At 44.9% G+C, this 70,334-nt stretch overlaps 6 protein-coding genes across 7 annotated transcripts in view; 1 reads left to right on the top strand and 5 right to left on the bottom strand.

Annotated features, from left to right (window-relative positions):
- The window catches only part of LOC139292403 (interleukin-10 receptor subunit beta-like), a 6,198-nt gene extending 2,398 nt beyond the window's left edge, over positions 1-3,800 (bottom strand). Inside the window, exons 1-5 of the mRNA XM_070914734.1 lie at positions 3,731-3,800; positions 3,278-3,401; positions 2,418-2,596; positions 1,511-1,665; positions 520-670 (exon numbers count right to left, since the gene is read on the bottom strand). Coding sequence (XP_070770835.1) covers positions 520-670; positions 1,511-1,665; positions 2,418-2,596; positions 3,278-3,401; positions 3,731-3,788 — 667 coding nt within the window. The 5' untranslated portion in view covers positions 3,789-3,800. The remainder of the gene's footprint in view (positions 1-519; positions 671-1,510; positions 1,666-2,417; positions 2,597-3,277; positions 3,402-3,730) is intronic.
- A 3,168-nt stretch (positions 3,801-6,968) lies between these two features.
- Positions 6,969-16,190, bottom strand: LOC139292257 (interferon alpha/beta receptor 2-like). Its single transcript, XM_070914527.1, has 7 exons — positions 16,151-16,190; positions 15,595-15,727; positions 14,156-14,331; positions 13,723-13,880; positions 10,501-10,663; positions 9,361-9,482; positions 6,969-7,758 (listed from the first exon to the last, which is right to left on the bottom strand). The coding sequence occupies exons 1-7, from the start codon at positions 16,188-16,190 to the stop codon at positions 7,705-7,707; spliced, it is 846 nt and encodes a 281-aa protein (XP_070770628.1). The 3' UTR covers positions 6,969-7,704.
- A 2,159-nt stretch (positions 16,191-18,349) lies between these two features.
- LOC139292256 (interferon lambda receptor 1-like) lies at positions 18,350-29,214 on the bottom strand. The gene is made up of 7 exons (XM_070914526.1): positions 29,166-29,214; positions 27,644-27,773; positions 27,184-27,359; positions 26,756-26,901; positions 26,376-26,532; positions 25,726-25,841; positions 18,350-19,114 (listed from the first exon to the last, which is right to left on the bottom strand). The coding sequence occupies exons 1-7, from the start codon at positions 29,212-29,214 to the stop codon at positions 18,350-18,352; spliced, it is 1,539 nt and encodes a 512-aa protein (XP_070770627.1).
- Positions 29,215-29,988: 774 nt separating this feature from the next.
- LOC139292255 (interferon lambda receptor 1-like) lies at positions 29,989-40,195 on the bottom strand. Its single transcript, XM_070914525.1, has 8 exons — positions 40,164-40,195; positions 39,558-39,649; positions 39,248-39,368; positions 35,566-35,723; positions 34,710-34,846; positions 33,921-34,080; positions 33,038-33,168; positions 29,989-31,944 (listed from the first exon to the last, which is right to left on the bottom strand). The coding sequence occupies exons 2-8, from the start codon at positions 39,607-39,609 to the stop codon at positions 31,102-31,104; spliced, it is 1,602 nt and encodes a 533-aa protein (XP_070770626.1). The 5' UTR covers positions 39,610-39,649; positions 40,164-40,195; the 3' UTR covers positions 29,989-31,101.
- An 8,488-nt stretch (positions 40,196-48,683) lies between these two features.
- On the bottom strand, positions 48,684-55,104 carry LOC139292951 (exosomal polycystin-1-interacting protein-like). Its single transcript, XM_070915361.1, has 2 exons — positions 55,066-55,104; positions 48,684-49,511 (listed from the first exon to the last, which is right to left on the bottom strand). Exon 2 carries the CDS (start codon positions 49,446-49,448, stop codon positions 48,684-48,686), a length of 765 nt encoding a protein of 254 aa, XP_070771462.1. The 5' UTR covers positions 49,449-49,511; positions 55,066-55,104.
- A 14,660-nt stretch (positions 55,105-69,764) lies between these two features.
- Positions 69,765-70,334, top strand: part of LOC139292890 (ICOS ligand-like) — a 2,875-nt gene continuing 2,305 nt past the window's right edge. For both annotated transcript variants that reach the window (XM_070915288.1, XM_070915290.1), the window contains exons 1-2: positions 69,765-69,812; positions 70,000-70,334. The exon at positions 70,000-70,334 is cut by the window's right edge and continues 43 nt beyond it. In XM_070915288.1, coding sequence (XP_070771389.1) covers positions 69,776-69,812; positions 70,000-70,334 — 372 coding nt within the window. In that variant the 5' untranslated portion in view covers positions 69,765-69,775. The remainder of the gene's footprint in view (positions 69,813-69,999) is intronic.

Below are 70,334 nucleotides of genomic sequence, written 5' to 3'. Positions count from 1 at the left end.
GGGCTGGCGTGTTAGCATGCTAACATTTATTTATCAGCACTAAACACAAAGTGAAGCTAATGAGAATGTCCTTAGTTTTGCAGGTATTTGGTCATAGTACTGGACACATTAAACATTTGACCTGATGATGGCGCTAGAGGAGAAGTCAGGGGGATCACCCAAAGTTATTACAATTTATCCTGACTTGAAATGTACCAAAATGAATGGCAGTCCCCGTCCACATTTCAACCAAAAATAGAAACCAAAGTCTTGGCTGTCTGGGAACCAAATGTTCTGCCAATCCATCCGGCAGACGTGAGTCATTTTCATTCTGGACCGTGAAGTGGAGGATGGACTGACCGACCAACCAACATTGCCATCCCACTAGCATGGCTAGTATGCAGGCTCCTGTCTCCTGCAGATCGAATCCTTTCGGGGGGGGGGGGGTGGATTGAAGGATTAACAGCAGTTAATAGCTAACTGCTGCACTTTTACAAACACATAAAACTCCTGCCTCTGTTGCTAGCAACAGGTGCTTACCATGGGTGGTGCTCTCGCAGACGGTTCCGCTGGGGTTGCTGGGTTTGAGGTTCTTCTCTGTGTTGATTTGGACTTGGACGCAGTACTTGGTCCAGAGGTCCAGGTCATTCAGAACCACCCGGTTCTGCTGTATGTTGCTGATGCTTCTGGCCTGTATAGGAAGCAACAGATAAGTGGTCATGTGTGTGTGGTCTGGTTCACCCGTGATAGCAGCTGCCTAGGAACTGGTCACAGATAATCATGCTGCCATCTTAACCCTCCACCACAAAAACAGATGATAAGCATCGGACGGGCTTTTGGTTTTGAAGCAGCTTGTTAAATCTGAGACAGATGTAGAAACTTCTGGCGGATGCCTGCAGGTCGTTCCGTAGCCCAGAGCCATGTAGAGAAAGAGTATTATTTAACATGGATGTGTTATATTTACTATAGAACTAGTCTAAAGGAATCACGTGGCGATCAAGCATCTGTAACAAAAGCAGTCAAACTTCTCAATATTCAAAGTTGCCCACCCTACAAGCGGTGGGGCTCGTGGGAATTCAGTAATCTTGACAAATGTTGGATGTATTGCCATGAAATTTGTTACAGGTAGTCTTGTTCTGCAGAGGATTCATTCTAGTAACTTTGGCGATCCTCTGTTTCTTCCTCCGGTGCCCCCAGCAGGTAAACATCTCAATTTGTCCACCAGCTGTAGCTGCACTTTGTGTTTAGCACTAATTAGCAGATGTTAGCATGCCATCATGCTGAACTAGATGATGAACTACGATAATCATAGTGAACATTACCAACTAAACATCAGCATCTTTTGGTACTACTGTATCTGATACTGTTTCAAACACAAAGGTAAGTGCCATTCCAAAGCACCTCTAAGCTCAAGGAGTGCAGATATTTTTGTCACGGATGGCCAAGCAAAGAACCAGATCCCCAAAACGTAATGGTTAATAAGGTTTTGCTCTTCCCAGTACGAAACAGCACTTCAACCAACGCGACCCACCTTCTCCCTCTGGCCGTGCTTCCAGTAGGTGATGTTGTAGGTGGCGTAGTTGTAAACATCCCTGAGTGTGGAGATCTTGAACACCGGATCTTCAATGCTGGCTTCCAGAGTGGCCCCGTTGGACAAGAGAGAGACATTGGGTGAACTGATGATGGCTGAGGAAGAGAGAGAGAGGGAGGAGTGAAAACTGTTCTTCCAGAGCTAACGAAGCTAAACACCTCTGGCATGTCTCCAGTTTTCGATTTGAAGGAGCCAGTTCTCCCCAGATATTAAGGACATACTATAACGGACGAGCAGGTTAGCGTACGGCGGGTTTACGTCTGAAAGCAACGCTATGAGAGCGGTGAGACTAAAGTTATTAGAGATGGGACCGGGTGCCGATACTGAAGGAATTCACTTTTTCACAGAGAAGCCCAGACAGCAGCTTATATGTGTGCAAAGCCAGTGGAAGTCGTGCTGCGTCGTTGGCTGGTTCAGTATCGGCAGATATCCAAATGTAACGGTCTCGGAATCGGAACTGAAGAAAAGTGGATCGGTGCATCTCTAAAAGTCATAGGCCGTAAAAACAAAAACAATAAGCCGAAAGACGCTCCATGCTCCGAGGGGAACTGAATCATTTTCTGTTAGTTTGTCATTACCTTTCAACCCCTTTCATATAAAAATATTGACTTTTTATCATTTATCTAGTTTGTAATTCTAATAAAATCTCATGACAGTTCACCGTCAGAGTCACTGTGGCTGGCTAATCGGCTAACCAAGGAATCATTCAAGTGTACAAAAATACTAATATTAAAATACTTCAATACGTGTTCTTGAGAGAAGATCACCTGATTGGCTGATAGACGTCGTCATGCAGTTTTATAATACAAATGAACACGTGCACGTATTTCACAGTGTTTCTACTCACTGTCTCTGTCCAAGCTAATCTGGTTACTTTCCACCCAGGCGGAGCTCTCTGCCCCCGACTGCGCCCGCACTCTGCCCAAGTACAAGCCATACTGAGAAATGGGGGTGTTGAGGCGGGTGAAGTCACATGCAAGGCGGGAGACGTTCACACAGCTCACTCTGTAGGGCGAGACCGAGCTTCTGTGGACAGAAACACAGTGCTGGCGTTACAGACCCCTTTCACATTATTAACCTTCTGACCTGTCGGCATAATTAGGCCAATCCACAGCACCAAAACTAAAAACAATTCTGAGACAAAGCCACATTTGACAGGAACTGCAGATTTGTCATTTCACCGACGTCACTGCACAAGTCACAAGTTAGCCAGTGAACAGGTGGAGGAGTAAAAGAAGAACTCGGAGCTCATAGTTCTCAGATTGTGTAATGTGTGTAGGGGGCACCACAATGAGTCAGTCTTTCCCAGAACACAGAAGTATTTGGTACTTTTTATAGTCCACATACACAACAAAGAACTGACCAATGCAGCCACCTCTCAATGCGACGTGAACCTGTCCCAATAATTTAGATGAAAAGCTTTGTTCTGCTTGTGAAGCGGTCTGATCAGAGCCAGAGACCGCATGAGAGACATGGAAGGGGAGCATTCAGCCGGGCCTATGGCTGCTGCTCTTTTAATGCTCCATATCTTAAATAGCAGAAGATGAGCCCTCAGTTTGAGCAAGAAATGGAAAGTGATTCATTCATTCTGCTAATAGATCTTTTTAAGTCATTTGTTAAAGCGGAAATGTCCAAAAGAAAATCCCTCTGGTTCCACTTTCTGCTGGTTTCCTTCCCGTCGTCTTAAGAGCACAGATGTTGACTCACCTGTACTCGGCTGTGTAGACCAGGCCGTCGGCTGCCCCCTCCGGTGAATCCCACCTCAGCACCAGGTCCATGTTGAAGGACGTCAAGCGGACATTCGTGGGCCTGCTGAGGGTCCCTGATACCGCTGCACAGTCAAAATCCACATCAGTCAGTATTACTTATTTACTGTACCACTGAATAACATCAGTGTGAAGTGCAGGTGCGCCTCCCCCCTGGTTCCCGTCTATCACTCGGATCACTTCCTCCAACATACACTTCACGTCACAAGCCCCCAGAGTCCATGTAGGTTTAATCACACTGTGAAGTCCTACCGACCGAGGGGTCCTCCAGGCCTACACACTGTGAAACAGCCAAACTAAACTAGAGCCCCCGACACCCTCCGGTTTACGGTAAGGACCGGCTCGGCTCAATGATTGACAGATGAGAAAAGAGAAGTGAATAGAAAGCAGATACCTGCGGAGCCGCGCAGCGCTGACAGCGACAGAAGAAAGACACAAGCGGCGGCCGACATGTTCTCCGAGAAGACAAACTCTGTTTGTCGGTTTGTTCCGTGGTCCAGCCGTGCGTGTGCGTGCGTGTGCGCGTCTGTGTGCGTCTGTGTGTTTGTGTGTGCGTCTGTGTGTGTGCGTCTGTGTGTGCGCGTCATTTGGAGACTGTGTATTTCCTGGTAGCCCTTCGCGAGCTCGTGGCGGGGAAGTCCGTGGAAACGAAACTCCCTCCTGCGCAGAAACATGCGAGGCTTCAAGGAATCCGCCTGTCACAAACACAACAAACACAACAAAACACAACAAAACACAACAAACACAACAAAACACAACAAACACAACAAACACAACAAAACACAACAAACACAACAAAACACAACAAACACAAACACAACAAAACACAACAAACACAACAAACACAACAAAACACAACAAAACACAACAAACACAACAAAACACAACAAACACAACAAACACAACAAAACACAACAAACACAACAAACACAACAAAACACAACAAACAAGCAGCCGTGTCAACAAGTCAACAAGTGCCGGGGGGTCCGAGTGTTCCTCCAAATGTTTCGGCTAGTCCGAGTTCCCGGGTTCCCGGTGTGTTCGGTGTGCCCGGTGTGTTGCGGACCTCTCAGGCGGAGTGACACGCAGCAGTGGAGGGTAAACAATGCGCCAGTAATTATTAAGCCGGGCTACTGGAGCTGAGAGCGTCTTACTGGCCTCACTGTGTTGTGACCACTGTGTTATTACCACTGTGTTGTGACCACTGTGTTGTGACCACTGTGTTGTTACCACTGTGTTATTACCACTGTGTTGTGACCACTGTGTTGTGACCACTGTGTTATTACCACTGTGTTGTGACCACTGTGTTGTGACCACTGTGTTATTACCACTGTGTTGTGACCACTGTGTTGTGACCACTGTGTTATGACCACTGTGTTATTACCACTGTTATTACCACTGTGTTGTGACCACTGTGTTGTGACCACTGTGTTATTACCACTGTGTTGTGACCACTGTGTTGTGACCACTGTATTGTGACCACTGTGTTATTACCACTGTGTTGTTACCACTGTGTTGTGACCACTGTGTTATTACCACTGTGTTGTGACCACTGTGTTGTGACCACTGTGTTATGACCACTGTGTTGTGACCACTGTATTGTGACCACTGTGTTATTACCACTGTGTTATTACCACTGTATTGTGACCACTGTGTTGTTACCACTGTGTTGTGACCACTGTGTTATTACCACTGTGTTGTGACCACTGTGTTGTGACCACTGTATTGTGACCACTGTGTTGTTACCACTGTGTTATTACCACTGTATTGTGACCACTGTGTTATTACCACTGTGTTGTTACCACTGTGTTGTGACCACTGTGTTATTACCACTGTGTTGTGACCACTGTGTTGTGACCACTGTGTTATTACCACTGTGTTGTGACCACTGTGTTGTGACCACTGTGTTATGACCACTGTGTTGTGACCACTGTATTGTGACCACTGTGTTGTTACCACTGTGTTATTACCACTGTATTGTGACCACTGTGTTGTTACCACTGTGTTGTGACCACTGTGTTGTGACCACTGTGTTATGACCACTGTGTTGTGACCACTGTATTGTGACCACTGTGTTATTACCACTGTGTTGTTACCACTGTGTTGTGACCACTGTGTTATTACCACTGTGTTGTGACCACTGTGTTGTGACCACTGTGTTATGACCACTGTGTTGTGACCACTGTATTGTGACCACTGTGTTGTTACCACTGTGTTATTACCACTGTATTGTGACCACTGTGTTGTTACCACTGTGTTGTTACCACTGTGTTGTGACCACTGTGTTGTGACCACTGTGTTGTGACCACTGTATTGTGACCACTGTGTTGTTACCACTGTGTTATTACCACTGTATTGTGACCACTGTGTTATTACCACTGTGTTGTTACCACTGTGTTGTGACCACTGTGTTATTACCACTGTGTTGTGACCACTGTGTTGTGACCACTGTGTTATGACCACTGTGTTGTGACCACTGTATTGTGACCACTGTGTTATTACCACTGTGTTGTTACCACTGTGTTGTGACCACTGTGTTATTACCACTGTGTTGTGACCACTGTGTTGTGACCACTGTGTTATGACCACTGTGTTGTGACCACTGTATTGTGACCACTGTGTTGTTACCACTGTGTTATTACCACTGTATTGTGACCACTGTGTTGTTACCACTGTGTTGTTACCACTGTGTTGTGACCACTGTGTTATTACCACTGTGTTGTGACCACTGTGTTGTGACCACTGTATTGTGACCACTGTGTTGTTACCACTGTGTTATTACCACTGTATTGTGACCACTGTGTTGTTACCACTGTGTTGTTACCACTGTGTTGTGACCACTGTGTTATTACCACTGTGTTGTGACCACTGTGTTATGACCACTGTGTTGTGACCACTGTATTGTGACCACTGTGTTGTTACCACTGTGTTATTACCACTGTATTGTGACCACTGTGTTGTTACCACTGTGTTGTTACCACTGTGTTGTGACCACTGTGTTATTACCACTGTATTGTGACCACTGTGTTGTTACCACTGTGTTGTTACCACTGTGTTATTACCACTGTGTTGTGACCACTGTGTTATTACCACTGTGTTGTGACCACTGTGTTGTGACCACTGTCAGTCACTCGGCTCGTACAGGTGGTCGGTGTTGGTCTCTACATCCTGTCTGTCATGTTGAACTAGAGTCCAGCAGCCCACCGCTACGTCACGCGTTTAGTTGCTCTGATTGGCTGTCGCGTCCAGGCTATCCATGTTCCTGTGCTGTAAATCACGTGTTTCACATATTATCACCGTCATAGCTTGATATGGCTAACTTGTATAAGCAAGGCGCTGACTTGTATGTAGCATCATCATCATGTAGTTCATGGCTCTGTCATGGTTTACATACAGAACAGAGCCATGCTAATGGTATGTTATGTTTTATGTCCTAGAGCGGCCCCTTTAATGTGAAGAGCCGCTTTAACAGCCTTTAAAGTTCATTGATATTGCAGAAGCAGCAACCGAACCCTCTTCAACACCAGCCAATGAAAGAAATGCCGCCTTTTATCAGGCTGACCCACTTTAATAAGAGAAAATGAAGGACGGGTGCTCAACACCACTGATGATAAATGTCCAGGTTGTCTCTGTTTATTGATTTAAGGTTTCTTTATTAGCAGAGATGATGATGAAAGAACTGTAATTACATTCATAGTTGATGAAAATCTTTCCAGTTTATAACTTTGAGAACACACACACACACACACACGCAGACCAGTGTTAGCATCAATGCTAGTTAATTAAACAAGTCACACAACAACAAGTCACCAGATGTTTTAGATATCTTGCGCTCAGCGGGGTGGTGTGCCACCTTGACGAAGGCATCAGCAACCCCGATGCTCATTTGGCAGAGGATGACACAACGGACAGCAGCATTTAAAGACGATAATACAACAAAACACATACAGTATACAGTAATAATACTCAATGTAATGCATGAACTAGGCTGGGTTTCATGCATCAGTTAAGGTATTTCCAAAGTTTATTTTCAATTTCTGTTCCTCCTCATTTTATTCTCTGGGACAGAAAAGTTCTTCAGCAGGCAGCAACTTCATCCACCTCAAACTAATTGAAAAGTCAGAGGAAATTAGAAATATTGGCACAAAAACAGGATATTAACAATTAAGACACCTCACTCTGATGCTAAACCATACACTACCCCCAACCAGTCAGCTCCACCTAAAACGAGCTCTTCTGGTCTCCCGCCTCAGTCCTGTCCTTTCTCCAACACTTCCCCTTTAAACGTTTGATTTCACCAACATCCAGAGCTGCTCCTCGGCCGTTGAACCTCTTCTCGACGTAGCTGCGTATAGCTGAGATCCGACCTCAGAGTTCAGGGGGTCCACTTCCACCATTCTGGCCTTGAAGGAGGAAGTATGACTGGAGATAAGAGAGACGGTAACGGAGAGAGTCATGCTTACATGCCGCTGATCATACTCCACATTAAAAGTCTCATCACACGCACCTTTGAAAACTGCAATTGATCGGCCGGTTATCAAAATATTCCTTACGTGTGCCTTTTGGAAGTTCCCTCTTTGACTGGACAGTGGTAGGTTGTTTATTTATACATACAAAAGAAGTGATAAATATTAACAGGTCCTTTTATATTTATCTTTTTTGACATCAAACTATACCTGAATATTATGAGCTAATGAAAACAAACAGTAAAGGGAGGGGGATGTTTCCATGTGAGAGTAAAATACATTTCTTATTGTCAACAAATCCTGTGAAAAGACCAAAACCAACAGAGCGTCAGTCCGTCTCTCAATACTGACTTCCCTACTTTGTCTGAGGCTCTGAGCTCCAAGCCCGCTGGTTCCTATGCATATATCTATATATCTATATATAGATATATAGATATATATAGATTAATTTTTTAAAAAAAGGCTCAGTAATTTCCTAAAACACCTGGCCACTGTAGTTTTTCAGCAAACGTTTCTCAAACAGGAGGAAATGGCGCATTTTTTTGGGACTATTTTCAGGCGCGGATTAATACAAAACCTGTATCAAGTGAGCATTTCTGGCAGCAGGACGGTGTGTGCGGGATTGAGGCGTGTGTGTTCATGGTAATGAAGGAACATGTCACTCGTGTGGCGCATTATGTGTTTTTAATACGTTTTGGACAACAATGGAGCTCTATGGCACAGAGGAATAATAATACATCAGGCTGTGATACACACACAGTACTTGTTAGTAGATATATTCATTGTTGGTTCGGGTCCCCACATGGTATTTGTTGACAGGAAGAAAAACATAGGACACCATCAGGCTTAAGGTGACGTCTTCAGATTGCTTGTTTTTGTCCGTCCAACATTCCAAAACCCGTAAGGATTTAAAATATTAAAATTGACTGGAGAAGCAGGAACTAGCAAATGCACATTTTTAGCATTTTTCATGCTAGCAGCATGGCTCTAGGGACGGCAATGTTGGTCTGTCTGAGGACTGCCATGAAATTTTGTACATACAGTCGTGGTTCTCAAGAGGTTTAATCCTACTGCCTTTACTGATCCTCTGACTTTTCCTCTAGCGCCATCATCCGGTCAGATTTTCAAATTTGTCCCACACTTTGGTTTATGGCCCAAATATAACCAAACATTGACATTCCCATCAGCCTCAGCTGTACTTTGTGTTTAGTGCTTAATTTGGGTAGCATGCTAACATGCTAAACCAAGATGCTAGGTTAGCATTGCCACTGCGAGCATGTTAGCTTGCTGACGTAAACAGAGCAATTAGCATGGCAGTAGACTCTTAGTCTTGCTACATGATCAATGGCTGAAACAGATCATCAAAAGTGTTACTGATTCATTTTCTGTTGATTGACTCCTCACTTCATCAATAGTTTAAGCTTTATTTGATTTCTAATAGTCAAAGTGTGATCATAATTGCCTCAGCATTAGCGAGTATTTTGAGTGCAAGAAAAATTTAAGGTGAAGATGAACAATTGATTCTTCAAGTCCCAGCACACACGGCCGGGTCAGTTACCAGAGTTCTGGGTAGGCGACGTCTCAGCAATTTGAAGCTCAGCTTGCCGCCATTGACGGCCAATCCAGTGACGAGAAAGCCCAGCGCACAGAACGCACCCAGCAGGCCGTAGACCATGGTCACTGTGAGACAGGAGGACAGCGAGACGCGTCAGACCACCAAGGTTTTGCTGTTTTGGAATACACACTATAACTTCAGTATGTCAGAAAGGCCATTAGCCTTCAGTTTTCTCTGCTAATTCAGCACCTCAGGTTGGAGGATCCTGGAAAATAACATTGACATCCGGCAGGCGTTAAACTGTAGAATTACACGTTCTTCCACATTAACATCTCTGAGAGGAACTGTTATCATTCAAATGAAGTTCCCCTTTCAGCCTTCAAGCCAGCAGCAACACACACTGGAGGGGAAGCCTGTTAAAACAGCTCAGTTTACAGAAATCTGACCCTCATGAAAGGTTCCCTGGTAGCCCGATTCACTGGCAGCTGAGTGCACATCTGCACAGCGTTTGAGACTTTTCAGTATTAAGCCCTTTTCAGATAACTGATCAGAGCTCTGTTCAGAATGAAGGATACGCAAACTAGCTGGGGAATACGCGAGGTCACCAAAGTCCATAAAAAAGTGTAAGAGGTCTCGCCCTAAACAAGCGTAACAAAGCCTCTCAGTCAAGCACAGTTTGTGCACACCCACACAGATCTGAGCAGATCTACCCAGGCAACACAAGTGAAAACACTTTGTGTAGGTGTGCCAAAGGTCTCTATTGCCTTTAAGGCATTCAACACAGGCCTTTTGTTTTGTAAATGTCCCACAGTGGCAACATCATTCATCGTCTATTGTGTTCCCAGTCCAATCAGTAAAAGCATTTTGGATTCGAAAATCACGGACTAAATAAAGGTGAAGCCGCCTTACAGTAACGCTCTAACGACAACAAATCCGAAGTCCACTCGTTACACAGTGAACGAGACAAGAGACGTTTCATGCTAAAATGGAATAGTTGGGATGTAATAATAAAAAGAAAATAAAATAATCTATCCTCCCTAGTAATGTTGGCAGTGATGGGCTTCCATACATGGTCAGACATGAAAATCTGTTGAATAAACACGTTGATGTCATTGGGCGGATGCTGAAACAACAGTGACGTACGTGAGCTCCTGTGCTGAGGAGGGCTGGTGAAGGCGCAGTAAGTTTTACTGGAGACCGGGTTGGCGTTGAAGAATGCATTCACGGTGACGGCCACGCAGTACTCCACACCGGGCTGCAGGTACGGGATCACGCTCTCCTCTTTGTAGGGCAGATGCAGTCTGAACTGCAACACACAACAAGACAGACCAGAGAGTGAAAGGAAATGACTTGTTATTTAAAACATGGATTTCTTTTTATTGTCATGGAGCAAATGCAGACAGTCGAGAGGGCAGGATGACTTCAGTGGTTTAACGGCGAATAGCTTGCAGGCAGGTAGGTCCAGGTTAAGGCCCGGGTTCAGGTCCGGGTTCAGGTAGTCTGGCTCACCGGATGTAGGCTGCTGGGATATAGTCTGGCCATTCTCCTCCCCTTCGTTACTGTGGTCTGTGGTTTCAACGGGTCCAGCGAGCTCCTCCAGAGCTACAGTACAGGTAGGCTTCACCTCTAGGACATCACATAGTCTACATGCGCAGATAGCCCCCACCCCCCCGCATCCCTGAACGACGATGGGTTGAGTCAGACCTTTCTCCAAAGTGTGGAGAGGAGGTCCGGCTATGCGAGACTAGGGTTCAAAGCAAGACAGGATCATGGGACAAACCGGCAGAGGAACAAAGGAAGGCTGGTATATGCTGACGGGGGGGGGGGGGGCAGATGAGGGATGGGTGGGGCAGCAGGGTGACAGGGGAATGGAGGGAAAATGGAGTATAAGGGACGTGGCTGGAGAAGAGGGACCGAGACCCACGTTTACTGGGAAAGTCAACCCAGTATTGTGTTTATTATTGTGTCTTTATCTGGCCAAGTTTGACGCTGTGTACACCAGTGATTAAATGAAGACATTATTTATCCACCAGGATTTTAGGCCAAACTACTTAAGGCCTTGGCTGCTGTCTATTCTATGTTATATTACAGGTTTTAGTCGGTTGAGTCGGAGCTATTTGACCTACTTTGTATGTAAAATCTGGAGTAACTAGTAACTACAGCTGTTCAATAAATGTAGTGGAGTAAAAATGGTTGTGGAGTAGAAGCAATAATGTGGCGCTCTTTTCTGTCTGCGTTCGGCCGTTGTAACAAGCATTTCCAAAGAAATCGCAGCAGCCACTGTAGTGAAGGTGACTCTGCGTCACTTCCTGTGTCAGAGCAGCTCAGTTTTTTCCCAAGAAAGAGCTCCCAGCACACCAGGTGTCACGAAACAGGAAATGCAAAACAACAAGACACAGACTGAGTTACTGATGTGTACTCACCGCTGTCTCCACTGATTTGAGTTGTATTAGTAATACGCATGCTTGGCTAAAGAACGTCGCACTTAAAACTGCTTTACTAGTAGAGATTTTTTGTGTGGTGTTTTGAAGCTTGAGGTGACCAGGAAGTGTATTCAGACACGTTTGTCTCATTTTTCTCCAGTCATGGTTCAGCCTCTGCTGCCTGGTCTGATCACCTCATATCACATTTGTACACTGTATAAATGTGTGTGTGTGTGTGTGTGTGTTGTTCTTCTCATCAGGCTGAGCGGTTTCTTTCCTCGAACACAGGCAAGCGTGAGAGGAAGGCGTGGGTAAAAACCTTGCACTCTGAAACACACCAGCCCAATATTCTGATTCGCCTTCCATGCGTCTTTCAGAGATAAAAGTTTTTCATTTCTCGGTATTTCGTGCGGCTCAGGAGCTTCATGTCGTCTGAACACACGCAAGCCGGCAGAAACCCACCGTTATCTTGTGAGGCGAACTACGCTGGGATGATGCGTGGTAACTGGGATCAAACCATGGCGCCTCTGCTGCGTTTCCATCTGCACAGCACCTATATCTTAATAAGACTTCACAAAAGTCATGTGTGAATGTCTGCAAGAGGGGATTACAGCTACGGCTGCATTCAAGTGAAGTTAGTAAACAATATTAGAATATTAGGATTCTTTATTAAGTCAAGCTGCTCGAGGGATTAGCGGCTACGCCCACACTACCACCGAGCAGAAGGTTTGAGTGTTTGAGTTTGGGACGCTTCAGTACTGGATCATAAAGCCATCTACACCTCGGTGTTTTCCAGCCCTTAGCCGATCCGGTTCCGTTTAAAATCCCAGCTGCTCGGGCAGTGTTGTGAGCGGAGTGGTCTGACCCCGTCAAAGAAACGGCTCACTTCCCGTGGCAGCGATATTTCTGAAAAATAACTGCCAACTGCAAACCGCTGAGCAGAACCAAAACAAAGACAACCACGTGCAAAGCCACGCTTGGGGGAGGGGAAGCAATGACCTCGTTGTGACAGGAAACAACAAGGTTTGAAGGGCGGGGGGGGGGGGGGCTGAATCTGAATTACCCTTTGAATCTGAATTAATTGCCATTTTGGGGAGCTGTAAACACAACATTGACATTGTCACCTTATGAAGCCGTTATAGCTGTTACACACAGCAACATTAACATTCACTTTTATGAATTTATAGCCCTATTATGCAAGAATGGATGTATAACGAGAACTGGATACAGCGTCGGAGGCAGGCCCCTGTTCATTCCTATTACAGTTGCTCAGCCAAGGAAGCCCAAAAAAGTTCAGACTTCCGAGTATAACATGAGCCGGGCCTGCATCGTGCGGCCCATGGAGCGAGCGCAGTAGCCGCTCCTTTCACTGGGCCTCGACAGCGCAGTCTCACGGCTCTGATGTGCGTTCATTATGCCTGGGAAAACATCTCTGGATTCTCGCTCGGCCACTCTACTCTTTTTGTCTTCTTAGCTTCCTCCTTCAACGCCCTCTTCGGTCTCTTTGCCTCTGCCGTGATGTCTGCGCTGGGAATGCCGAGCTAGACCCACGTGTGACGTAGCGCCGCAAAGCGCCACGCCCTACTCGCGGGGGATCGCTAACGGTAAAGCTGTAGCCCGTAAAAAACAAAACAATGAAAGCAAAGATGCTAACGTTAATCTAGTCCATCAGAATCCATTTCTGGTGATTGACTAATCAGCTAACTAAGGAATCATTTAAGGGCTAAACGTCCGTCTTAAAATAATAATAATAATAATAATAATAAGGAGGGGCCGGAATACCAAAACAATGACGCCAAAATCGACTAAAAGATGACGGGAGAGTCGGATGATGATTATCTGGGGTGTCAAAATGGATGGACCCCTTTCACATTACACAGTTATTTGACTCGTTATGGAAACAGCAATGTTGATTAGTGCAAGCTTTAAGCCTGACACATACCTGTGCACCGTCCCTAGTCCTTTGCACATGGAAGTCCACTCCACTGTAGAGGTCCTTCAGCTGCTGCTGCCGGAGCCTGCTTGTTGTAGGAACTCTGAGCTGCAGCAGCAAACAGTTCCCACAGCCGGACACCGACACATCTGGAGGTCCCAACACAGCTACGGGGGCAGAAATGAACCCACTTTGAGGACAAATAATCAAAGATGGCCGCCACTGAGGAGATGTTGGGCAACACTCACATTTCTAACGTCCAACGGACACTGCATATTCCATTATGTATATATATGGATCAATTATATCTTTGCCATTGAAGTTTATTTACCTTGCGCTCAGAAAGACTGAGGTTTAGTTCAACCAATGAGATCATTTGTGCCTCTCGGAGAAAGGTGTGCAACAAAACGTTCTGTACGTGAGTGTGTTGGCGGTGTCTTACTGTCTGTAAGAGGCTGGAACTGCCCAGACACAGTCCAGTTGGATGTCTGGGTGGGCGTGAAGGCCCGGACACGGGCCCGGTAGCGAATGAAGGGGTCCTTGAACGCTCTGTTTAGGTTACATGTCTGTCTGGCCGTCAGCTCCGAACAACCAGCCACTGATATCCACGAGCTCTTCCTCCAAAGTGAAAGAACATAGGAGGTGATAACCCCAAGACAACAGGTAAGAATAAGGTGTCATCCTAAAAAAATAACCAAACTATCAACATGATGGTTGACATATTACCACAGATAACATTCACAGCTCGGCGAAAAGGTGACTAACCGGGCCGTGTGCGTCATCCCGACACAAGAAACTCACACTTGTTATGAAATTGCTTCTTTAGAGTACATGGTGACTCAGAAAGGTGCTTTCTCACAGGGTTCAGAAGTGTCCCAGAAACAAAACTGAAACATATGACATGCTGTGCTGAGCAAGGCAGAAGCTCAACTGGGTGGGGGGGGGGGGCATATTGTATTCACTGTATCACTGTATCCCAGTTTCAATCATTCCCGTCCACCCCGAGACACAGGTTACCAGTTGACCCCGTTCACCTGTTTTTCACCCCAGACTCGCTTCCTTTATGACGCGTGTTCCACGTTTGGCATCGCGGCTGCTGGGATCCCATCGCAAGATGGTCTCTAAGTTCTGATGTAGAATTTCTATTACCTGGTAAAACAACACCGACTAAATGTTGGTTGCATGTTTGGTTACAGAAGTCCTGTCCCTGCACGTCTGACTGGGAAGAAATGACCACGTCAAAAACCATGAACCGAATGGCACTGAAGTTAAGAGAGAACGTAAGTTAAAGTGAGTTTGGTGTTGCTGTTTGTTATTTGTTCCTTTTATGTCTTCATCTTTATTCCGTTTAGTATAATCTGCGTGTTTATGTGCTGCAATATATTTGTGTTATCCAGATATCAATAAAAAAAAAAGGTTGATTATTCAAATAAATGTCTAAAAGTCAATAACATCCGACGCCCCCAAGTCATAAATAGGCCAGGCCGATGTATTTATGGGCCGATGTGTGTTTAGCTGCGAATGCATCAGTATCAGGCGATAAGTCGAAACCAGCACAGTACCAAAATCATCTTTGAGGTGATTTACAGTGTCAGCATCTGCATCAGCCTCACAAATCCAGAACCGGTTGGGCTCCAAACCAGATCTGTCTAAACCATATGAACCATCCAAGAAGCTCAGACCCTCCCACCCCCACCCCAGTGGTGGTGCATTTGTCAAATCAAGGCGCAGGGTGGCACGAGTCCAGCTTTGTGGGGGGCAAAGCTCCTGTAGGCAGATAGCGTTGTGGTCATTAAGAGGGTACCACTGTCATCATCATCATCCTCAGCCTCGCCTCACCGCTGTCCTATCCCAGCTTTGTGGCGCCTGTCGACTGAGTACCTGAAGCTGAGGACTTCAACGGTGAAGCGGGTGTTGGAGGGGGTCTCGGGGCCCGGCAGGAAGCCGAGCGCGTGCTCCATGTTGAAGGAAGAGATGGTGACGTTGGAAGGCGCGGGGAGGGACATGCACACCACTGCAGAGGGGGGGCGGAAGAAGAGCGTCAGCCTGGACATTATTTGAATTTGCGATGATATTGTTGTCTACGCAAACATTTCTTGTTCATACACAACAGCTGTGCACCTCAGCGAGTTGTAACTAAGTGCATTTAACGGGATTACTATGCATTTACTGCAGCCAACGTCCACACACACACACACACACACACACACAAACACACACACACACACACACACACACACAGCTACAGTACATGAACAAATCTCAGTCCAAATGTGTAAAAACAAAGAGGAGCTGAGTAAAAAAACACACAATGTCCCTTCACAGCCCAGTGCCAACATACATTCACCTCACATATTCACCATTTAACCCCCCCCCCCCCCCCCACACACACACACAGACACACACACACACACAAATTAAATCCAATAAGCATTACCAAGGTGTAAATGCAGGAGAAGCAGCAGCTGCAGCCCCATCGTCTCCTGCGTGGACTGGGTTATGGCTCGCAGTTAAAGGCAAGATGATAAGGCTCTTGTTTTCAGGTTCAAGCGCACAACATATAGAGAGAGGAATGGGAGGGAGCTGGGGGCATGAGCGGGGGTTGGGAAACTGCTTGTTATCATGTACGGGCTGAGTTTCTGTTTCCCCTGAAGTCCCTCCCTGTGCTTTTTGCTCTTTAAATCCTGCATTTGAAAACCCTGAGCGCTCGCTGTGGCTCCACTGGACCTGTGAAAGTGGAGCCAGCAGACTCCACCTGGTTTCCTCGTATGTGTGAGTTTTATTTGTTGTTATTGTGGTGCAAAGTTTGTCTTGTGCATGGGTAGCTTTCTGTATATCTTGGAAGAATGTGTTTTGCTTTTACTGCAGTAATGCAAACGACAAAAGATGATACTTCCTGTGTAAAATGTAAAGTTTATTAGTTGTGAAATGGAACATGTTTTTGGGTGAACACTGATAGGAGTCTCTAGAACAGCTTGACACTGAGTTATATAAATTATATTCAAAAATACAAAATATGTCACATTTGTTCGGTTATATTGTTTAAATGAAGTAGGATGCAATGATACATGTATTGCCTTACTGTCCTGATGCAATGTGTAACTTGAAATAGGTGCAATGTTAATATGACTGTACAGTGAACATGAAAAATAAAACATTATGGCGTGTGTGCAACCAGTCATTCCCTCAGTAGTACTCATACAGTCAAACATCACTATCAGGCGCACAGCTGACGGTTCCTACTTTGTGACAGAAATACATGATGTGTAAATACCTAAACATCCACTGCTTGCCAGTTTCAGACATTTCAAAAAGACACGCTGCCATACAGACATACATGACCTGATTGTTGCCTCTGTTTGCAACACAAAATCTACAACAACAGTACTCACAGCAGAAGGCCTGCGGCCAACAACTGTTCCCACGATCGACTGACCTGCCAATTATGTCAGAAAAGTTGTGAAAAACAAAACAAAACAAAAAACTGGCCCCATCACAAGAGAGTGACGTTTTCAAATGCCCAGAAGCCAAAAGATAATTCAGTTTACCATAAACAAGAGTCCTCACACTTGAGAAACGTGAGAAACAGCAAATTTTGGCAAAAAAAGGAAAATGAGTCACATGAAATGTAGAAAAATATATTTTTAAAAAATGACTGATTAAGCAGCTAATTCGTTTCAGCTCCAGTTATGACCTCATTACACATTCAGAGTGAAGAGCTGAACGTACAAACATAAAAAAATGACATTTTTAAAACAATACAGTACTCGTCATGTGGCCCTTTTTGCCGACGACAATTTGTTTCCTCAGCCGCCTTTACAAGTTCAGTTCTCAGTGTATGTTGAAGGACAATGTTAAAATACAACTCTAAGACTGCTCTGGGATCTGTTAAAGGAAGTGTCCCTCGCTCACTGCTTATATGCAGAAAAACACTAACCAGTCATGCAGCGCACATCGCATGCAAGGGGGTGACGTCACTGCACGCTCTGTGAGGGAAAATATCCTCCAGCTGCAGATGTGTGTTTATAACAAGCAGGTAAAAGGTGAGTTTTACCAATGGCTTCTTTAGGTTGTGAGAGGTAACTGTTCGTTCAGCTGCAGAGGATAATGTACACTAAACTACATGGAGAGAGAGGTTTTCTATATTTCTAATAGAAGACGTAGAAAAAGATATATTATGAAATATATTTAAAATGGTAACATGGTGAAGTGAACGTACGTTTTGCTTTGGATAAAAGTTGATTTTAGTTGACATCTTGGGGTCATGTTCAACTGTCCCCACTCATGCAACAGTGGAAGATGTGGCGTAAAATTTAAAACAGGAACTTTCTTCCCGTAGAACCTCGTTATTCGGCTCCCCAAGGAACTCCTGGGTTCTGGGACGCATTCTGCAGATCCCCCCGCCTGGTAAAAGTAAAAAGGCCTGCTACGCTGATTAAAGCCAAAACGAGTGTCACACAGAGAGAGCAGAACCTGAAATGGGACTGATGGACTGTGACCTGAAGGTGAACCAGAGGTGTGCGAGTCTGTGACCGTATGTGTTTATATGTACTGATCAAAGTCGGTGCTTCCTCGTGTAAACTGACGGAAAAGAAAAGAGACCATGTTCTGACTCTGGACCCCCCCCCCAAGATGTCTATAATGAGTTCTGGAAGACATCTGCATGAGGACGCCCCATATATCCAGAGTGATCTTCCTCCTCCTCCTCCTCCTCCTCCTCTTCATCAGAGACAGAGTGGGAGACTGTTTCTATGGCAACTGCCTTTGTGTCCCAAGTCTGAGAGGGCGCCGCTCCGATGCTGCCCTCACGAGCAGAGGAAGGCTCCACCTCTGCCACGTCGACGTGCGATTCCTCCTCCTCCTCGCGCCTGCCGAAGGTTAACGTGAGGAGGTTCACGCCTTGGCTGTCCCCCTCCACCGCCTCCTTGTCTTCCTTAGGAGGACAGGGATCTGAGGCGTGCCGGACCAGACCGGCACGAGAATCAGAGCTCAGTGCATCAGAGCTCGGCGCCTGGCTCAGTCCAGCTCTGGAAGGCGTCTCCGCTGAAAGCTGGGGTTCAAGCTGGGGTTCGGGCTGGGGATCAGAGAAGACCGACCTTCGGTTCGAGGAGAAGCCCGGCTGCCGTCCAGGCTCAGGAGGTAAAGATGACGAAGATGAAGAGGAGGAGGAGGAGGAGAGGAGGTTAGTGCCCACTCGCAGTTTATAGTTTCCTCCTCTTCCTCCTCCCCGGCTCCTGCCCGAGCTCTCCGTCACACTCTCCCCATCGCTCTCGTCTGAGGAGGCTTGGCTGTTCCTCTTCCCGCCAGAAGAGGGCGCCGTCGGTTCAAGATTCAAGAGAGAGGACAAGGACGTGGTGAAGGGTGCAACGACCAGAACCTCCTCTATGTGACGGATGGATGTCTGACACAAACAGAGAGAGAAAGCCAGCGGGTCAGATCAACTGCAGATACTCAACAACCTTGTCCCTGCTTTTTCCACACAACTCAAACTGTGTGAAAACAACAATCAGTCAATCAATCCTGCTTTATTCCCTCTATTTTAGATGTTACACGTAACTGAATCCCTTTGGGTTTTGTTCCCGTCATGAGGGACACTTTGCTCTGGTAAGCCGTGATGCGCATTTGCCAATATTTTGAGACTTATTTACGGAATGATGGAAACTAAAAGGCTTATATACATATATCAATATATATATATTTTTTTTATTATTCACGGATCTGCAGACTATTTCCTCAGGTAATAGATCATTTCGTTCTATAAAATGTCAGAAAATAATGGAAAAACACACCAATTGCAGCTTTGCAGAGCCCAAAGTGACGTCTTCAAAATGTCCAAAACCCAAAAGATATTCTGTTTACTATTAAATAAGACAAAAGAGAAGCAGCGCGGATTCTCACTTGTGTGAAGCTGGAACCAGAACATGTTGACTAATCAATTAAAACACAATGTATTGCAACAGTTGTATTGAACTGTCATAAATTCTACCTTTACAAAGTTTATAATGGCCAGCTTTTGTAGACATTATGGGAAATACATAAATAAGCACTGAGCGCTCTGGCTTGTTTGTATTTCTTTAAACAGATCACAGTCATCTTGGGCGGCGCTGAGCACCAGGATGCAGCGACGGACAATCCCGACTGAAATAGTCCCACTACATCATATTGTACTGGTGTACCTAATACAATGTCAAGTCAATTTTATTTATATAGCCCGACATCACAAATCTCAAAAAAATAAAACCTTTTAACGAGGAAAAAAGAAGGAAGAAAGTAAAAAGAAGAAATTGGCCTATGAGTGTAGTTACAGATACATTTTCTGTCAATCAAATCGATTCATTCACTCATTTTGTTCAGCTCAACGTCGATGTTTCACTGAAGAAACAGAGGTAAAAATGAAAATAAACCCAGATTTTGCGGTAAGATTGCAGTTGGGACCCCGAGACCAATTAGGCTGGAGGAAAAGGAAGAAAAAGTCAGGTTTTCTGAAGGGACAAACTACAGATCCAACCAGAACTGATGAGCCCAACAATGTAGGTCCACACGCCACAGACAGAAGCTGGAGTCACAACACTCTGCAGATAAATGACATTTTCTTTTTTCTAATGAATCATGCAGACGCTTGAAATGACTTCCTGACTTAAAACCAACACAAGCCCGGTTTCCCTACTGAATGACTATCAAATCCAAAAGAGCCTACGGACGTCTTGTTTGGGAAAATATCAAAATACTGCTACAATCAAATATGAAAATCATGTATTATCTTAAATAAATATGCTGAAAATAGAAACAAGGGTCAGGATAAATTAAAAGAATAACGCATGAAATGGCAGAATCGAGTTCCAATCATGTGTACAAGGTAAGTCAGTTTGTTTGTTTGTTTGTTTACTCAGTTGATAACTAATGTATTGCTGCAACATACCAGTATGTGTATTTATGTTTGCGTGTGTATATGTGCAGTATGTGTGCATGAATACTGTATACTGTCTGTCTTCTACTGTCGCTTTGAAAGACAATGGGACAGTCCTGACACCATCCCCCACACCATCACCCACCAGCTCCAGCCCAACAGCCCCAACCCCAGCCCAACAGCCCCAACCCCCTCATCACACCTGGGGCTGAACTCTCACACCTCCTACCACCACAGCGCCCCCCACTCCTCCAGCATCGACACCTCTGTCTGTCCTTGAAAGAGATGTGAACAGACTCTTCAAGAGACAAAACCCGCGAAAAGCTGCTGGACCAGACTCCATCTCCCCATCCTGCCTGAAGCGCTGCGCCGATCAGCTGTCTCCGGTGTTCACGGACATCTTCAACACCTCACTGGAGACATGCCACGTGCCAGCCTGCTTCAAGGCCTCCACCATCATCCCCGTCCCCAAAAAACCAGGGCCCACAGGATTAAATGACTACAGACCCGTCGCCCTGACCTCTGTGGTCATGAAATCATTTGAACGTCGTCACCAGTCCGTCAAGCTCCTGAAGTTCGCGGACGACACCACCCTCATCGGACTCATCTCTGGAGAGGATGAGTCTGCCTACAGGTGAGAGATTGACCACCTGGTGACCTGGTGCAACAGCAACAACCTGGAGCTTAACGCTTCAAAGACAGTGGAGATGGTTGTAGACTTTAGGAAGAGCGCAGCCCCACCCGCCCCCATCACCCCGTGTGACTCTCCAGTGGACACTGTGGAGTCCTTCCGTTTCCTGGGCTCCATCATCAGCCAGGACCTCCGGTGGGAGCTGAACATCAGCTCCCTCATCAAGAAAGCCCAACAGAGGATGTACTTCCTGAGGCAGCTGAGGAAGTTTAACCTGCCACAGACGATGCTGGTTCACTTCTACACCGCCATCATAGAGTCCATCCTCACCTCCTCCATCACCGTCTGGTACGCTGCTGCCTCCACCAAGGACAGACGCAGACTGCAGCGTATCATCCGCTCTGCAGAGAGGGTGATCGGCTGCAACCTTCCATCTCTTCAGGACCTGTACTCCTCCAGGACCCTGAGGAGAGCAGGGAAGATCGCTGCCGACCCCTCCCACCCCGGACACCATCTGTTCGACCCCCTCCCCTCTGGCAGGAGGCTGCGGTCCATCAGGACCAAAACCTCCCGCCACAAAAACAGTTTCTTCCTCTCTGCAGTCAACCTGACGAACACGGCCAAAGACTTGCACTGAACTCCACACTGCTATTATTTTGAACACGCCCCTTTTCAATTAATGATTCAATTACACAGAATCAGCAGCATGCATGTCATGACTGTTGGGTCTGTTGGTTTTCTATTACTCTACTACACCTACTAGTAAATTATTTGCCATGTAGAAATATAATTTCTACCAAAAACAGTGATTGATCTGGTATGTGGGGAGTTTTTCCTGAACCACAGGGTGTCATGTGCTGTACAGATTAGAAAGCCTGTTGAAGCTGTTGAGATATTGGGCTATAGACCCTTGTAGTGCGGATGTCATGATTATGTCACGGTGTTAGCTGGAGGCTAAACACTGGTTAATGTTAACTTTAACCGAATGTGTGACTGTGCACATTCAGAGAAACTCGTACTTTCTTCAGCCATTGTTAAAAAACAAGCCAACAAAACTTGCTAGCTAGCGTTAGCTAACACATTCAGTGAATTATTCTGCCTCCACCCAAGCTCCACCTACAAAAACAAAACATAAAAGGGGTCTATATAAATAAACAAATAAAAGAAATGACTTGATGTGTGTGTGTGTGTATATATATATATATATATATATATATATATATATATATATATATATATATAAATAAATGTGCATAGCCAACTTTTATTCGTTGTCTGGTCTGTGCAGCTTTTATTTTTACAACTTCAAACTACCCTTCGTTTAGTTTTTGTGAGAAGCGTAGGCATGAAAAGCCACAGCTTCAGCCTACACCTTCTCAGTCATAACAGTCGATATAATCTCACACGGATCCAATATTTGTTATTGTGGGTGCACAAAAAAAAAAGGAAACCACCTCAATGAACATAAAAACTCATGTCTACACTTGTATCATAGCGCTCTGAGACTCATCACGGCATACAGGAGTGTGGGCTGTCAGTTAGAAGACACCTGCAGGTCCTCTCAGTTCAGTCAACAAGTTAATGACTATTATTTAACTTGTTGATTAATTGACTAATCAAGTAAAAAACCAATCCTTTCAGCACAAGGTTTTGACAAATTTAGACACAGCTTCCTTAAATGTTGGTATATCTTTACGCACTCGATCAGCTGCTTTATGCAGGGTTCAGCTCTTTCAGAGGAAAAGTCAAGTACTTTTCAAGCACTTTCAAGGCACCTAAACCAAACTTTGAAGGTACCAATGTCAAACAATCTAGCTCCGGCCAGCGTCTGGTGTGGGACACCAGAGAGACAGCTAGTGTGATGACAGGATTGTTTCATTTTTAAATACGAATGAGTGACTGCGTAGATGAAACGCCAGATTATGTTGAAAATGTGACCATATCCCTAACAGTTAAAATAAAGCATCTTCCAGAACTTTCAAGACTTTGTACGAACCCTGTACATAGAGCTCTAGATGCATCACAACAGGAACTGCAGCTGAGCCCGGCAAGGATTCCCGGTCTTGCTTCAGCAGGATGGAGATGCTTAGCTGTCATCAAAGCCTGACCTCAACTTATCAGACTGTAAACAGTTGTGACATTTAACAAAAATGCTGTGTTTCGTCAATGTGCCACCAAGTGACACGTCTCCCACCACTGGAAATGGTGCTGAATCATATTAAAAGGCAGTGAGACGGGGCTGGGTGTGCCACAGCGTTCTGGAAAAGAAACTGTTGGTGAGCAACCGGTAGCCTCGCGTCACATTCAATTTATCGGCCACGTACGAGTCCTGCATGAGGGGGAAACCCCCGCTGTGCCTCGCTGCCTCTGCGGTTGACTGAAGCCAATTAATAATGGAACATGAAACCGTGCTTTATTTTATGAGAAAGCGTGTTCAAATCCCCTTCGCATCAGACTAACACCACATATAATAGAAAGGTCAACTGTAACCGACGCCCACACACACAACAGAGCTTATATCCCAGCACGCAATAATAAAGCTCAGCCAATGACTCATATGATTTGATGGTTTCAAAAGCTATTGTTAACTACAAAATGAATAAAGGTCTCACTTTAGAAAATGTCAACCCCCACCCACCTTTTTTTTCCCAGGTTCACGTGTTCAGTGGCACAGCCATTCAATAATTCAACACACAACAGACCCATTTAAAAAGTACTGTAGCAATCATAATTATTAATTATTAATCATAATCAATTTCATCAATCATCTTTAGCCACCTTTTTTAACTTGCCTAAGTGCTAAGTGATACCATTTACAAACTAGACCATTAATACTTAACATCTGAATATATACTGTATATTTCCTGCTGTAAAAGTTCACAAGAATTTGAAGGGCTGACATAAGAGATTGGAAGGACACACCTGTATAAATGTTTCATTTTCTCTATTTCTATTTTCTTTAAACACATTTTAGTGTATGTACAGAAAAAAATCATTATTGAAAGCAAGTTTGGGGTTTGGTTCATCTGAGACAGCTCAGGTTATATATATAATAATAGTAAATAATAGTAAAAGTGGAGAAGGGAGAAGGAAATTATGTAATTGTGCAGATTAATACCTATACGTGATATGACCAGACCAGTTTAGTATTCAACTCTTTTATAAGTCTCTGAACATGCACTTCAAACGTGAGGTGGGTGGAGATAAACATCGACATATCTACAGAGAGGCTCTGGTTAACCAAAACTATGGGGTGAGATATGGACAAAAGTTTCATGAAAGAAAAAGAAATACTTGCATTCTGTTTGTTTTTTTTTATTGTTTTTTTTTACATGTATAGTAAAGATGGTGTTACCTAAAACTAGTTAAATCAGAAGAGAGTTTAGTGGTTATCCTATCAATAATTGGGTCGGAGAAAAAATGACTGTATCATCTGCGTATAAAAGGACGAGCAGAATGTTCACAGACTGTAGGCAAGTCATTAACATACAGGAGAAAAAGTAATGGACCAAGAATGCTACCCTGAGGTATCCCAACATAGACATAGACAGATAGAGGGGGAAGATGTTACTTGACCAATTCTACCGGGAGTCTGTTTGATGAATAAGGGGAGTAAAATTTCACGATTCACAGTGTCAAATGCCTTACATAGGTCAAAAAATATTGCTCCAGTGACATCACCTTGGTGCATATTTAGTATTTGTTCTTTTTTTTAATCTTTACATATAAAACCAAACAAAGTCGTGTTAACCAATGAAGCAATGAAAGGTTAACCTTTGGTTTCCTTTGGTTTGGTGTTTGGACAACATTCCAATATATCTATTATACAATCCTAACATATCAGACTTTGTCAGGGATAGAATAATGAAGTCCTGGACATATTTTCATTATATTCATTCACTTAATGTCTAACATTAAGAAATGTTACGGAACTGGAACATAAAAACTAGAAAATTGAACGCTCAGTGCAGCCAGTTATCCAAGAAGACAAACTAATGTACATCCAACAACCGTCCTGTTGCAGAACACACAGCGAGGTTGCCTGCTGCTATCTGCTCCTGTCTCTTCTCACACCACAGATCAACCACAACTGTGCCACAGTTCACTTGAGTTATGTACAGAACGTCTGCGTTTCGCTCAAAGTCTGTTTCCCCCTGCAGTTCTTTCCTGTTACTTTACTCAGAAAAAGTTAAGTGTGAACTGCTTGCTGTTACGCCACAAATAAAACGGCTTTTTTTTTTTTTTTTTAATTGTAAACACAATTACAAACACACAGCAAACTTGATGATGTCGAATTACTTGGAATTACTTCAGAGTGCGGAAGTTCAGTTCTCTAATAGTCGTTTCGTTTACCTGAAAAATATAACCACAAATGAGGCGGCCCGGGTACATTCCAAGAACTGCTACCACTAGTACTGCTTTTCTCTACCACCTACTACTTTCAACACTACAATTAACTGTAAGTATCACTTACCAGGACCGGTGGCAATGGCCTCCTTATGAGACAGATGAAACCAGTTCCGATGAGTAGGGCCACAGTGACCACACCAGACACCATCAACAAACACAACACGGTTGAGATCAACGGGTCTGCAGAGAGGAGAGGGGTCTCATATACATATATACATATATGTTCAAAACACGGACACCTTTTTCTCCTGGTTCTATTAATGTATTCCATAATATCAGGACTATACTTCTCAACATATTATGATATCATTTCACTGTGATTGTATCTTGCAAGATTGCATGTGGCAAATAAAATTATTTGATTGATTATTCTTGAAATTTGTAAATGTCTTTCGCGTGTTCTCAATTCGTTCTCAAAATAAAACAACTTTATTCTTGAAACAACATTTTTCCTGTAAATACGACTTTATTCCCTTCTCCCGTAAATTATAACTACATCTCGTAGTTTTAAGACTTGTATCTTGTAACTCAACTGTAACTTTTTGTCTTGAAGTTAATACTTCTTTCTCAAACATTTCTCATGTTTTTTTAAAAGCATCAAATAACTAATTAACGATCGACATGTTTTGGCTTCACTTTTGGGGAGCTGTCATGTCGTCCTTCTTTATACACAGCCTATGGGAGAAACGAGCACACAAACACAGTGACCTGTACCTGCAGTATAGATGCCAGGGAGGAAAGCACATATGGGCTGGCTGTAGTTGGACTTCCGAGGCAGCAGAATTTCTGAGAAGCACACTGAGACACAGTACTGTCGGCCATGGGCCAGACCCTTCAAAACCTCTTTTCTCAGATGCTTGATATCAAAGACCTGCACACAGAGAGACCACAGACAGCTGTTACAAGACAAGTCCAAGACCAGAGAAAACACCACGACAAACACAGCATTACTCTCATAGATTAAAGGTAAAGAGGTCGAGCTTGATTAACACATCCGTGAGTTTTAAGGCTCATCAGACACCAGTTCTACACCATTCTATATGTATATATTGAATGCAGCACCCCAACTCTGTATGCGAGTCCATGTACAGTACCTGGTCGCCGTCCACACTGCTCTTGACCCTGAGTTTGTATTGCAGAGAATCATAGCTCTCCCTAAGGTGTTCCATGGGAGGCTGAAGGTCCACGCACAGATCGCTGCCGCAGGGCGTCACCGTCAGCAGTGGTAGGTCCAGGTCAGCTAGAAGACGCAGATATGGGGACAGAAGAGACACTTTAGTTACTTAAACGCAACTTTGCGCCACATGAAAATGTCAACCTAACTACTTCTAAAGTGCTTACCAACAGGGGTGACGACAACACTACAAATGACATACGTTTTTGTGTAAGGATCAGTGTAAGTGAGTGTCAGGAGGTGTGGGAGGTGCACAGAGGCTGAGTGGACTGGTATCTCCAAAAGCCATCTCTATTATCTGCCCCCTTTTTTTCCAACATCTTCCAGTACCAGTGCAGTGCCACTTACTGTCTTTGATGGGTTGAAATGTTTGCAGGGTGACTGGTGGTGAGGCCCGTGCTCTCATCCGCGCTGTAACCCGGGTTAAGTAGAGCTGTTTTTGGTCGAGGAAGGCCTCGGTCAGGTTGCAAACCAGTGGGCGCTGGACATGCTCGCAGCCATCCACTGGCTGCCAGGAAGTGCCCCTGCAGGACCGCAGAGGAGGGAGCAAAGCATACTTTAGGGGCTCAAGAGTCTTCTTTTTATTAAAATGAAAGGTTGACCACAGGAGTTAGCTTTTGGCTAAGCTAGCTGACAGTGAAAGCCAACCACTACCACTGGCTTCACATTCACAAACCGACAAACATCTGTAATCCCTGTTTCCTGTGCCCGCTTCAAAATGGCTGCCACTGCCTGATTCTATAAAAAGGACTCCACGGGACGCTGTCGGTGCAGCACAAGTATAAACACAAACACAGATGGCACCCACGTTTCTGTGTGAACTGTGACTTGATAGGAGACTCCTGTGGGCGTCCCTGGTCCGGGCTCCCATGTCAGCATATGCCTGAAATGGTTCGAGGTCAGGTTCACGTTGACAGGCTGGGGGAGGTCACTCACAGCTGGAATACAAACAAACAGGACATTGAATGGATATGTGCATATATTATTTTTTGCATACATGAAAAAGATGAATAAAGCACTAAATCCGATAAAAGGCCTCAAGAGACACCACTAGAGTCAGCATCAGCTGGAGCAAAAGACTTCAAGTTTGAACATTTAAAAAATCCTGGGGGTGTGGAGTGAGAAAGAAGTGGGCTTACTCGACCTCTGTAGCCCGCTCGTCATCTCTGCTTGAGGCTCGGGCCACCTTGGCCGCTACTAACATAACGCTGGAATCTCCAACTGAACCGTTGGTGGTCCGAAATGTTTTGATTCTCAGAAGACCAGTACATCAACCCAAATGTTGTACTTTGTTTAAATGAAGAGTTTTTGGAAGCGTCATACAGCATTTTTGAGACCCCATTTATAAAAACATATCGCATATTTAAAAGTATTGCGTGTACTTTTCAGTGAGCGGCAACTAAAGTGCCTCTATGTTTGCTGTGTGTATTTGAATCACTCTAATGCTACCCGCTATAATGTCAAGTGATTGTCAGCTCACCCTTGCTTTAAATCGGCTTTCAGTGGACTGGATGACCTGTTGGCATATTTCATCAGTTACGTGACAAAACTCATCTCATCTCGACCAAGACTCCCTGGGAGATAAGATCATTTATCTCACTTGGACCTATGGACTGTGTAAAAGAAGTGAACGTAGTCGCCGTGACGTCACCCATTGGTTTGTGGACCACCGTTTTGAAGACTCGAGTTTCAGCCGTCGCCATCTTGGTTTTTTTGGAACCAGAGGTGACCATATTAGGGACAAGAGGGTGGAGCTGGGGATCTGAGAACCTGAGGACACTATGCACGGCCACCGATACCGGCTCTTGGCTACGGCGTGCGAAACCCCTGCTAATAAAGTTAGCTTGTAAATATACTTACTTGAAAATATGAACAGCCAGCTCCTACAGTGTCTTTTAGCGCAACTGAACGCCTCTATTCTGATTGACAGGTCACTGTAGTAGCAACGTCCTAAAGCATACCCTGCTTTAACGTCCATTTTGCTCTAAATGGGACCATAATTTACTAAATGAACATCACGCTGTATTGAAGAACTCTTGAAACTAGCGACTGAGACCATAAACTCATTAGGAAAATTTCAACTGAGGTCAAAAATCAAGTGAGAAGTAGGGTCCTTTTCTCATAGACTTCTATACAATCTGAGTTTTCTTGCAACCAGCGGGGTCGCCCCTCCCCTGCTGGCCATTAGAAAGAATGCAGGCTTTCCAGACCCGGAGGTGGGTGCTTGCTTGGACTGCACGTCACACAGGCTTTTTACTTACAACAGACAAAATGTGTTGCGTTCAGGAGGAGGTTGAGAGACTGACACATAGCAGCAGGTGTGTACTCACCTGGCAGGACCTGAGGCAGCCATGTGAGCATCCAAATGAGGGCAGTCATGACGGCCGACTCATCCCTGCTGCACCGCCGTCAGCTTTCACTTTCTCTATGATCACTCTCTGTCGCAACAAATCTGGAGTTAGTCCGACTGAGTCTTTATCACTACTTATTATTAAGCACCGACACCATGTCTGACAGCTGTCTTATTTAACTGCACATAAGACTTTAAGTAAGACTTTCAGCATTATATTAAGTTAACACGGTTAACTTTTGTGTTGTAAACACTGTGAGCTGCAAAACACCTTTACTTTGAAAGTGTAGTTAGCCGCCGGGTTAGCTTAAAACATGCAGTTTAACGTTACTTTCATTAAAAGACCCTTACAAAATTGTAAAAACTGGACTGCTACAGACAGATAACGTTATCTCACGTTACCCTGCCAAGAAACGACGAGCAAATTGTCCCTTCATCAAGACGCTCGCCGGAAATGCATCGCTAGCTAGCTAGCTAGCTAGCTAACGGTCCAGCATGTAAACTAACTTGACGAGCTATAAAGCTTTTAAAATAATAAGCCAGAAGCTACAAACTGTTCCTAACATACAACGGCAGGGTTGATATTACAGCTACCTGTCCCGAGAGGCGTTTCCATGTTTATCAACCACTTTGAGCGACCGCGGACTGTCAAAGCACCGAACATGGACCGCGGACCCCCCCACTACCGTTACTCCTGCTGCCTTCACGGAACGCCAGTGACGGTGGGGTCCCGAAACGACGGCGCCATGTGGCTACTAGAGAAACTAGATACTAGAGAAATAATGACAAAAATAACAACACTAACAGATTTTCAGGTTGTTTTAATTTGCAGGCCCAGTGGTAAAGAGCAACTTTGTCAATATGGAAGAATGACGATGTACATCAGGAATGTATTATGTTATTTAGGCTGGAAATGTGACATCTTCAAATTCAACAGTGGTAATATACAACATAAAAACAAGACAGACCATTGTTATATGTTAAACATAAACAAATACATATAACTAAATAAAATAGCACACATTCTTCATACCGCCCCCCCCCCCCCATCCCCTTTAAAAGTTACACACACAAGTTTGTACGGCGGCTCGTGAAGGCAGCATCCGATGAGGTTGTTGATAGGAAATCATGTGACCTAGTGGAAGAACAACATAGTCAGCCTGCCTGCCAGGTTTTCAGGGAGGTTGGGCTCGGATTGTGTACCCAACTAAAGCTACACACATTCAATTCTGATGACAGCATCAAACATTCAGAAACTTTTCTTTTCTGGCGCATTTTACTGCTGTATGTAGTTAGTATAAAAATACAGTTTTGTACTAAAAGGACATTTATACAATATGTGCAACAACAAGAGTCACATTGCGAAGTTGGAATGTCATTTTTCCACCTGTGGACAGTGCTGGTGTGGACGCTGGCTCACTGTCATTGGCTTGCTTTGCAGTCAACGTTATTCATAACTTTTCCTACTAATGGCAAGCCAAAATGTCTGCTGTGAGAAAGTATTATAAAACAGTACTGCCATTAAATGTGGGTATGATTACACTGAACAGCGACTTTGGCTCTTTATTTGTTTGGCTTTCAGACAGATCTGCATCATTAAGTCGGATATATATGAGCTCTACTATCTAAGATCAATATTGAGGCATCTAAGCATTTTTCCCCGCGCATTTGCAAAAACTTCATCTTTCACTCTGTCTTGGGGACGTGTACCAAAAATATGCTGATGCAGATAAAACATTTAGCTTTCCTTAACTTTTCTGGCACTGCACTGGGATATTAAATAGACCACCAAAAACAACAAAATCAACCTAACTACTTCTAAATATTTCAGATGGACTATTCCTTTAATAAAAAGGAATGTACCTGCTGGGAAGAAATACGCATACACATATAATAATGTATGTCAGAGAAACATATCATGTGTGTCTCATATATCCAGAGAATTCCTCCTCCTCCTCCTCCTCCTCCTCTTGTGCCTCTTCATGCTGTGTGTTACCATCACAGGTCTTGAGGCAGCCAGACGAAGCGCCTGCACGTCTGCCTGCGTAACCAGTCGCAGTAAAGTCTACTTGTGTAGGTAGCATCAATGCCACCGTCGACTCGGTTTGTGAGTCCGGGTAGTGGCTCAAAGTCCGTTTTGAGTCTGTGGGCAGTGGAGGCTCCAGACTGGGCAGTTTCAAAACATCTGTGAGGGAGTCTGTTGAATTCTGCCCTTCCGTCTCCTCTTCATCGTATACAGCCAGTGAGCCGAGGGTGACTGAGAACAGGTTGACGTTGCCTGAGCTGTCACACACCACCTCCTCCTCCTCCTCCTCCTCCATCTCATCTATGACATGTCTCTGGACTTTAGTTTGACCCCCCTCAGGCGTGAAAGAAACCTCTGCTCCTTCAGCTTTGGCCTCATCTTGATCAAGCCCCCCACGTGAGACCTCAACCTCAAATTCTGTGTGCGGTACCTCCGCCTCCACCGTCCAACTCCCCCCCAGGTCCCCTGACGCACCCGCCGTGCTGTTCCCAGACACATCACTGGACTCCAGGCAGGAACTGTCACCTGAGGAAAGCTCTGCACCTCTGTCCATGTAGATGTTTATCCCTTCCTCTTCCTCCTCTTCCTCCTCCTCCGAGTTAGCGCCCCCGGTGGCAAGTTGTGGCGTTGTGGGATTGTTGTGCTTCCTCTGTTTCGCCATCTCTGAGCTAATGGAGACGTGGTCAGGGATTGTCCTCTCTGGTGTCAGGGTGTAGCCTTGGTTCAGAGCCGCCTTGAGTGGCAAAGAGGGAACAAAGAGACAAAGACGGGGGAGGAGGTATAACAGCTGCATTAGATATGTCAACTCAAAAGATGCCCCATCCCTGCCAAATGAAGTTATGGCGCTCGGACGTAGCAGCAAAACTTCAGTGTGAAACTTACAGCATCTCCCAAACAGCAGTGAGTGCTCTGTCAACAGAACGCTGGACTTGCTCACATTAAATCATTTCCTTCTCGCATTCTTTTGCTTCCCTTTGGTTTGAAGTGTCACAGGCTGGACAGGCTAGTAAACTTAAGTATGCAGTGTGCAGGTTACTTGCCTCACATGATTTTCGGGGTCCCTAAAAAGTCAGCTGTAAAATTTTAAGTACTTGGAACCAAAGGAAGTGATTCTAAAGGAAACTGTTGACAGTAAAGGCTGGGGTATGCTTCAAATGAACTGGTTCGTACAAGTTCGCCCAAGGGAATATTTGAAGTAGCAGGCATGCTTGTCAGATTGGTGGTTTTGGAAAACTACGAGCCCGCAAAATGCTGTTTGACAATCCAACAAGCACTTTGTTTGAAGCAAGCTGACTTCAAGGTAGAGTTAGTGAGGAAGGAATAGTTAAGGGTCCAGTATGCTTAAAACTAAAGATTGCGGTCAAGGCCTCCTACTGGCTTCATCTCACTGCCTTCCTGATCTCGCTCTGTTTATTTTTTTTTGTGTCTCTGTAGTCTCAACGCGATTTGTCAGATAAATGGGGAATTGGGGGTGGGTGGGGGCACTTTTGGACGGTCTCATCTCGAGGGCAGTTGTATGCACAAAAAGCCGTAAAAGTAAAAAAAAAAAGAGTGAGCACTGCACTAATTCCATTAACCTCCACTGCATTGGGGCAAAAATTGATGAATGGATCGGCATGCCTGGCCTTAAAACGGAACAGTTTGGCATTCTGGGAAATACGCCTTTTCGCTTTCTTGCAGAGATTTAGATAAGAAGATCGATAAAGCCCTCATGTCAGTAGGTAACTATAAAGCTACCGCCAGCAGTCGGTTAGATAGATAGATGACAGAGTATAGATAGACAGACAGACACACAATATATAGAACCAAATGCAGAGGTTTCTTACAATTAGTGCTCTGGGCAGAGTTGCCTTCAGTTTACAAAGAAATCCAGTGTAGTGGAGGCAAAACACGGAGGTCATCAGGACACCGGCAACAAAAATCAGAAGAGCAGCAACTGCGCCTAAAACAAGAGGGCCTGAAGACACACACACACACACACACACACACACAGTAATAAATCCTTCAGTGTGGAAGTGCCTATTTACCTCTCTGTAACAAAAGGTGAGACCAAGATAAAGGGCTTTATTTCCATGCACTGCCAAACTGGCATAAAGCACCACCTGGTGTAGCGTACTGCCAGCTTGTGTAGCAACATGAGGATTTTTTCATGTGAACCAGGTCTTCATAATAACTGTGAACCCTTGCTCTCTCTCAGCTCAGTATGAGGGGTTACTGGCGAGTACCTCTGTCCAAAAGGGCCAGAGAAATCTCAGCTTTCCAGCGTCTGATGAACATGGTTGTGTCAGGGCTGTTTATCTAGATGACGTTGTGATCTACAGCAATACGTGGCAAGAGCATTTGGGACGTATTAAAAAGCTGTTTGAACATCTGGTTGAGGCACATCTGACTATTAACTTAGCAAAGTGTGGGAACGTGCGGCCAGTACAGGCGAAAGTCACTGCAACTGAGCAGTATCCTGTTCCCGCAACGAAGAATGAACTCGAGCGGTTTCTGGGTTTTGTAGGTTGCTACCGTAGAAACTTCTCAACTGTGGTGGCTCCTCTGACAGATTTACTAAAAGGAAATTACTAAAAGTACATTTGTTCAGCTGCTGTTCTCGCAGCTCCAAAACCCGCTTGGTCGCCCTTCTTGGTCGCAGCCTAGGAGCCGGGCTGTGACATAACACTGTCACGACGGCACAACAACGGCTCTAAAAGTTCAGCTCACCTCTGCTCGGCTCCACAATGCTAGTGAAGGTGCAATTCCAAGCGGATGGCTTGGTGTGTTGGTTCAGACGAATCATTGTGTGCACCTGCACACAGTACTCCATACCATTCTCTAGGTTTTTAATAGTGAAACTCTTGGACTCTCGAATTTCGTGGGATACCTGCAGGTCAAATATGGAGAAATTACTTGATTAAAATGATTTCCATTCGAGCCTCACCCCTGACCCCGGCACTCTCATGTACACTAATGCACGATTAGGTCACAATATTGGATTTAAATCTTGGTTTTCACTCTATCTTTCCAGTCAGACGACATCCATGGGATCGTGAAAATGCCTTTCAAGATATGACCCGCTGCTGGATGACAGGAGAATCACGGAGTAACGAGAGCTGAAAAGTATTTCTGATTCTGATCCAAAAGAGGAGATTGGAGTTTTAGTTGAACTAATTTCGGAAGCAGAAATGATCGTATTGTGTTGAGTTAAACCGGAAAGGCCGGAGAGATAAGCGAGTGGAAGTAGGTAATACTAATACTTGACTTGTCAAAGCAGGAAGAGCACAGGCGTAATTGATAACATTAAAAGATGGCTGCGTTCCATTTAGGTGAGTTCCAGGGCTCTTACACACCCTATTTACACCTGGTATTAAAATGCAATCCGATCATATCATATTATATTACATACATACAAAGGCTTAAATCTAGTACTTCGTGTGAACATATTCGTCAAACACAACACCGTTCAGAATCATCACAAGAAATGTTGACATATGAGCAAAATTGATTTCTTACCTCTGCTTCTTTACGTTTCCTCCACAAGACTTTGAAGTGAGCATCGTAGAATTTCTGGATATTCTTGTGCAGTGAAACGTTGACGTGGATGCAGTTGCCACATCCAGCCAGTGAGAGTTTTGGAGGACCTATTGTGGCTTGTCACAAGAAGAAAACAAGTTCTTTTTGAAAAAAAACACCTTTGCAATTTCTGCTTCATTCGAGATTTCAAGTATCAAAAATGGCATGGTTTTGGTTCACTCTGCTGGTGTAGCATTTCTATTTTTCAAATAATTTTCAGCATGCAACCAATATTTAGACCAATGGCTCTGCATCAGATAAAGGTGGATGTGAACACATCTGTATTAAATTAGATTCAGCTGCTCATGTGATGCTGCTTCTCCCCAAGGTTTCAGTCCTGGCTGGCCAGCATTTAATGCTTGTATTATTTTATGACATTTGAAAAGCTGGAACCAGTAGACACTCTATTTGATAAAGTCCTGAAAACATTAACAGCTTTAAAAATGAATTCATGACTGGGTTATTAGTTGGTCAAGTTTCCATCCAAATGTAGTGCAAATGTTAACCGAATTTCCAGGAAATCTGGTAAAGACTACTGTTATGTGAATATTATGAATGGGGTGCATCAAGACAGTCAAACCTCGTTTTCCCACTATGACGAAAACGATGTGGGAAAGCAAGATGGAAATATGGCGGATGTTTTCGTCTGTCGCTGCTTTTTGTTTCTTCTGTGGATATGTACAGTGAGTCACATGCTCACAAGTCAATAAGGTGAACTCTTATCTGTTGGCAATATAACATTCATTAACTCCAAGGCAACGAGCATGCAGCTCAAAAGAAGCTCATGTCAACGTACTGTCTTCGTAAGGGTTGAAGGTGACATGGGACTCTGGAGACAGGGTTTGGTTGTAGGACGCCTGGACCGTCAGGTAATACCTCATGGAGTTGTCAAGCTTCAGCTTAAGTGATGTCTTTGTTAAGTTTTGAGGCCCTTTCCGCTCTTCCCCGTACACCCTGCGAAGAGAAACAGAGCACAACCATTGTATTTCATGCTTGTGGTGCTCTCAGCGTGGCAGGAAATAGAAGGTAACAAACGATCACATGTCAGTTGATAGCACAATATGATTATCAGCAGATACTGTCTCATCACAGATATATCGTGTCGGTAATTACACGTCTCACAATTCCTCAATAACCAAATTTAAGGGATCCTTCTCAAAAATGTTGATGCTAAACATTCATATTAAAAAGAAATATTCTTATCAGACTTTTTCACTCTCAAACCAGTCTCAATATGAGCATGGGCCTCAAAAACCCAGTATCAGCTCTGGGGATCTAGTTTTGATAGCTGCCACATTACAGACATTCTGTGCTGAATAGCAGCGCGAGTGTGTTTAGGTCGTATACAAATACTGTTAATCCCCAGATTTGCAGAAAACATGTAAAACTCTCATGAGTCTGAGGAGCACAAACAGCTCAGCAGTTGAAATGTATCAGGTATATACATACTCAGTTGCCAAGTGATCATTGTAGGTACACCTAAATGACATGATGAGTATGTGGAACTTAACCTAGAGCAGTCAAACTCTCTACTCTCTCTACACTCTTGTTTGACGTTGACATACATTTGATGTGAAAATCATATGCAAGATGGGACGGGGGCAGACGTCGCATTTGTTTAAATAAAGTGAGCAGAGAAGTGAAAGCGGGAGTGGGAGTGCACTATTGAAATGGAATGAAAGGCATATATATGAAGCTGTGTGTGTTATTGTGTACATAAACTGTTTTAAAGAGAGTCATAGCTAAGAAGAGAAAAGAAAAAACGCCTATAGCTACACCTGCTTTTTGTTGTAAGTGGTTGCATGTTGCTCGATATGATCTCAATTTCACGTTACGTTTGCAGCCTGTGTTTACATTGCAACCTTTAAAATGCTTCATTGAGCATGTTTGTGGTTTTGACGGTAAAAAATATCATTTTTCATGGGTTTTTTTGTGTTTTGGGGTGTTTTTGGGTCCAACATGCTGATACAGTACGCCAAAGTGAAAAAAATAAAATAATTGTCAGATCATACGGGTGATGTTGTGCTGAAGGAAAAGGTACCAAACACTGGCATGGTAAACATCTTTTAGTGTATATATGCTGAATAATGAGCAAACTGTCCTCTAATCAGCCTTGTGGTCAGATACAGCACCAGGTCTTTTCAGTAAAAGAGCTCCGATACACATCAACTTAATATCACTGTAAACACTAATGATATGTAAACAAGCTGATGGCAATTCAATAACAATATACTAAATGTATGTTTGTAATTATATTTACATCACATAAATCTCACTCTTATGATAACATGTCGACGTTGTGTTTTCAGTGGCTCGATTTTTAAAAAGGATCAGAAAAAGGATAAAAAGAAAAAACAGCTGGGCACTATAGCTTTTAGCAAATGTGACTGGAAAAAGGAGGAAATAGCGCATTTGTTGGGGCCATTGTTCACCAAAAAATGGCCCCCGCTTTGCTGCAGTCCAGTCAAAAACGGAAAAATACCACCAGACTTATCCTTTACAATTTACTAAGACAGCGAAGAGGTGACCCGGTTAGCTTATCATCATATTATCTTTTCCAAGTTAAATGCGGACTATGCAGGATTTGTTCAGAACCATCACAATGACTGTCAAAACAAGACATAAGACCATCTGAACCTGAAAGACAAACACACACACACACACGGTGAACCTCAAACCCCGTCCCAGTTGTTTCATAAGAGCGCTTGAATCATCGGTTCCTTTAAAAGAACCAGCCAGCCTCTCTGTGGTCACAGCTGCACGCTCAGGTACCACGCTTAGACGCCTCGTGGACCACTGTGAAACAGCACCTCAGCCACAGTGGAAGAAAACCGCGTGTTGTGACTGAAAACCAGCCACAGTCGAAGAAAACGTGACCAAATCAAAGGTCACGGTTGATCCTGGAGTTCAGAGAGGCTGATGAAAACTGATAAGGCTGATATAACGTGATGTAAAGCAAATACATTAATGACTCAGATTTTTATCAACACTGGCTATTTTCATTATGAATAAGAACAAGTGTGTAATGATAATGATGCAGTTGCACAGCTCTTAAGACTGCAGGGCAATACCAAGAATTATGAGGTGAACATCAAACATGACCTGTAGTCTAGTATACTTCCAGTATACTACCAGGCAGTGGGGGCCTAGGAGGCTCAAAGTGCCTAACCATGAACCGCAATCTCCCCGGTTCGAGTCCAGCTGGGGACTTTTATGGCATGTCATTTCCCCTCTCGCTTTTCTCTCATTTCCTGTTAACGCTGTTATGTCTCTAAAACAATAATAAATTAAAAACAGGCACAAAAGTACGGAACCTAAAGTAGGAACCCTTCTGTAAATTGCATAAGGACGTAAAAGATCTAATGATCAACTTTTGCCTCTTAAAAGCAAAACAATATATATATCGCCTGTTACTGGGGAAAGAAAGGAAGGATGCTGTGGAATTCCCCAGCCTTCTAGAGCCATACTTTAGAAAAGATACGCTTTTTTCTTTTATTTGACAAAAGTTTTGGAGAATTTGGCACACTTTTGACACATTTCTGGAGAACTATGATGTTATCTGACATTGTAGAGGGTGGAGCGAGGACCGAGGACTGAGTTCATTAGCACATTGAAATGTTTATTGCTTTGCCTTGATATGTTTCATTCAAAGAAAAAAAAAAGAAGCCAAACTTCACACACAAGCAACTACAAAAGGCCTTTGCCTTAATGAAAGGAAGAAGCTAAAATTGGCCAAATTTATAGTGTAGTCTGGTTTGTAAGTAAGATTTGAGGTTGAGAAGATATAAAGCAAGCAATGCGTTATTACACTTTTATTCAATTATGGAATTTGATTTGGATTAAACTGTTCAACCATTTACTTCTGTAGTAATTAATAAAAGCGTAGTAAAGTAATAAAAACGACATGCTTTATTATTATTATTATTGTTTAATTGCTGTCTGTCAAAGCAGGAAAAGAACAATCGCAGGCTATTTTAACATTCAGTACAGTGCAGCATGCAGTTAATATGATCGTTTACGAGAGACTCATATTTTCCCCACCGTTATTAGTAATATGTGCCTCACCTGCCGCTTGCGAGCGCGCTTACCAAACGTCACGCGGGATTTTCCGGGCTGAACTGAGCTGGAGAATTATGATGTGCTTAACTTACACAGGTTATCTGACATTGTAGAGGGTGGAGCGAGGACTGAGGACTGAGTTCATTAGCACATAGAAATGTTTATTGCTTTGCCTTGATATGTTTCATTCAAAGAAAAAAAAGAAGCCAAACTTCACACACAAGCAACTACAAAAGGCCTTTGCCTTAATGAAAGGAAGAAGCTAAAATTGGCCAAATTTATAGTGTAGTCTGGTTTGTAAGTAAGATTTGAGTATGAATTTGACCAGACATTTCATGTTGAGCGAGTAAGATCAAAACTACAGAATACATGGCAGAGACAGGCCAACAAGATGAGAGACAGGATGGGGGGGGGGTTACCTCGTGAAGACCTTGAACTGTGTTCCCGGTGGGGTGCCGGGCCCAGGATCCCAACGCAGGACATGGCGGAAGTTGACGGAGTCGACGTGAACATTGACCGGTGCAGGAAGGGAACTGAGCACTGTGTGGACAAGGAGGGGCTTAGTCTGACTTAGGCTGGGCCACAAAAGAAGACACAAGGTACAAAGACACACCTGGCGGAATGCTTTAACGAGCCGTCATGTGCGTGTGTTGAGTTGGTATTCAACAAATTCAGTGAGACCCTCCATCTCTGAGACAGTCCATCTCTGAGGGAGCCTGGTTTACTCACCCGGGTCCAGCAGCAACATCAGCCACAGCACCGGAGGCGGACCGCTCATCATGTCGTACTGGCCGCCTCACCCCCCGCGGGCTGCATAGTTACTGTGTGAAGACAGAGAACAGAGCTCCTCCGCTCACTTTCAAGCATTCACACACACTGCCAGTTTATTTGTCTGTTTAAAATAATACTACTTTCTCACATTACAATGATTATATAATATATAATATAATTATATAACAGACTTCACCTACTTTTTAAGCTCGAGAATGTACCTGTACTCCATGGGGTCGTTCGCATTAGCTTCTTATGAACATTACTATGCTAACTGCACTCATTGAGAGCTAATATACTAATTAGCCCGCGTCAGCCTTCTGATAAAGTTGACCCGTGTTTGTTTTTTAGGCTGGCACGACTGTGACGTATTTTACAAACACCGTGGAGTATTAATTAAACGCTTTTCCGACGAAGTAAAACATAAGTACAACTTAATTACAGGTCAGGCTAACGTTAACTTCACAGTCTCTTACACACACCGCGCTAACAGCGGTGTTAGCTAACAGCTAAACACCGCGACCGACCGTCCGTCGTCACGGGGCTGACGGCTCGGTGACTTACCGCCGCGCACCGCAGCTGCCGTTTCAGTGTCAGAGAAGCAAAAGCAAAAACAGTCTCGAGGAAACCCGCAGTCACACGGGGAGCGTCTCCTCGCGCTGTCATCACCGAGGCGGTCCCGCAGTCAAGTCAAACCACGCTCGGACCCCGCCACTTCCGGCGTCGCCTTCAAAGTAAAGGTCTCGCTGCAGAGCACCTGTCGCAGCATCCTTCTTAACGTGTGAAAGTTTGTTTTCGTGGCTTTCCTGACTGTCACGCACCACTTTCACTGATTCTGCCCGACCTTATCTTCTCTTGGGGATCAATTAAGCATTTTAACTTACCTATCGATCTTGTCTTCCTGTATCTTATCCTTAAACAGGATCAGCGTGGATATCGTTTCACAAAATGAGTGAACTGCGTGGCACTAAACTTCCCAAACCTGGTCACTACACCTGGAGCAGCAACGACTGAGAAGATATAAAGCAAGCGATGCGTTATTACACTTTTATTCAATTATGGATTCTACATTTGATTTGGATTAAACTGTTCAACCATTTACTTCTGTAGTTATTAATAAAAGCGTAGTAAAGTAATAAAAACTACAAGCTTTATTATTATTATTGTTTAATTGCAGGAAAAGAACAATCGCAGGCTATTTTAACATTCAGTACAGTGCAGCGTGCAGTTAATATTCTCGTTTATGAGAGACTCATATTTTCCCCAGCATTATTAGTAATATGTATATATATATATATGGATTTCCCGGGCTGAGCTGAGCTGAACTGGACGCAGCCGCTGCGTTTTGCTCTGCAATTGTTTCAGAGGCCACTAGAGGGCGATGAAAGATAAAAGATGCGGTGCCATTACATAAGGTGTTTGTGGCAGTGACTCAGAGCCTGAGGGACTGCAGCGCTTCTGTTATTATAATGAATAGAGACTTCTCTCTGCAGTTCAGTTCAAATAACCTGGACTTTTTTATTTTCTCTAGTTTAGTCATAGCAGCCTCACATTGGACTACACTGTGTTGGGAAAAGCACGGCTCCAGTGGCTCAGGTTGCTGTTTAAGAGGCATTGTGTCCCAGCTTGTTGTCACGTGGTGGGGGGACAGTTTTACATCCCTCACACTTTACATGGATCTAATATACAACTGAGGCTTCAGTCAGTTACATTTCAGTGTGTGTGTGTGTGCTCACAAAGTGTCTGCTATTTGGTTGTTAAATGTGGTTTCCTTTCTTAAATTATAAGTGTATTGGTGACACACACAAAAAACCCAGCATGTAACTCTTACGAAACATTTTTCCATGTTACATTCGGGGCCAATCCCTCCCTTTCATTAATGAGGGTTGTTCTCAGGGGTGCATGTGAAGCACTTAGCAACATGTTTTGAAAAGTGGGACATAAATGAGGTATTCTTGCAGTTTCACGAACGAGTATTGATAATATAAGGTGATGAGTACTGAAGGATAATTCTGGTTAATCACAACCTGGGTCTTACTTTCAGAGATTTAGCCATCACTCCTTATCCTTAATAATAGTAACACTCGCCTCACCAAGAGCGCTGCAGAGATGTCGTGTTTTTGTAGGCAAACCTGGAAGTTAGCATCGCCCTGGTTCCCTCGACAAAAAGCCAATGGGACCAGAAGTGTAAAAAGGCGAACTCATTTCCGGGTTTTAGGACTCATTCCTGCAGCACTCTATTGCTGAGATCTGGATATGCAACGCACAAAAAGACGTTTTCTGATCTGGTGCCCCTATAGTCAGGCAACCCCAAACAAGAATGTTGATGTTGGACCTGTGCATGGCAGCTGTGACGTGGTTAAGGGTGGGGAAAGACTGTGGTTATGGCAAATAAACTGTGGTTAGGGTTGGCTAAGCAACTAAAACCTTTAGTTGAAAGGCAAATCACAGACTGGTAGGTGACAAGATACCAACAGCAGTGTCTTTTGTCAAAGTCACACACCTGGTTGACACATTCTCAACAACCAACGCTGTTGTTTTTTTGGGGCTGTTGTGATGTTTCATGTCCTGTCATACTTTGTTAGTGCCATCAAGGGAAGCATTACAAGCTGCGCCAGTATTATGAAATGGGACACACTTCCTGTGGACGTGGTCGTTTCATCCGTCTAATAATATTCTCTTTCCCCCCCTCCAAAAACAGCTAAATTAATAAATGGGTCATAATCTGTGCTCACGTTCACTTCTCCCATTGGACTGAATGGACTCAGGACCTGCTGCTAGTCCTCTACAACGGCGAGGCAGTGGTGAAACCTACGTGGCACTGATACAGGAAATGACCTTTCTAAACCGTCTCTGGTGCCATGTTGTGGTATTTCCTGAAGTACTCCTGAAGAGGAAGTACTTTGGTGAGAACGGCGTTTTTGTAGCTGATAGAAATGACGGCACAAGATAATGAACTGGATTGTTGATGAGACACATCACTTAGTAAGTATGGCACCGTGTTTGCAGCGATACCAAAAGCCACAAAGAATCGCACTGCAGCTGTGATCATTGTGGGATTCACAGCAAAGGGTGCTTTGGCAACAAGGATGGAGACTAAGCTAAAGAAAGAAATGAAAATCTCACCTCTGCTGTCATGTACAGATGTTGAGTCGGAATAAGATTTAAACACAAAACCCCCTTTTTCAAAAACGTTTTATTATCTCAGAATATACAGAGGGACAGTTTGTGGACAGAAGAAATGATCCACGTCGTCATTTCACGATAAACAAATAAGCTCCAAGAATCTGCTTAAATATACAAATTATATACAAATCAAACCTGCCAAGCCAGTTCCTAATACACAGTCTGTTCCTTAAACAGTACATGATTCCCGCATGAGTCGCCGAACATGTCAAAGGTTGTAAAAATGCACATTTGCAATGTGTACAAATCGTCTTAAGGCAGATAGCCGTGGGATACACACTATAACAAATCTGCATTTTACATTTGAATAATTACATTCCCTCACACAAGTACTTCAGGTCTGTAATGAAGGTCGAGAGAGCAGAGGAGAAAGTGAAGGAAGTCTCTCTCTAACACAAGAGAGTGATGTCAAACCCAAAAAACCCGGTATGAGATCACCGGGTTTTTTTCACCCATTTTGTGGTGGAATGTTCCAGACGTTTTAAGACTGTGTGATGTGTGCTGATGCTCCCATCAGCACACATCACACAGTCTCATGGCCTGTTCTAAACATCCTGTCTGCAAAACCATTAAAAGGTGGCTTGTGGAGGTGTGTAATGACCCCGTTCACCACGCGGGAGTGACTAAAGGCGGATTTCTGGCCGCACGAAATGCTCGGCGAGAACTCTTTCCACCAGTGTTATGGGTGGACGAACTCCCAGTCTGTTCCCGTGCTGAATACTGGGTGTGAATGTTGGCTTAAAGGAAACCGAAAGGTGTGCTGAGAGCTTTGAAGTTTTCAGTACCAACTCCTTTATGTATACAGAGCAAATTAACTTGGCACGCTCTGGTTGTATCTTCCAAACCAGATGGCACTCGCAGCAGTTAACGGGGAAATTCAGCTCGTTGCATAATGAAATGTGTTTCCATTCAACAAAGAAAGCCACAGTTAAGTCTTGCTTCAGAAGAGGGTTATGGGTGCTCTTTAGGCCGCCAGACCCAGACGTTATAGTCACCATCTTGTTTCCATATCCGTGTGTTGAAAACACAGTAAGAAGATGCACTCAGCGCCAGGATGTAGCCCTGCCTGACAGTCACAGGGCGGGAAACTAAAACTAGAGGCATACATCAAACTAAAGAAAGAACTACTAACACAGTCAGTACTTTACATTGTTGTCAACAGGTGAGAAGATCAGGATAAACTCGTAGTATCGTGTTCGAATCACCACGTCTGGGCTGAAACCACTGCACTGTTTTGGCCACTAGATGGTGACATTATCCCAGAAACGAATAACTACATTGAAGTGGATGAAACATCTCAGTCATTGCAGACATTTTGGTCTCAGCGGCTAATTTCAAGTCACGGGTGTGTTGCAATGTGGGCACAGTGCCAATTAAAAGTGTATGATTTTCTGAAGAAGGTGTTAAGGCTTAAAGCCAGTTATATTTGGGAGCATTGACACAGGTGGTTGTGGCCTCAGTGTGATATCATGGATAAGGGAGTTACGATGACGTATAGTACGTGCACTTCATGAAAGCTGTAGTTTTTTGTATGCCTACAGATTAAACATTGTTTAAAGCTGCTACAATGAGTATTTCTTATATTAGCGATGGATCAAATGCTTATGTGGGGTCGGCTGTCGCAACGAATCTACGGAGGATTACTACCCAACTTTGCAGCTCCCTCCAGCTCTGCTGAGCTTTATAGCATCCTTCAGCTCATCGCTTTGGGTTTATTTGTCCCACAGCTTTACTGTTTTGATTCACTCTCACCGCTCTCATAGCATAGCACAGACACGCGACTCCAAATGAAAGCTAATGTTCGCTCTGCGTCTGCTGCATGTGTAAATATAACTTATTGCATGTTTTGATAGAAATCAATTTTTAAAACCAAGCGCAGCAGAAGTTGATAGTTGCGACACAGTTTCACCCGACAGGAGTTACGTCTGTGCAATCGCTGCATTTATTTTGCTGCAAACTATGGAGTTCTAAAGTATTACAACACAGTAATACAACAGTTTTCGTTGCACACAATCAGTGCATACGTGAAGAATATACAGCACATGCAACACAGTGCATCTGCCGTGGATCCTGTCATTTGATGCAGATGAACTACGATTATAGAGCGACAAACTCCCTGTGATGTTGGCGAAAGGGAGATAAATGCAAGCACATGCACACACACACACACAAACAAAGACACACCCATGTGCTCACGCCTGCAAGCTTGCCTATGCGTGCGCACACACACACACACACACACACACACAGTCCTTGAATGATCTGCAGAACAGAAGTGTTGGCCTCAGATTGTGTTTGTGACAGCAGCTTCAACACAGTCTCTCACAGGATACGAGCTGGAGTTTTTACATGTTCAGCTTTGACTCATATCGTCCTCCAGCTCCTCTCCCGTTCCGTTAAAGTGACTACAAACAAAAAAATATCCCAAAACAAAAACACAAACCGTTCGAGAACTTCAGGGAAAATGAAGATTTTGACTTCTGACAAAAACAGCTGTAGAGTAAGTGAGCCACGGCCGACGTGATTCTGAGGAAATTTCTCCCCCCCCCCCAACCCCCCCGTTCCCTCACAGGAGTCCCTGCCAACTTGGCTTTACGTGGGTTAATAACTGCACAACTCAACAGAGAGTCAAAGTCACTGTTTTGATGAGATCCGCTGGCTGGTGAGAGAGGATCCTCATCCCGGGACTCTTGTTCTTTGGGCATCCATTTTAACCTGTTTCAAAACAACTTGTTTTATTAGGCCATCTGCACTCAATAAGGCCAGCTGGAAAAACGCATCAGCAGACTGCAGCCTTCATAACAGTGAGCCTACTGCGCCTCTCCGTCAGCTCATACCACGGCAGACTGACACAGTCCTCGTCTCTCACGTGTTTTACATACATTCTTCCATGTTTTTGTCCTTAAATCTTGACAACAGGCAGCGTTTACCATGGTTCACTTTTTAAAATGTCCTCAGCAAAACAGCGTAACACTCGAAAGCTCCCTCCCAGACACAATAGTATCATCCAGCTCTGGCGCGGACTCTGATCCCCCTCTGGATCGGTTCCAGCCAGTGTTCGCTGCAGTCAGCTGCCACAGTACATCTTGTTGTTTTTATGATGCTCTATTGATCCCTGAAGCAGGAATGTGTCCTTCTGCTCTCTCCTTTCCCCACAACACCTCAGTCACTGAGACTGTGCTGCACAGGACTCCAACATGTAGGTATGTTATCATTGAAGGGGAATAAAAATACTCATCATCCCATCTGCCCCAGTCCCAGAAACAAACCAGTATTTATGTGCTGGAATCATTTACAAGTCAGTTCATTTTTGATGATTTGATTGAACTCAAATGTATATAAGGATATGCAGCACCAACGCATGACATCAGCTGAAATATTAAAAGGTATAAAAACTAGAAGTCCTCATGCAGGAGCCACGTTAGGACCATTATCATGAAAGCTTTCAGTTGTGCTTTGGTGGTGAGTGATATCCAACATATTCACATTGAACCACGCGCTTTGTGCTGCTGTAGCTGTCAAACATTCGCCTCCTCACTGAGAGCAAAGAGGTCTTAACAGAAAACACGAAAACACACACTAAAATCCTTCTTAACCTTAACGACCAGTTTACCAGTTCACCAAGGCTGGTGCCACTGGGAGTGTATTCTAGTTTGACCAGTCTTGGAACCTCTGACCAAGACTGTTTGAACACGTCTACCTCACGCCTCGAGGACAGCTTCGATGCTTGAGCGTGGAAGTCCAACAGTGGGATCAGTACATGCGACAGAATAATCCCAAGTCAAGATCCACTTACTACCTTTTTGGAAGGTTTCACCTAATGGTCTTCATGAAGAAGTGGAACTGGCTCAGGTGTCTCACGTGACCGCGAAGTGTTGAATGCCAGTGAAATCGATAGGGTCACACATGAGGGGGAGATCATCATAATCCCCGTCTGTCTTCAAGAGTGATCTTTAGCTCTGGATGTAGATGTCCTCCTCGATCTGTCTCCGGACGTGAACTGACTCCTCCTCTTCCCAACTGGTGTTGTGACTGGTTTCGTTTCTTTGTTCCAGGGGGGTCCCAGCTTCAGGGTTTACCAGCAAAGATCTTACGGCGTTCAATGGATTGTGGCAAGTACTTGGTTAGACTCTGAGCCCCTCTGGGATGCCTCTGGTGGTCCCTGTTGAGTTAGCAAACTTCGTCCCGGTCTCATGGGTTCTCTAGAACTCCAGGTGAAGGATGACCACCACTGTTCCAAAAGATATCCCCTCATTTGGTGTCTTGATGCTGGTGGAGAGTGCTGTCTACACATTGGTCCATCAAACCAGTCCTTGTTTGGAAGAATATGTGTTTGTTATGTTTCTCCACTAATTTAATTTGTCACCCGTCTACATGTAAAACCCAAGAAACGACTGCAGTCATTCGGAGCTCAAAGGCTCAAAGGCCCCCTCCACACTGTCCATGCTCTCCAGCTGCCCTGATATATCTGACAACACCTGGATGGGGGCAGATGATAAAGCGTTAACACCCACTTGGCAGCTGGGAGGGGGATCTGGAACATCTCATCCCTCTCTGGGATTGTTCGAGCAGATGGCGCAGCAGACCGCAGTCCGCCTGGACAGTCGTGGCTACGGTTACACTCGTCACACGTTCGAGCGCCGCGCGTCATCTGAGGGTTTTTTTTCGGTGACAGGTCTGGATGTGCAAAAAACCAGCCTGTGCTCACACTGCTGTCAGAGCTCCTGGATCAAATGTGAAGGGCGGCGGACGGAAAGACGGAGAGACGACTCACAGGAGTCAAAGCTTTTCAGGGCCAGATGTGGACACTCGGTGGTGTGATCGAGGTGTAACCATGGCCCGTGTGGCTTCCAGCTACCTGGTGTTTTAAGTGTGCATGGGGAGTAGTGTTTACGAGCACATCTGCAGACTAGTGATTCTGGGAGTCGCTAAGTGCTCTGTATATGAGTTATGTGTGAAAGGTATTAGCACTCGTCCAGCCTACTGAAAGCATTGATACGACAGCTGGAGTGTGCCAACATTCGCTTAAATACTCAGCCATTTTAACACCTCTATAAGCTCCGTTTCCACTGAGTCATGCACCCCTACAAAGATACTTTCTAATAGGGTTTATAATTAGTCATGAATGGCTTTATTAATGGTTAATAAATCATTTACTAATGCTTTATATGGCCTATTAGAAAGTGTGATACCAATGAGCATTTTTAACGGTTCGAATGTTTGAATTGCCTGGAAGCACGACAGAGAGCTTCAAGTAGTTTGCCCTTTGGTTCCAGCAGAGGGCGCTCTTAAAATCTTAAAAATAGCGAGCAAAGTCGTGCTGATTGGATAATCACAAAACATCTGAGGAGCAGAGCGTGGTACAACCCCAGTATTTGGGGTCAAAGTTAACTTTTTGAAAACGTGACAGCCCTACGTTTTATAAAGCATTAGTAAATGATTTATTAATTCATCCCACCAGTTTCACTTTCAACCTCTTTATAAGGCGTGCCTTAATAAATTAATTTATATACGTAAGTGGTGCCAACATTTGTAATCAGACTGCATATGTGCATGTAAAACACTGACAACGTTCCTGCATGTGAACACACTGTGTGCCCTTGGTGTCGAAGCAAAGCATCACCTCTTAACTGGAGGATCAGGGTTGTTACGGCTTTCTGGTTAGAAAATCAACATCACTTGTGTTATGGGATGAAAAATGTCAGCTTCTTTTCTGTTCAAAGCCACATTTAGTCATAAAAAGAGTTCATATGTTCCACAGAGAATATGTCAGATGTGCAACTTTGCTTTTGCAAAAGGAGGACAAAGAAAAAACCCATCCAGCTGTGTTTCATTCCTGCGCCATCATTTGCCACTTGCACTGCAAACCTGACCGTGCCCTTGAATCAGAACTTGTTGTTAGTAGACAAACGTAATAAACAGGCTCTGCAGAGGCTCTGCAGCCCGCTGGCTGGGGTCCATGGGGTCATCCGGAGTAGCAGAGGAGGGCAGAGCAAGGGGCAAGTCCAGGTGGAGGAAGTGCTGGGAGAGGTTGTGACCAGGTGGTCCCACCACACTGTATGCCTTTAGGGCAGAGAGCCCGTTGAGCACCGCTACGTCCACAAAGGTCACGTGGAAGGAGGAGGAGAAGTCCAAGGAGAGGGCCTCAAGCTCCGCTGCAACCCCCGCTGCCGGGGAGATTGTAATTTCCTGGTTGGGGTAAGGAGCTTCTGGGGCGTCACTGTGGATCCTGAGGGTCCGTAGACCTCGCAGAGCCAGGTACCGACTGCGCACTGGCTTTACTCCACAAAATGACAGCCGCAAATGGCCAACCATGCTCCTGTTCAGCAGCTCCTCCAGGACCCAGAGCTCCTTCACCCAGACAGTGAGCGGTCCAGGCTCTCTGAGGCCAGCAGGGGGCAGAGCGGAGCGCAACACGGTGTGGCATCTGCACAGCGAGTTGGCCAGAGCTTCGTTGCAGTCCAGAACGGGCGTAGAACAGCTGCAGTTCCGCAGGTTGGAACCCGGGGTGCCACTGTCGAACAACAGCGTGGTATTGACCGGCAGAGAAGTTTCAGATGCGGGGGCAGAGCTTGTCGTCTGGGTGACGGGGGTCAGGAAGAACAGCAACCACAGTGACCACGGCAACGAGGCAGAGGAGACTGTGTTTAGAGACATCTCCATAGAGGTCAAACAGGCTACATCTTCACCAAGTGGAGAGACCGGACTGCAGAGGGACGGACGAAGCTGTAAACGGAGAGGAAGAGGAAAGTTAACGTGTGCACATACAAGTCATAAATGTCGTAGTTGTACTGAGAATTTTGACACTAACTCTCCTCAAAGACCGGAGCTCAGCAGCATCAGACCTTTCCTCACCCCTCTATGACTCACTGCAGCACTTCACTGAAAGCACATGACACAAAGGAGCTCTCTCTCTCCCGTCCTGTGCCCGACAGTAACCTGCCTCTGCTGTACGTCTGTATTTTTACAACATGTGGAGGCCAGCTTACGACCAGCGGCCAACTGAATCCAGCTCTTTATTTCCAGTCCAGCCCTGGCTCTCTCTCTCTCTCTCTCTCACACACACACACACACACACACCCATAATTGAGCCACTTATTTCTTGCCTCCCCGGCTTTACTGGGGAGAGGTCCTTCCAGGCCCCAGGCTACTACGGATGGCGTACGGCTGCTTATAAACGTTCCTGTGCCATGCGCTGTGGTGAAAACAGGCAGTGGCCAGCCACATTAAATGCTCAGCAATAATGAAACACTGGCCTCTTTATTTCCCCATTCTGGAACGGTGGAAAAGTGGAGGGAATAAGCAGTCCTGACTTACAGAGCCAACTTTTCCCCACTCTTCTTTCTCTTCGAAGGAGAGGAGGACTTTCTTTAAGGTTGGACGAAGCCTACAGGATTGTCTAAACACAGGTATTGAAAAACATCACTGTGATGCATTTGGTACAAGAGACATTTTAGGTCATTACATTTGCACTGGCTTCTTACTCTTAACTCCAACTGTAATTCTAATTTAGGTCTTAAATGTGTTTTTCTGCAATACATGTAGGTAGTTTCAGCCAAGTCGTCTGATTTGTTAAAGATGTGAAACACCTCTCTGGAAAGCATCTGCTCTTATTGCTTGATATGAATGTTTGTTTTTCATATGGCCCCTGGAGATTATATTTGATATTAATGAAAAATAAAAACCAAGCTCAATGAAAGACCTTGGTGCAGGAATAAACGTTAAATGAAGGAGTTGGTTTAGCTGCTTGACCTGTTGATGGCAGGAACAGATTTATAGAGTAAATTCATGTATAATCCCTCTGAAAATCAGACAAGAAGCGGCGTGAAAACCGTGACAACAGACAGGCTAGCACGCTAACATTTATGACAAGCTAAGCTCAGGCTAAACCCAGACAGTGAAAAGCTCCAATCATACTGCTCCTCAATGTAAAGAACGGCCAAATAAAGTGTACCACTGCACAGTGTGCAGTATGGGGTGTGATGTAGCATGTAGCACGTAGCATGTACCCTTAAAGGTCCCAAACTGTAGAAAGTGAGATTATCCAAGCCTAGGTGCTATATTAATACTGTGAAAGTGTCAAAACAAGCCGTCAGGACTTCTGTAAGGTTGTGATGTCAATGCACTCAGCCACGCCCCCCCAGCAGGTCATCTGCTCCAGGCACAGCACCACGCCAAGACCCCCGGAAGTGCAGCAGGCTTTTAAGGCAATTTGACATCGTAGCCAAACTTAACACTTCAACAGCAGTTATTTAAATCATGATGTCCTAAATATTGTAAAATTCAAAGCTACTCTCGTGGAATAAAAGTATAGAGCCATAAATTAGCATAATATGGGACCTTTAAAGTATCAATAAGCCTTTTCCTCACTCACGTGAAACAGCTTTACAAGGCATACGCACGTTTTATTCTGAAACACTTCCCCTTCCTTTCTCTACAGCCTCTTTACTAGTCACACGGGACGTTATTCATAGAAATGTTGCTGACTTTCCAGATTCAGTTCGATCTTTTCCCAGAATGTGATTAAAAAAACAAACAAAAAGCACATGAAGCAAGCCACATTTAGGTAGCACCGGCAGAAGTGTATGCAGACAATAATAAATATAGGGGGAGCTAAAACTTCCCTCAGCATAAACATCCAGCTATGGAAGATGTAAAATATCTGAATAAAAATAAAATCAAACAAAGAAATGAAGCACACACTGTCATATGCATTGTTATATGGGAAATTCATGTCAAAGTGAAAAACAATTCATTCGGTTGGACAAAAAGCTAAATAATTGTTTAACATGTGTTGTTTATTTCATTATGACACGGTAAATGCGTATGTAGTAGGTATAATAATAGTGAACTATTCTAACACCTACACTGGCTCCTTTCAAGGCGAAGACCCTGGGGCAGACCCAGAGGAGGAGCTGGAAAAGGTGGCTGGGGAGAGGGACGGATAAACGGACCATTCAAACAGCTTTAAGCAGCCTTCATACTCTCACACATACTCAGGTGGTGTTGCACTATTAAGTCAGTAAATGGTGCCATTGTGCTACGGTGGATCCACCAGGGAGACTATAGCTACAAGCTCGGGAATAAACCAGCACCGGCTCTCTTCTCCTCACTGATCCACAGGTACTGCAAAACTTTTCACACTGTATAATTTAGATGAACAGTCGGTGGCGCTAACCCTCCAGTCGGGTGCCATTAAACCATTGAAGAAGAAGAGGGGCGCAAAGATATGACGTAATTAAAAGAGAGAGACGATCAAAAACGTGATGGAAATGTGGCATTGAAATGCTTTAATTCAATTTAATTTTAAATTTCAATAATTTAGTTCTCCACACTGATCGGATGTGGAGTGGAAGCTTCAGTGGAAGTTTAAGTCACATGCTTCATGCAAGTCATAATTTATATATTTATTTATATAATTTTCACTTGAAAACGCACATAGAAACAGGAGGATCTTACTTCATTCCTTTGTTTGATTTTTATTTAGGCGTTATAAATCTTCCATATGTCACAGCTTCAATGAAGAAGTGGACCCTGTGGAGTCTTTTGACAGATTAAAGGAACTTTCAGGGAAACAAAAACAGGAAGAGTGGATGTTAAAGGGGTTAAACTAAATTTGGCGTCAAAAGTCCCCTTTCTGGCGTCATGACGGTGCTGCTATAAATAACCTCGACTTCGCTGTGGTTGGTTTACAGTAGCAGCTGCCCTCCATACACACAGTCCTCTCCATCCTCCACGTCTTACCTCACTGCTAATATTAGTCACCGTCTTTCCAGCTGCTGTCCCAGCGTCTGCCTCCCCCACACATTAAACCAGTGGCTCGCTCTCTTTCCATTAGCCTGTCCTCTCCCTCCCTCCCCCCCTCCCTCTCTACCACTCCCTTTCTTCCTCCCTGTCTCTGCTCTCCTCTTTTTCTCCTCTCACTTTTCTTTCCTCCAGCTGCAGGACCGGATGCTGGGAGGAGGCGGCCCCAACAAAGATGAAAATGGGCCGCTGAAAACACATTCCACGATACTCAACGCGACAACGTGATCGTGTCTGATCGTGTATTTCTGTGAATTCAATTCTCTGTATGTAATGTACCACAGAAGCTTTAAGCTGCGTCTGTCTGAATAAAGATGGTTAGCCGCCATCACAGCCTGCCTGATCCTGTGTGTGTGTGTGTGTGTGTGTGTGTGTGTGTGTGTGTGTGTGTGAGTGTGTGTGTGTGTGTGTGTGTGTGTGTGAGTGTGTGTGTGTGTGTGAGTGTGTGTGTGTGTGAGTGTGTGTGTGTGTGACAGTGAAAGTGTTTGCACGTCTCTGTGTAATTTTGGTGCGTGAGAAAGAGTGCGAGGTGGCCCCGGCGCTCCACACGGCTCCAGCTTGTTAAAGGAGAGGCTCAACGCATTCCTCTGACATCATGCTCCACCGCAGGCACCCACCCTAATCCTCCCTCCTCCCTCCTCCCTCCCTCCCTCCCTCCTCCCTCGGCAGCTGCAGGTCCACACACGACTGCAGACGACAGTGAAAAGAGTTTCATTCCAAAAATGGCAAATATGCGTCGTTAGGTTGTATTTTTTAAAGCTTATTATATAATGCTGTTTAGAGTGCTACCCTCGACACCTTTCACCAAACCTAATTTGGTAGGTTGGTAGGTAAGTACTGTCCTTAGAGGATAAGCTCGGGGTTATTCTATATTTTCCTTTTTTGTCAACAAATCCAGAGAAGCCTGAGGCTGGACTGGAAACCGCCTGCTACACCAGCAGCACGTTACTGATTCGCCCAAAATGTAGCATGTAGCATGCAGCAAAATATGCAGTATGACAAAAACACCTCGCATACTGTGTCCCACAATGCAAAGCGCTGCTGGTGGTTCACTTATTTCACCTCCGCCGTCCACCAAAACCTGTTTCTGAACACATTTGAGGGGTGAAATAAGCGACCGAGTTACGGAATCTTCACTCATATTGGATCTACAAGGCCTCGTTTAAAAGTTCATTCCCACTTTTGTAAGGCGTAAAGTTTCGTACTTCCGCTTTCCAAACCGGAAACCGGCTAAGCCTGGCCGGGCATACTGCGAAATAAATCGATCTGACAGTTTCAACTACTGTGAGCGGCAGTGCTGCGTGTTCTGCATCCTGCATTTGTCGGTAGTCCAGTGGTTCCCAATGAAATCAATAGGAGACATTTTGGGTAAGACACTTTTTGTTGCGGACGGTTGGCCCGGCGCACCTCTCAGGCTCACGACTGACACGCTGTACCTCGTCCGTTTGATCCGTACGAGAACAGATGTGTGAAGACAACAGTTGCAGGAGCGGCTTCTTGTCAAAACAAACAGACTTCTGGCGAGGAAGTCGTCACGGCGAGGTTGCCAGAGTAACGCTGTTACTAGCCGTGCTAGCTGCAAAGAATGACTGGGCTAAAAGGTTCTTTGCCAAGAATTAGTTACAGAACCAAAGCTGCGGGGAGTAGGGGTGTTGAGAGGCAGAACGTGTTCGCGCTTTAAACCTGCAACACTCTTGTAGGCCACTTGGTGGCAGTGGAAACAAGTTAGGTTAAGTTTACATTTATATTTACATTTATTTACATTTATTAGGCTTTTGTCAAAAGCGACGCAAAATCAGGTATAATCCATACAGTAGAGCGGCGCCTTTCACATTGGTTTCACATTGTTATTATAAAAAATACTGATTACAGCTGCTTTAAATGAATCACTGTGTCAAAAAGGCCTCACACATGTGCAGTGAAACGTTTTGTACAGACTCAGTCATTTCCTAAAACAGCTGGCCTCTTCAGTTTTCCAGTTAAACAGTTAATACAGCCGTTGTTGTGATTCTGGTAACAGGTGGTGGTGTTGTTAAATACCCTTTTCAAAGATCACCAGGAGTGCACAGAAAAACTGGTAAGAGGTAAAATGTGGCTTTTTTTGTGATTTGGCTGAACTGACCCTTAAAGAAATGACATGAGCTCCATTAAACAAAGAGGCAGTGGAGCAGCAGTGGAGCAGCAGTGGAGCAGCAGTGGAGCGCTGTTCATTTTCCTATCAGGCAATGGAACCAGAATGTGTGGTTTGGGCTGACAGATTACATCACGGTCTTTTAGTTTTTCTTTCCTGTGATTTCAGCAGGCCGTGTTTCTAATTAGAGAAATATAAACGGAGTAATTTCCCACACCAAATGTATAGCCGCTTATTGGAAATGAAGGTCAGGTTCGGGGCCACCGATGATAGATGAAAGGTCACAAACATCGTCACGTGCTCTGGTGAAACAAGCCCACGTGCATGCGAGTGGAACGTACTTACGTGGAGGAGCTCAGTGCTGGTTAAGGTGGCATGCTGCTGCCGTCTGGCTCCGGGCCGATCTGTCCAGCTTCCCCGTGCGGTGAGAGCGGCGGCGGCGGCCTCCACATCTGTCTGCAGGTTGACTGGAAAGCCTCATCTGTCTGTCTGACAGCAGAACGGAGAGAGAGAGAGGGGGGGGGGGGGGGGTTGTCAGGATGGAGGGGAGAGAGAGGGAGGGAGGGAGGGAGAAGGACAGAGAAAGAGAGAGAGAGGTCTTACTTTCTGGATACTGGATAGATGCATTTCTCTTCAGTTGTGACAGCATGGCAGACTCAAACACTCTGCCGCCCCCCCCCCATTCCCTCACTCCTCAGCCCCACTCTCCTCCTATTTTGGGACCCGCCTCTCACTTCCCAAGGCAGCGATTCTTTCTGCCCCCATAGAATAGGCTGTGTGTGCTGCCATCTTGTGGCCCCAAACACATCACTACACCAGCCTAACCTTTGCTTGAATGACTGCTGTTGGCTCAGCATTGCCATTGAAAAGGTGGGCCCCCAGACCAGCAGGGGCCCCCACAACCCCTGGTTCACTGTGTGGTACAGTAACTGGTTCGTGTTGATTTGATTAACTTCGTTTGGGAATATGGGAATGCGCACTACTAGATCACAAAGTCTACTCGCACGATGAGAGCCCTAATGAACGTCCTGATGACCTGAAGCCTGCAGAGAAAAGGTGGAGGAAGTGGGGTAAGTTTGAATACGCTGGAGGTGCGGTCCACTGGAGTGGGCGGAGTCAAAGGTCTGGACCCGGGGAAATGCATCAGAAGCATTTATTGTTAAATGTAGCTCGGTGGCGTTTGGTTTCGGTTGACTGTAACTTGGCCTGTTCCGTTTCAAAATTTGCCTATTTAACGTGTAATTGTGGGATTGAGGTTTTCCTTGTATGACTGTACCGCTGATACGACTGTAGAGAAGACAGAGGACTATAGATACTTTTCCCTGGGTATAACACACATCATCATCGTGATATTATGCAGGAGATAAGAGAACTCAATAAATCAACTTTACAGCTTTGAATGTGTGTGTGCATGTTCCATCCTTGTTGTAACAGGATGTTTAGGACATCATGATGTGCAGGACGAAGGTGAGCGTGTCGAGCTGAGAAACCCCTGCATATTTACACAGCAGCAGCTGTTGTCTGTCTGTCAGCAACTGAGACAAACTGAAAATGAAACCACCAGGTCTCAACGAGAGCGGAGCACTTCATATGAACTGCACTGTACTGGCATCATAGTGGTGTCAATCTTATCTTCCAACTCTTGGCAGAAAAAGTGAATATATTTCCTAAAATGTCAAAGGCTTCCTTTAACCACACAGCGTATTAGGATTACAGTCAGTCACCAGGAGCCACGAGGTCACACAGGAAGACAGACAGACATCCTTGAATGAGGAGCTTTAAGCTAGCGCACACTGGCACTTTGACTACTTTGCCTCAGTCAAATAAATAAACTACACGTTCCCTAGTGTTACGTCCCACCCACTGGCAGCACTACGGGACTGATAAATATTCCACCACTGACCCAATTAACCACAGTGAGACACCTTTAAAAACACAACAAAAGCCAGTAGATTTATTACTTAAAGACAAACAACCAAAAAGGCACAAAGGCAAAACATAAGGCGGTAAAACCAGCAGTCCCAGGCCAGAAGCCTCTGACGCTGTCAGGTTCCTGTCACACACCTGCCCAGGCCAGGTGCACCTCACGGGGCTATCAGGAGGAGCACAGGGAAACACATACAGCCGTAACACTAGCCACTTGTAAAGAAGCAGGTAATAATTAGACATAAGCAAAAGTCTAACAGTCTAACAGGTGAGCGCAGTGAAAACTTTAAAATGATTCATTTTGTCTACAAAGCTGGATTTCTAACTCAGAGTCAGATGAATTTGTGGTGAACTAATGCGTCAGCACAGAAACGAAACCAGCCTCGTCCTTTGTGCTGATACAGACTCGGGTAAATCTGGGAAATGCAATTCGCTGCCATCAGCGTCTGCTTGCACGGACGTGTTCGGGCTTGAATATGAGCAAAGATCTGAATGTTTCTAAACCTTGATCATTTCTGATTAGAGCAATAAGGTAGACTAACTAGCCTTTAAATGGAACCAAACTGAACAAACATTCTCAGGTCAGCTTCTGGCTAAATGTGAGTTGAAAACTGCAATATACTGCGGCACTAAAGTCATGGAACCTGACCATGTGCAGCAAAAAATAAACCGCATTAGCAACACATTTAGAAACCGCAGTGACGCATGAAAACTAAAACTACAAAGTAACTGACGTGGCATTACTTGGTGTTGGATCGAAACCAAACCTCGCGGTATGGCCCACCCCTGGGTGTCAAGAACCGGTTCCACGTTGTTCCGGTTCCACCTCGACCCCCTCTTGTGCAGAAACTGTCCTTGGCTGGGTGGGCTAGTGAGTAATGTGGGTGGGCCAATGATGGGCCCATTACTAGTCTACGCGCCTGATATACTTGTTTTCTTTTCAAAGTAATCTTGATTCTATCGAATTATACAGCGATTATATATTCATCATTCGATTTGGACATCTCCAACTTCCGTTGTTGGAGCCCATTTGTCCAAAAACACACACTTTCCCTGCAGCCGTTAGTTCAGTGGCGTGTAAACCAGTCCACAAGAGAGGATGGGGGCGGGGGGGCTAATTTGGGGGATGTGGTGTGCCGGGTAGATGCAACTTTTGGTACCATCTCTGAGATACAAGTTGGCCATTCCTCCCCCTCCCTCTCTATTCTTCTCTAGCCCGCTCTCCCACTCTTTTTTCCCCTTCTGCCCCCCCCCCCACGTAACCATAGCAACGCTGTCAATTGTTTCATTATTAAGCCAACATGAAAAGAACTGCACTGTGTGTGTGTGTGTGTTGTGGGCCTTCATCAGGTGTCCACCCCTGGACTACACACTCTACACAAACCTGACTTAACAACGGTGGGTTTTCTGATACAGTGCTGTCTTGGCCAGCCTTCCTCAGGGCCTTCATCACGTACACTGTGTGTTCAAGCCGTCCTTGAGTCAGTTATATTTCAGCTTATTACTACATTTATAAAAGGTTTGGTCACTGTTCAGTCACTTTAAAAGATCATTTTACACCTTAAAACATAGCAAGAAATGTCCCACGACGGTAGCAACACTACTTTGCTTTCACTCACCCGGCCTTGGCTTGGTTACATTACATGGTCACATTCGCAAATATCCTGCGCCGGGCTGCCGGCCCCCGTCAAAAGATACTCGCCACCGGGCCGAAACCCTGTAACCTTTAAGCAAACCAATTGTTTTCGCCAGAGGTGTTGGATGTTTAATTAAATGATCTGGTTTCAGAGATTAGTTCGGCCGCCGTAGCAGCCCACTCGACACAGTGGACCCATGCAGCTCAGCCCTCCACGTGTTGTTAACCCCAAAAACCTCGACTCCAGTCAGGAGGGGGGTCTGATTTCCCCCTTTTTATAAAGCCTTCAATAATCCTTAAAAACAATAATGGGAAATATTTCAATAATTATTTTCAATTGGGCCCGACTCCACCGCGTGCAGCGTGGTTCACCCTCTTCTTCATCAAAAGCTGCTTCTTCCTGCCTTGGGGGTCTACCAAGAGAGACCCAAACCACACCCTGCACCACATGCTGCCATACTGCCCAGGCCACATACATGCAGAAATATAATTCACTCACCTCCTCGTATCGTACAATCTCTGAACCATCGCTGTTCCTCCAACTGTGGCTAAATCAAACGTTACATCCTCATGTCGGGATAGGAATCCTCACGTCAGCTCACTTTGTCTTAAAGGACGGGTCTGTCTTCAAACACGACTCACATGTGCACTGAAGTGGTTTGCAGGGACAGTATCAAAAAGACACTGTCATACTAAAAACGGTGGGTATATCCGGCACGACCTCACCTTCTTCTAAAGGTGCAATGGGGAAGGGAAGAAACTCCGGCAACACTTGAAAGTCACGCGTGGAATGGTTGAAGCAAACTGGCAAGCCGTTAACTTCACTTGTCTTTACCTCAGTGTGTGTTTCAGACGGCGCTGCAGCCGCCTCAGTGGCTGCAGAAAGAAAGGTTCTGTAACCGCTGCAGCTTCATTGTTACGCATGAAGGTCCTTTGATGTGTGCTGCAGCTAGGAAAGCATGCATGTGTGTAATCTTTGGCTGACTTGTGGTGTGTGTGGCACTTTACACTTTGACTCATTGCTTGGTGTGTGTGAGGTGTATCTCACAAGTCAGTGCTTCTTTTTACTTTCATTTGAAGGTTTCTGTCTGCCTGTATTGCCCACATCCAACCAACATCCTCGAACAATCAAATGCGATCCTCATAGAAATGAACAGGGAGTGAAATCCAGCCTGACAGCAGGTGGCTCATGACCTTCTTACTGTGTCCGGATCATTATGACGCAGACGACTCTGACTGTGTCCTGAGCACCATGAAGGAGCAACTTCTACACACTAACTCTGTCTGATTTGTTTATGCGGGCATTTCTCTTGATGCTAATCCCGCTCTGACTGAAGAGGCCTTGTTTAAAGCTGATGACTGTGATGAGTGTGACCATCCCCACTTCCAGTCCCCCCACAAAAAGCTGAAAAGAAAAGCCGACATTTGTACAAGACCTCCGAGCCGCTCATGACTGTGTCATTCCACACTGTTGTGCAGTTTTTAGTCGGACACATGTTCTCACTCCGCCCTGATTTGCAAGACAAACCTCTCACAACGCCTCACTTGTGGATGGTAGCTCATCCCAGGCTCTCACTGGGGGCGTTTGACTCCGCAGTCTGCTCCCTTTTTGACATCCTAGGAGCTGCACAAAACTCCTTCCCTTGTGCTTTAAAATGTTTTTGGTGCTCCTGTGAAATGATGTTGAGGCAAAAATGTTTAAATCCTGTGGTGGTGTATCATACCTTTGTACACCTGAGTACAGATGCACTACGGTGTTTCGGTGTTTTTTTAAACGTGCTGTTGGCGTGCCATTTTGCCAGACGCCATTGTTAAGTTTAAGCGTGTTAGCGAGCACATGCTACAGTGCTGAAGAGAACTACATGCGTAGGCAGCTAATCTTTAATGGTTATCACTGTTCTGGGAGAGTCAGCACAGGAGTTAGGTGTATATGTGTTAATATTTTGAGTTAATTTGTGATATTCTTTAAGTCATTTGAGTCTATGTAACATTTGCTTTACATATTTTCTACTACCTTACAGAATTTCTTATTTACTCCAATTTATGGATTGTGTTATTTATTTACTTTTTTCTATGCACTTGGAAAGAAGTTCGACTGAATGAAGTATATAGTGTGTAAATAAACACTGTGGCAGGAGCAGGAAGCTAACTTTGCTCCTCTCTCTCATTAATCCACAGCTAAGCTGATATCTGGCCACACAGTGCTCCTCAGCCGGTGCCGGCAACATGTGCAGGTTCAGTGTCACAGATAATGCAAGCTTTCTCTCACAGTTTTTGACTTCACTGAACAACCCGTTTTCTCAGTATTCAACCTCCCCATGTAGGATGTGTATAGTGCAAAACTACTGTAAACGTGTGGAATGAGAGGCAGGAAGCAGCTCTCAACAGCGTCTACCTTTTATTGACGTGAAGTAAAAATACAGACGGGGTCAAGAAAAGTAACAACCACCGAACTTAATGGTCATAACCGTTAATGAAGCTGCACAAAACAGGCAATTATCAACATACATTCTTTAAACATTCCTCGTTGTCAGACTCTGCCTCTGCAGTCAAAGCATATCTGCTATCTTCATGACACTATGACCCAGTTTCAGAGCCAAGGATGGAGCTTTGTGGATGTTTTGTCTAAGCCAGCCACGCCCCTTAACGACTGTCTGTGAGTTGCCCTTAATCTTCCCATGTCTTGCTTTTTACAAACCATCAGAAATACCTGCAGGCGCTTTTCAATGAGCCGCAGGCGTCCTCTGCAGATAACTGATCCGTGTCACAGACATCCTAACCAGTACTGCTACGGGTTTATGATGTCTTGCAAAAGAGCAACATTTTTCCATGCGTTTACAGACAACGTTGGACAGAAAGAAGTCACTCAAGCTGGACAGCACAACAATCTTAAGTAAATATTAAATGCAATTAGTTATATGACAGTTTTCAGTAAAATATCAAGCTATGAATGAGATTTTATCAGCTTATCTGCTAGAGAGAGCGAGCCTACACACACGGAAGCCTGCCTATACAGACCTCGAAGATATATTAAAAGCATTGAAACTGGAAAGCAATGTCTTCCATCATTTGGTGACTGTATAGTTGTGACATCACAACCTTACGGAAGTCCTGACGGCTCGTTTAAAGACGCAGTGGACTGAGCCTGAGCCTTTTGATGCTTTCACAGTATTTATCCAGCACCTGGACTCACTTTCTACTGTACGGGACCTGTAAGTTTATGTTGTTATGCACTTACAATGCTGACAAAATCCCCCTCAAACTTTGTGCATTCCATAAACACACATCTTCACATATATCTTGTATACAAATAAACAGCTTAATAGTTGTTACAGCTACATGGTGTCTCTCACTCGTCTTCCCGTGTTGATGGGAAATGGACGACTTGTGAACTTGTTTTAGCCCCCTCCCATGGGGCTGAAGGAAATGGATTGGTTTCTTTCTGACACATCCGCCCCCGCCCCCCCCCCCCACACACACACAGAGACGCCAGCAGAGCAGAGAGGTAGCGGACCGCTGGAGGACAAGGTACCGTATTTAATCTAACTAATTATAAATTGTCGCACAGCCGCAGCTGTCAGCAGGGAGACTCGCTGTTTATTGGTGTGACTTGTAAAGTTGCCCCCCCAGCACCTTGCATCGCCATTGGTGTGTGAATGGATGAATGAGACTTGGCTGTAAAGCGCTAAGTGAGATCATGTACCATCTACAACACAACAGGAACAGGTTCAGTTTGTACTGTGTGAGAGAGTTGGGACGCAGCCTCGGGCACAGGAACCTGAACTTGCACTGACTCGAGTCTCCGCCTGAATCCGTGCAAATAGTTGCAAAACTGCTGTTGTAATATTTACATTTTGACCAACAACAGAGAAGAAGAAGGAAGGAAAAACCAAATGGACCGCACCCTGTAAGAGTGCCCGCCGCGTCTCCGCTTCACATCAGCTGGATCAGCTGGCCCCTCATCCCTGCTCCTGCTGCCCGGGGGGAGAGACAGGCTGGGTGCGCTGGGGTTTGACAGACTGAGTCCGGTAAGTGTCGCCTCCTTTCCAAAGAGTTGCACTGAAGACGTCACTCCTGCGCGGTGTGTTTGCGCAACAGGAGCATCACTGAAGGACTGTTTTCTTTCTGTTGGTGCAGGACAGACATGTCTTTCACAGGCCTGGCGGTCCCACTTCTATGTGGTAAGTTCATTTGCTTTGGTTTCCAGCCACTCATCCCTTTATTACACAACATGATAATATAATAATATCATAATATAATAATATAAGAATATAATAATATAAGAATATAATAATATAATAATATCATAATATAAGAATATAATAATATCATAATATAATAATATAAGAATATAATAATATAGGGACGTGGTTCAGGTTCTTTATTGTCACATGACAGTTACAGAGAAGCAGTCGGTCTGCTCCCCTCCAACGATGCTCACGTGTGTGTGTGTGTGTCTGTGTGTGTGTCTGTGTGTGTGTCTGTGTGTGTGTGTGTCTGTGTGTGTGTGTGTGTGTGTGTCTGTGTGTGTGTGTGTGTGTGTGTGTGTCTGTGTGTGTGTGTGTCTCTCTGTGTGTGTGTCTGTGTGTGTGTCTGTGTGTGTGTGTGTGTGTGTCTGTGTCTGTGTGTGTGTCTGTGTGTGTGTGTCTGTGTGTGTGTCTGTGTGTGTGTGTGTGTGTGTCTGTGTCTGTGTGTGTGTCTGTGTGTGTCTGTGTCTGTGTGTGTGTGTGTCTCTCTGTGTGTGTGTCTGTGTGTGTGTCTGTGTGTGTGTGTGTGTGTGTCTGTGTCTGTGTGTGTGTCTGTGTGTGTCTGTGTCTGTGTGTGTGTCTGTGTGTGTGTCTGTGTGTCTCTGTGTGTGTCTGTGTCTGTGTCTGTGTGTGTGTCTGTCTGTGTGTGTGTGTGTGTGTCTGTGTGTGTGTCTGTGTGTGTGTGTGTCTGTGTGTGTGTGTGTGTGTGTGTGTCTGTGTGTGTGTTTGTCTGTGTGTGTGTCTGTCTGTCTGTGTGTGTGTCTGTGTGTGTGTGTGTGTGTGTGTGTCTCTGTGTGTGTGTGTGTGTCTCTGTGTGTGTGTGTGTGTCTCTGTGTGTGTGTGTGTGTCTGTCTGTCTGTCTGTGTGTGTCTGTGTGTGTGTGTGTGTGTCTGTGTGTCTGTGTGTGTGTGTGTCTGTCTGTGCTCGTCCCCCCCGCCTGATGAGTCGCTGTTAGGTGGGTTTTTGTCCTCTTTCCTGGAGGGCGGCGGGACAGTTGGGGAATCGGATTATATATATATTGTTTGTACTTTCAGACTTCTTAACTGCTCTACAGGAAAAGTACTGTATGTTTATTTATTACAAAACAAACAACAAGAGCTAATAAATAAAAACAACAATCCGCTCAATCAATGCAGCCCGTGCAGCGGGTCCGTCAGCCACACCGGGATCCGGTCCCGGGTGAGCGGAGTGCAGCAGCACGTGGTCCTGCCGGGGCCATTTTCCCTAAAGCAGCGGGCTAAACTGTCTGTCTGCCTGTCTGTCTGTCTGTCTGTCTGTCTCCTCTGCACCCCCCTGTACATCATATGCCAAAATATTTACACACCAAAAACCATTAAAGCACATGCCAGCATACGGAGCATCTACTGGTGGGCTGCAGGCAAACAAGCGATTTACCAGTAACCTCCATGGGGGGGCCGATGACATTAAGTATTACACAAAATGTATTCACAGATTTTGATAGTGACAAAGGAGGGGCCAGGTCCAATCACAGAAGCTGGGGTAACATCGGCCCGGCAGGGGGGCTGAATGGGCTGGGGTGTCTCTCTGGCCTTGAACCAAATAACATTTAAAGCGATTTCGAATTGATTTTGATTTGAGTGATTATTGTGAATTCTCTGATTAATAAATGTAGATAAATAATGCTGGTTGTTGATTGGTTAGGGAGGACGTCCTCCTTTGGAGCATTGAAATGAGGTACATTAAATTGATGTAATTAATTAAAATTGATTTGTGTTCTTTCTCTGCAGTTTTTCTACTGAAAACATCTGAAAACGTCGCCACCAACGGCACCAGGGGAGCTCCGTGGCTGTGGCCGTGCCGGCACACCTTCAGTGAACCGTTCGATCCAAACGGCAGCTACATATACTGGCAGGGCCAAAATAATGGCATCGTTGTACACGTTTACGCTCGTGGAAAACAAGAGTATCAACACCAAACCCAGTCGTTTAAAAATAGGACAAAAATCTTCCCAGATCAGTTTTCTTCTGGAAACCTCTCACTCGTCATGGAGCCGCTGCACCTGGAAGATGACAACACCTCCCTTGAGGTAGTTTTGACAGGAAGGAAACTGAAGCGTTCTGTATGTAAGACGACTCTGTATGTCGCAGGTATGATGATCTGTACTTGTATATTTTTTGTATGCTTCTCTTTTATAAGAATACACACGTGAGCAAAATAGAAATGGAAATTACAAATGAGTTTTCCGAGCCTGCACATGTTCATGTCTCCTGCTAAATTGAACCCCGAACCCTTTCCAGCTCGTTTCCAGGGACCTACCATCGAGATAAACCAAACAGAGATGACCGCAACCTGCAGAACTAAGGGGGGTCATCCCAAGCCTGAAATCACATGGAGCTCCGGGGGAGGAGGGACCGGACTGGAACCACATGTAGTACAGACCAGTGTGACCCATGACGACGACGGCACCTACAGCGTCAGCAGCACAGCCAACGTCACGGGGTTACAGAAAGTGACCTGCAGAGTTTACAACCCCACCTCAAACCAGACGCAGAGTGCAACTGAAGACGTGACGCCTCCTCCTGAAGGTGCGTCGGCGTTTACATGTCGTTTTTCAAATGTGGTGCCAGTGTGTCAGCTGGTTAGGAGAGAGATTACAGATGTTGTTTTACATTTAACACAAAAGAGGGCTGTGCAGGTGATGAGGACTGTTTGAGACTTAATAAAATGACAAAAATGTAATAAAACCAATGAATAGCTACTTCCAGAAACTCGAGCCGGTTGATTCAGAATAACGTCGGCTACCAAGGCGACGGTTTTCTGACACTGCAAGATTTCCCTTCAGATAGTTTCAATTTGTGACATTCGTCGATATGCAAAAGACACATTCTTCTTTATTCTTTCTCGTGTGTTTGTTCATGTGTTTGAATATTTCCACATGGTACAGTATGTACTCTTTCTAATCCACGCTGGTTACACTGATCCTCTATTACTTTAACAGGAAACTAATACTAGGGTTAACCCTTGTGTTGTTTTTCAAAGGTGTTCCGGCTATTCTCAGCATCGGGGTGCCGGTGCTGGTGCTGGTGCCGGTGCCGGTGCTGGTGCTGGTGCTGGTGTGGCGACACAAAAAAATGCGAAAATGCAAAATGCGTAAGTGGCTTCTTTCATTTTCCTTTCAATGTTTCATGCAACATAATGTGCTTTATATGTGATCCAAGAAGGATCGAATGACTTGGAGACGGATGCTGAGTCCGTAAGTGTAATCGTCTGTTTGTCCACGAAGACGTGACACGCCAGTGCCGGATCTAGCAAATCTGACCTGTGGAGGCTAAAGGGTCGACAAGAGGCGGAAGGAGGTTGGGGAGGCTCCCGAAAGTCTAAAGCGCCTTTCCAGTGACTCTGATGGCATGAAGTAGAGTCTCAGTGTGTAAACAAAGCATTTTATCTCCCAGTGATCGGTGAGCCTGGTGCCAGACGTGAGGAGGCACTTCCAGTGTACATTTTCCATCGCTGTGTAACTGACTAACTCTTTTGTTTTTCTGCTTTTGCTTCAGGTCACCAAACCTGTGGAAATGAAGGCAACAGACAAGAGGTTTTCCAAGAGGTTCCACCGGATGACAGTGTCCTCTGACTGAACTTCCTGCAGTGATCCTCCAGCAGTGCCTACCCCCCAGAGTCCTTAAGTCCTGATCAGCCAGGTCACATTTAGTCATTAAGTTAAATACTTATTATACGACTTTTATCTTTGGGTTTTTGCTCTCGAGGGCCAGAGGCTGTTGATCAACAGTCTGACAGCTTGAAAGAGTTTATTTCCTCCACAACATAAAGAGCTGGCAGAGCGACGCTCCGGCTTGTTTGGTTTTGCAAAATAGGGAGGGACAATAAACATGAGAATAGCTTGAGAGCAATTCCTGAAGCAGCAACAATAACCTCGTACATATTGAGGAAGTGGATGAGTTGATTAAACACAGAATGTTTTCTTTTGTGATTGTTTCTGGTCTGCCAGCAAAATGTTACCAATGTTAAGTTAAATCACTTAAGTGTTGTAGCAGCATGTTCGAGGGCTAATGTGTTAATAATTAGCACAAGTGCTTTCAATCCATAATATTTTGATGTAGTCACGGCTGGGCCACACATCCTACCTCTCCTCGCTGAACTGTGGCGTGCTCGCCATTGGGTCAGGCAGGTGTATGGGCGTCAATCACAGCTGTCAATCATCACGTCTCAGCCCGTTTTTATAGCATCAAATAACTAATCAAACCCAAACTGATCAGAAAAACTTGAACAAACATCGCGTCTCACCCGCTAACACGTTGCTGCACATGCTGTTAAACTCCTAACCCTTTTACCTACCGGGGGTGACGCACACTAAAAGGCGTTTAACAGGGTGTGTAGACTGAAAACAGCAAGGAGCCGTGTTTCTGTTGTTTCACGACACGCACAAAATGGTTCTATTCGGCTTGATATTATTTGCTGTAAGACCCAGGGTACTTCCAATGAAAGTAGCCCCTCTCAGGTGACGGAAAGGAACACTTCTATGGAATCGAACGCTTGAATGTAACAGAGCAAAGATTAAACGCCAGTGCAAACTGGCCCGGCTGGTGCTCAGTGGCCGTCTGTGTTTACAGGCCAATCACAGGTGAACTTTAACAAAGCTGCGGGGTAAACAGTGACATTTAATGTTCACACGAGCGCACAGTGGTGCTGTTCAACACTTAAAGACTAACCAAGCTAATTATTTCCTGTTTGTCAGAATTCTACATCATCTACATCTGAGAGAAATAACATCTTAACGTTGAACATTAATGCTCGACGCACTGCTTGCTCTGGTACGACAAACTTTAGAGAGATTTAGCTGCGAAACAGACTTGACCCTTCTTCACTTGTGCTGTTGTTCTGCTGTATTTTAGTATTTAACATTATTACGTAGTTGTCAAGTCGTGTAGATGTTTTCTTAATTCAGAATCAGAATCAGAAATACTTTATTGATCGCGGGGGGAAATTGTACAGTACCGGTGCTCCCATTCAAGAGTAGAAAGCAGCATGATTTAGAACTAAGACAAGTATAAATATAAATATAGATTAAATAATGAGGTAGTAGTTGTTGACTGAGAGGAGTGTCTGACCCTCAGAGGGAGGGGTTAAACAGTCTGATGGCCACAGGCAGGAATGATTTCCTGTGTCGCTCAGTTGTACAGGAGCAATGAGTCTCCCACTGAAGCTGCTCTTGTGTCCGACCAGTACGTCATGGAGAGGATGTGAGACGTCCTCCTCTCTGACACCACCTCCAGAGAGTCCAGCTCCACCCCCACAACGTCACTGGCCTTGCGGATCAGTTTGTCGAGTCTGTTGGAGTCCGCCACCCTCAGCCTGCTGTCCCAGCATGCAACAGCATAGAGGATAGCACTGGCCACCACAGACTCATAGAACATTCATCTGACGGAGTACGTTTTTTATTGTTTTGTTGAAAAATGTGACATTAGTGTGTATGTGTTATGCAAGTTCAGAGTCCTGTAGAATAAAATAGCTTGAAACAGGACGCGTGCATCTCTGTCTTCCTTTGGCCCGTGTGGAGAACAGCGAGGCCGAGGCTCAACCTGTCCCACGAGGGCATCTTGATGTGTCTCGGCGGTAACGCCCCCCTCGCCAACGTCACGGTCGATTCTAAATGATTGGCTGCATTTATTCCAACGGTGAAACAGTGATCAGCTATCTTGACAATGCACAAGCACACCGGTGTGCGTATGTTACTTAGGTCACTGATAGAACAGCCCAAGTCAGGGATTTAACCCATGCTATGTTCTATATGACCTCCTTTCAGTAACGTTATAGTCATTTAGCAGCGGTGGGTCAACACAGCAAGAACATTAGCTACCACTGCTTACGACAGCCTATATGGAAATGAGTAAAACAGCAGGGGCGACTAACCCGTTCTCACCGCTGGGCTGGGGCGCGCTTCAATCTGCCCCGGCCCAACAGCAGTTTGCTTTCTGTTTCTATTGTCTTGAAAGGAGATAATTAGTTACTGGAAATGAAGCAAGAACACTGGAGGAAATTTAAATTTGTTTGATGGAGACAATGCAATTTAACACAGTCCCAACACGAGGCATGAAGCTGCTGTGCTTCACAGGGAGTTTATAGCTATTTTAAATCCTTCACATAAAGAAATCATGCTTTGAGCGAGATATAGTATCATCTCAAGCGAGTGTAAAAACTTTCATGCGCATTCAAGAAACGTTTTCATGCAGCTTTCCTAATGCGATGCTTCAAAATGCCTTTATGGAAACGCAGCTGTTGTGTTTCATTCACTGCCTTTGCCCTTTGGAGATGGTGCCCTTCCTCCGCCTGCTGACAAATATCTCATTGTTTTCCTTTTCTAGCACCCAAAGTTAAGTTCTAGATAACCGTGCCTGTCACCGCCCTGATTCGCTGCCAGTTTACAGGTCTCAGGTGGTTCTACTGGGAGGAGGACCAGTCTGAATGTATGTTGTTCCACTGGGACATCAGTAAGAACACACAGCCAGTAGCTGACGAATACAGGAACAGGTGTCACGTCTTCAATACTGAGTTTAGTTCTGGACATATTTCCATTAAACCTGACGATGTTGCTGTTGGAGATGTTAGTTTCTATGATGAGCAGCAAAAAGTTACCAAAGTGCTTGAAAAATGGTGCAAATCCACATTGCAGGCTTCAGGTAAGTAAAGCAGCCTCTTTTTTTAGACACCAAAATGAGAATCTTCTCATATCAAAGGGCTGTAAATGTCCCCAGTTGTCCTCTCTGTCGCATTTCAGTGACTGGGTGGCTTATTTCTCACCTCCAGCGTGTTCAGAAACAGACTTCGGTGGACTGCTGAGGTGGAATAAGTGAATAACGTTTATGTAACGTCGCATTCACCTGCGGGAAGGGGAACGTTTCTCCGCACACAACTCGTTCAAGTGGTCCAAGACGCTCAGGGTGAGGGTTATCAGAAGAGTTTCAAACAGACAGAGTCTGAAATGTCACCACTAGATGGTAGTGAAAGTTAATACTAATAATAATACTAATACTAAGAGGTCGAACATGGTGGGCTGCACCAAACAGAGTGCAGCGTGACTGAGAACTGTGCGCTCACGCTGACGGCACGACAGAAAAAACAGGAAGCTGCTGCTTATTGTCCTCGCCCCCCCCCCCTTCCTGCTCACGGTGAAGTCTCGTGACCTTGAAAAAAGACCTGCAGTTGGTGTCGTTCACACACACGTGGTGTTGGTTGTGTGTGTTGTCAGTGAGCTCGGCCTCTCTCGGCAATGTCTGCTGTGTTAGTGGCATACTGTCTTCTGTTTGGTGAGTTTTCTGCATTTGTATGACATTTGTTCGTGAGCTTGGTGTGTGTGTGTGTGTGTGTGTGTGTGTGTGTGCGTGATAGAAATGCATTGTAATCTATTGTCATCTCTGGCATTTTGTAAAGTGTTGAACTATTTCATCACTCTCATCAAAGTTTGAGGGTCCTTCTGCTCTCTGTTACACGCAGTGCCCGGTGCAACGGCGGCGGTTGAAGTCAACGCTACTGTCGGCCAGTCGGTGGTACTCCCATGTGCTCTGGTGACCGCCGCTCCCGTGGACTTAAAGAAACTACGCTTTTACTGGCAGGATGAAGGAAATTATGTTTTGTACTCTTTTAACGAAGGGAAGGAGAGGCCCGAGCACGTGAATGAACTGTACCGAGGCAGGATCGCCGCCTTCCCGGAACACATGAGCGGAGGAAATGTTTCGGTCAAAGTTAAAAACGTAACACTTGGAGATAACCAAAAGCTGTTCCAGGTTTTTGCGGCAGTTTTTGATAGCGGAGGGACGAGGAGGTACAGC

The sequence above is a fragment of the Enoplosus armatus genome, chromosome 11, assembly GCF_043641665.1.
Source record: "Enoplosus armatus isolate fEnoArm2 chromosome 11, fEnoArm2.hap1, whole genome shotgun sequence".
Taxonomy (NCBI): Eukaryota; Metazoa; Chordata; class Actinopteri; order Centrarchiformes; family Enoplosidae; genus Enoplosus; species Enoplosus armatus.
The sequence above is the reverse complement of the archived record's forward strand: the minus strand, read 5'-3'. Positions and strand labels throughout refer to the sequence as shown.

What these genes read in the sequence shown, in the direction of transcription:
- LOC139292257 (XM_070914527.1), bottom strand. Translation starts at nt 16,190, where the DNA reads ATGGGGCTGCAGCTGCTGCTTCTCCTGCATTTACACCTTG. An exon ending in GTTGAAGTCCTCAGCTTCAG is followed by an intron (nt 14,332 to 15,594) that starts GTACTCAGTCGA and finishes TTCACTTTGGAG; the next exon opens with GAAGAGCTCGTGGATATCAG. An exon ending in GTCGCCTACCCAGAACTCTG is followed by an intron (nt 7,759 to 9,360) that starts GTAACTGACCCG and finishes TCTTATCTCCAG; the next exon opens with TCATACTTCCTCCTTCAAGG.
- LOC139292256 (XM_070914526.1), bottom strand. Translation starts at nt 29,214, where the DNA reads ATGACTGCCCTCATTTGGATGCTCACATGGCTGCCTCAGGTCCTGCCA. An exon ending in GTCACAGTTCACACAGAAAC is followed by an intron (nt 27,360 to 27,643) that starts GTGGGTGCCATC and finishes GCGGTCCTGCAG; the next exon opens with GGGCACTTCCTGGCAGCCAG. An exon ending in GCAGTGTGGACGGCGACCAG is followed by an intron (nt 26,533 to 26,755) that starts GTACTGTACATG and finishes CTCTGTGTGCAG; the next exon opens with GTCTTTGATATCAAGCATCT.
- LOC139292255 (XM_070914525.1), bottom strand. Translation starts at nt 39,609, where the DNA reads ATGATGAGCGGTCCGCCTCCGGTGCTGTGGCTGATGTTGCTGCTGGAC. An exon ending in GATGTTGCTGCTGGACCCGG is followed by an intron (nt 39,369 to 39,557) that starts GTGAGTAAACCA and finishes TTGTCCACACAG; the next exon opens with TGCTCAGTTCCCTTCCTGCA. An exon ending in CAGTTCAAGGTCTTCACGAG is followed by an intron (nt 35,724 to 39,247) that starts GTAACCCCCCCC and finishes TTCTCTTCGCAG; the next exon opens with GGTGTACGGGGAAGAGCGGA.
- LOC139292951 (XM_070915361.1), bottom strand. Translation starts at nt 49,448, where the DNA reads ATGGAGATGTCTCTAAACACAGTCTCCTCTGCCTCGTTGCCGTGGTCA.